At 42.5% G+C, this 55,699-nt stretch overlaps 2 protein-coding genes across 4 annotated transcripts; both read right to left on the bottom strand.

The window, feature by feature from the left end:
- Positions 1 to 220: 220 nt before the first annotated feature.
- Positions 221 to 7,019, bottom strand: gtf2a1l (general transcription factor IIA, 1-like). 2 transcript variants are annotated; one of them, XM_060917160.1, is made up of 9 exons: positions 6,842 to 7,019; positions 6,193 to 6,294; positions 5,541 to 5,664; positions 5,199 to 5,245; positions 3,392 to 3,485; positions 2,190 to 2,701; positions 1,631 to 1,915; positions 590 to 679; positions 221 to 492 (listed from the first exon to the last, which is right to left on the bottom strand). In XM_060917160.1, the coding sequence occupies exons 1-9, from the start codon at positions 6,863 to 6,865 to the stop codon at positions 385 to 387; spliced, it is 1,386 nt and encodes a 461-aa protein (XP_060773143.1). In that variant the 5' UTR covers positions 6,866 to 7,019; the 3' UTR covers positions 221 to 384. The 2 variants fall into 2 exon arrangements, with proteins under 2 accessions (XP_060773143.1, XP_060773144.1); XM_060917161.1 differs by having other exon boundaries at positions 437 to 513.
- A 3,009-nt stretch (positions 7,020 to 10,028) lies between these two features.
- On the bottom strand, positions 10,029 to 20,857 carry LOC132883482 (stonin-1). Of its 2 annotated transcripts, none has more exons than XM_060917158.1 (4): positions 20,681 to 20,857; positions 14,656 to 16,575; positions 12,733 to 12,935; positions 10,029 to 12,615 (listed from the first exon to the last, which is right to left on the bottom strand). In XM_060917158.1, exons 2-4 carry the CDS (start codon positions 16,487 to 16,489, stop codon positions 12,550 to 12,552), a joined length of 2,103 nt encoding a protein of 700 aa, XP_060773141.1. In that variant the 5' UTR covers positions 16,490 to 16,575; positions 20,681 to 20,857; the 3' UTR covers positions 10,029 to 12,549. The 2 variants fall into 2 exon arrangements, with proteins under 2 accessions (XP_060773141.1, XP_060773142.1); XM_060917159.1 differs by having other exon boundaries at positions 12,733 to 12,932.
- Between the last annotated feature and the right edge of the window lie 34,842 nt (positions 20,858 to 55,699).

The following is a 55,699-nucleotide window of genomic DNA, read 5'->3' as shown; positions in this document are numbered from 1 at the left end:
GACAAGAACCAAAAAAAAAAAAAAAAAACCCACACCATTCATCAAGCCATTTAGAACATCTTGAACATTTAAATATGCCAAATGAATATTTTTATATAGTCTGGAAATGCAAAAAAAAAAAATTAAATAGGCACGAGAAATTGTGAATTTTTCTTGAACCAACACAAAGTAAATGAACAGAATTTTATAGAAAAATTCCAAACCAACCTTGAAATTAGAAAACTATATACAGTATATATTGAGAGCATCATATAGGCATCGTGTTTCTTTCCTTAAAGTCTGAGATTTGAGACAACTAATAAGTTACATAAAACTTCAAATTTGAGGGGGGGAAAAAAAAAAAATCCTATAGAGCATTTCGTCTCATGCTTTTCCTCTTCAAGCTCACCACTCAGCCTCCCCGACAGCTTTGGAGAAAACATAGTCCTTACCACTGTAACACATCACGCCGTCTTTCAGATAAAACTTCCACCTGTTTTTACTGCGATGAATCTGTCAAGACAGCAATTAAACCTTCACTGGTGTAAAGAATTCATGAGCGTTTAGGTTTTAACCATGATGAAGCATAAATCCTGACACTGGAACTCACCTTATCATACTGACAGACAATGATGTTCTCAGTATCAAAGATCTCGGGTATGTCTTGCTCGCTTACGTCATCTCCAGAGTTCAGTGGATCCTAGCCAGAACAAACAGCACGAATAACTAATGCTTACTTCCAAATCAAGAGTCTGAGTTAATTTTTATGCATTATATTCAATAGCAATGATGTGCATCTCTCTGATATTATAAATGGGCAAATCTCAAGATTTGCCATCAACAATTTAATAGATAGCCAAAGGATATATTTAAAAGCACTGAATGATTCCATCTTTAGGCTTTTCAAAATGTTCAATATTTGTCCAAACTTGAATCTTCACTGAAGTAATTAACTGAAGAGGTTTGGGGCATCATTGGGTCTGACAGATACAGAGGCCACACCCTCTTGATAAAGTCTGAACCTTGTATACCAGGCACAGAGGCCAGGCCCACTTTACTGGGTCTGAAACATACAGAGATGCCCAGATTCATTTAACCTCAACCACCTTCTGCTATAAAATCTTTTTTGCTGCTTCTCCACTTGGGCTATAATCTTTTCTGCACAGATCTTGGGTCAGAACTCATCTCATATACTCATCAGCCAGAACATTAAAACCACTGAAGTGAATAACTGTTATAATGGCATCTGCCAAAGGGTGAGATATTAGCCAGCAAGTGAACAGGTCAGATTTTGAAGTTGACATGTTGGAAGCAGGAAAAATGGGCAAGCGTAGCAGGATAATGCACCCTGCAGGAATGTTGTTCACATCTCAATCCATTTGGACATGTGTGGGATGTGCTGAACAAATAAGTCCCATCTATGGCGGCCAAGGCATGGCCTTTTTCTGTCATGACAGTTTAATTCTGAAATCCAGGCAAATTCTGCTGTGATGTGATGATTTTAGCTGTTAAATACAAAACACTGTACATCACCCTGACGATGACGACATTGTGTCTTTTCTGGGAATGCGTCTTAGTTACATAATTACCACACAAGGTTTAGATCACCTCCAGGTTCAGCTCTGATCCGTCTGGCTCACTCATTTCTCACCTCTTCCTCTTCCTCCAGCTCAGGCTCATCCCCATCACTGCTGGAGCTGCTGTTTCCATCACTGCTTCCTCCAACTCCCTGGAGCGCCTGCAGAGCTTCAGCATCAATCATACCCAAGAACTCGTTTTCCCCAACAGGCTCTCGATACTCCCTTTCCTCCTCCTGATCATCTCCTGCCTCTGAACTGCTGTCACACACTCCATCGAGCTGCGGGATGTCAGTCAACTCGTTGAAGTTGTAGTCCCTTAGGAGGTCCATGTCCAGCTGAGGGGATGATTGTAGACTCTGTTGCAAGAGGACTTCGTTAGATGATCATAGTTAATTTGACATTTATACCACAGCACTTTATAAAATTCTTAAATCTGATTGGTCAGAAGGGTGTTGATTAATTTTCTGGAACAGTTGACCAATTTTATGTTTTAAAATTGTTCCCCCCCCCCAATAACAGCATGTCCTAGATCTATTTATTTAGGACATGCTGTTATTGGAAAAACTCTGGACCACTGTTTATTCTCCCCCCCCCCCTTCACAGAATGTCTAATTGTTTTTACAATTCTACCTTAAGTGCACCATCAGATGTCCTTTCCAAATCAGGCAGGAAATGACGCAGTGTGTCCTCAGCATTAAGCCGGGCTTCTCCTGCCACTTCAACAGCCCTTTCCACCATCTGCTCTGCTGAGAGACATGATGGAGTGCTCGTGTCCAGTGGCTGTGGGCTGAAGACAATTCCATCCAGCGTAAACTCATCCAGGTTTCCCAGGGGCGACTCTGAAGGCTGGGGGTTAACAGGAGGCTCAGGAGGGACCTGAGCCTCAATAGGAGGATCCACAGGGATCTGAGAATGCTGAATCACCTGGTTCTGTTGGTGTATCAGCGGTTTGGGGTCTTGAGGAGCAGGTACGGATTGGTGACACGGGGGTGGAGGAGGCACCTGGGAAGCAGGGAGGTTATGAACAATAGCAGAGGGCAGGTTTCTTTGCTCCGCATGGGGTTGGCTGGCTAGAGGAGGCATGCGCTGGCAACCTGGAGCCTGAGTCACCATCACAGGAACATTCACTTTGTAGAAGTGGCCTGTCAGTACAGAGGTCAAGATTTGTGTACAAGGGTGTGGTTGAGGGTTTTTTTGTTTGTTTTTTTTAATTCCTTTATTTTTATAATCTTATACAGGCAGTCAAGAGACCCCTGGAAGTAAGACATGTATTCCCAATTAAAAATATAAAAAGCTAGAAACTTTAGATTTAAAATTACAATGAAATAACATTTCAGGGAATGTTGCAGGTTGTTTCCGTTAAAAGGATGACTAGTATAAGAGTTTAAAACTGATTATAGATTATGCCTAAAATTGCTTTTTTTTTTATTTAAAACACCAGCTGATTGAAAGATTTATTTAAATGCCCCAGATGAACTTTGAGAGCTAGATCGTGCACTTGAGAAGCATTGAATCCTGCAGAGGATTGAGGCAAGAAAGTTCGGGGTTTGAACTTCACCTCAACTGGAGTTTTTCCCCCATGTGGAGTTTACATGTTCTCCCTGTGTGGGTTTCCTCTGGGTGCTCCAGTTTCCTCCCACAGTCCAAAAACATGTGGATTCAGTCAACTGGCTACATTAAAATTGCCCATGGGTATGAATGTGTGTGTGTGCTTGGCTGTCTGTCCTTCTGTGTAGCCCTGAGAGCAACTGGAGACCAGTCCATGGTGTACCCTGCCCCTCACCCGAAGTCAGTTGGGATTGGCCATCAGTGGGGTGTGTAGTCGAGCTCACCTGAAGCAGTCTGTAGCGTCACACCTGCAGGGATCTGAACAGGATAAGTGACTCCAGGTGGCAGAGAAAATGTCGCAATTGTGCCAGTGTTGCTCTGTAAATGGGCAAAGAAATAAAGTCTCCAAGTGTTCCAATGAATGTGTTGAATGAAATTCAGCACATTGCATCCTTCATGAATTCACCCTGGTAGAATAACAGTGAAAACATCTGTATTTACTGGAGGCCACATGTGCTACATTTTCACTTAGTTAACTTGTATTATTTATCTGATGGGCTCCCTCTACAGGGAAAGGGGGGTACTAGGAGATTAACTGAAGTGTGCTACCAGACCTGCAGGGGGTGCTGGCACTAGATGCTATGGCCTTTGACCATGTAGTGCACCTGAGCCTTGTGTTTGTCAAGCAAAGAGTTGGTTAGTTTATTTATTTTAAACAAAATCAAATTAAGAATCAGTATCCAAATATCATCTGCTTGGACCTGGAATTACTGCTTTGCATGGATCAAACAATGAACATCACTTACTCCCACACTGAACCTTGTGGTTAAAAGGTAATCAAACTTACTTTGGTCAAACCAGAAGATTTTACCAGTCCGTATGATTTTAATCTAATGAGCCATTCCACCGAATTGGTGCCATTTCCGTCCCTAGAAAATTATATGTATAAATGCACATAAAAATGTACTTTAAAATACATTTCCTTATTACGCAGAATGTCCTGCACATTGATCTGATTTCAAATTTAAGATATGTAATTGTAAGGATTAATAAAAACTACCTAAAACACTGAAAAATAGCATGTTACCTGTCCCTGCACTCTAACTATACTTAACTATGAAATATTATGATTAAAATCCTTCAGAAACAGTATTTCTTTTGCACTGTTGTGTGACTCCACATCCTATCCATGGTTTAAATATTTTTTCATAAGAAATACACATTTTAGTCGTGTCCCTGGGTTTTCACTCAGTCCTGTTACCCAAACATATTACCCCATCTGACAAATTTGGAATATTCCCTAAATCACATGCTCAACAGGACGTTACATCAGTTGTGTCTTCTGAAGGCCATGGGAAGACCAAAAGTTAGTTCTCTCATTTACTTTTCTGTACATTTGATTTTTTTTAACTTTGATAAGGTCAATGTCAACATACTGTCCTGTTACTTAAGTTATTTCTTAGATGATTTGTTTATTTTAAAAATACAGAGTTTTGGTAAATCACTAGAGCGTGCTCAACGTGGTCATGCTATTAGCGATGATGTCATGTGGCTTAATTCCATATATTAGCTAATCCTAGGCTAAAAACTCAGTCCTGTTACTCATAAAGAGTATGCAGCCATCTTTGACTTCCAAACCTTGTAAAAAAAAAAATAAAAAATAAAAAAATAACGTAGCCTGAGGTTGACCAATAAACATTGAGTAGTTAAGTGTGTTATTATAGTCAGTATTGAAAAGATATAACAAGTTTAATTTGGGAGTGGTACAACATGCAAATGGCACCCATTCAGTGGAATGTCCCTAATAGTTTGGTTAATTCTACATATTTAACCAAATAAGTGTGGGTATATTTTATTTCACAATACTGATTTTGATGTGTAGCTATAGAACTTCTTGAATTGATTCCAATTCAAGAAGTTCTATAGCTACACATCAAAATCAGTATATTTAATATTTAAAAAAAGTGATTTAAAATTGGGACAAAACCTAGATAGTTTAAAAGGAGTTGCACTGACTTTTCCAACCTGTTCCCCCCTTTTAAATGAAATAAAAGGTACAGAAATCCAGGGGCAATAAAACCTCTGACTTACAGCTTTCCCTGTGAAACTCTGCTGCCTGGCAGGGAGAACCCCAGAAGCTGCGGAAAGCATAAAATATAGTTTTAGACCATTTTTTGCCAACAATTACACTTATTGATTGAAAAGCATGTATTTTTTAAATCCAATTAATGCTGCATGTTTTCAAAACAAGTTAATTCCTGAATGAGCCGTTACTGAAACTAGAACATTAAAAACATATATTAATAAATCCCATCTATCAAATTACATACCTTCTGACCAATCAGAATCCAAGAGTGCTGTGGTATAAAGTGCTTTTCATATGTAGGTATTCAAAGTTACTCCAATAATGTAAAGTCTCCACACTGAACTAACCTGTGGATTTCTGAAGTGTTTGGGAATAATTTGCAGGAAGCTGCAGGACAAAGTTGGATGGATTGATGTTCTCTTGAGCAAAGCCTTCCACAGCTTTCGACTGAAGAACCTTTGACTCCCACAGCTACAAGTAGAAAACAGAATATTTCATCCAAGTGTACCAAAGTTTGCTCAACAGGGCATATTTTTGGAAAAAAATATTTAGGCAATAATGCAGTGCAAACTTATGCAATAAGTGCATGATTTGTATGCTTTTCTATAATAGTTTTGAGTCCCTCATCTCCAAAACCAAAGAGAAACTTTAAGCCTCGTTCCAATTGTGTACATGTCTCTGTAAAAGACAACATTTCCAGCAATTGAAAAAAAAGTGTTTCATCCCCAACACACATATGGCAATACCATATACAAGATCAGATCAGTTTATTACTTTTGATTGCATCCCATGAGAAACAAGTTTGAAGATTCTCAGTCATCCAGGTCACAGTAAACTGTGGGTGGTAAAAGAGAGCAACTGGACATGCTTGAAGATTCTTGCATCCCATGAGAAAACACTGCTCTTTTGCCCAAGAAGACAACCCAGAGCTGTTGATACATCTCAGTCAACAGTTCAGTTTAACTTACCTTCTCTAAGTTTTTATTAATTCACTCTTACCTGCCTAAGTTCATCTAGTACTCTCTCTTCCACTCCTTCATCGATGAACAGCTCTCGGACACTCTCCATCACATCATCAACGATGGATAGGTAGAGTTTAGGCTGGGGGGAAAGTCAGGACCATATTTATTTATCTGCATTCCCATTGATTAAATAGAAAGACTTAAGTTGAGCCAGAGATGTAAAACCTGTGACACCAGAATGCTTTTCAGTTTTGGTAGGCATTGGCAACCAGCTGATATTCATAGTGCTGTTCGATTCCGAGTCGATTCTATACTTTTCTTCATTCCAGGACAAAAAAAATGGTGAACCATTAATCATCATTTAGTCCAAGATTACTTCAGGACAGTCAATCAGCTTTGAAAACTTGATTAGTCAAAATTTCACCCTGCCAAATCAACTACACAGCCTGGTTGTGACTGAGGAATCGACTCTTTTTTTGGAATCGACTCCCGAGCTCAAGTCACTAAAACTTGTTTATTAAATAAACGAAGCTTGACAAGAAAGCAAGCAAGCTGCCTGAGAAGCGTTTTAACTTTTTTTAAAGCTAACATCTATTTGTAAATAAAGTTAACAGACAGATAATATACATCTATCAGTTTGAATCACCAAATAGATCACTGACTTCAGTGTAGTTCAAGCTACTTACTAATATGCTTGAATTTGAGAGCATTTTAATGTCGGTTGTTACTCATTTAGCAGCCCAGCTCACCCTCAACACACGGGTTGGATTCAGGGTTGATTGTGAAATTTTATACAGCTGTTCTGCAGCATAGCATAATGAGGAGTCAAAAAATGAATCGATTCCTCATTACCTTCAGGAGAGTTGAATCCGAATCTGTGGAAAATTGATTCGGTTCAGATTCGCGCAAAGATCATGTAAAATCTGCACAATCAAACCCTTTTTTTTACACGAAAAAAATTACATAATACATTTTAGATAACTCATGAAGTAAGACAGAAACTTACAATGAAACAACATCGTCGGTAATAGTTTAAAGTCAACAGGGAGTTACAGTGGTGCTGGAAAGTTTGTGAACCCTTTAGAATTTTCTATATGTCTGCATAAATATGACCTAAAACATAATCAGATTTTCACACAAGTCCTAAAAGTAGATAAAGAGAACCCAGTTAAACAAATGAGACAAAAATATTATACTTGGTCATTTATTTATTGAGGGAAATGATCCAATATTACATATCTGTGAGTGGCAAAAGTATGTGAACCTCTAGGATTAGCAGTTAATTTGAAGGTGAAATTAGAGTCAGGTGTTTTCAATCAATGGGATGACAATCAGGTGTGAGTGGGCACCCTGTTTTATTTAAAGAACAGGGATCTATCAAAGTCTGAGCTTCACAACACATGTTTGTAGAAGTGAATCATGGCACGAACAAAGATTTCTGAGGACCTCAGAAAAAGCATTGTTGATGCTCATCAGGCTGGAAAAGGTTACAAAACCATCTCTAAAGAGTTTGGACTCCACCAATCCACAGTCAGACAGATTGTGTATAAACGGAGGAAATTCAAGACCATTGTTCCCCTCCCCAGGAATGGTCGACCAACAAAGATCACTCCAAGAGCAAGGCATGTAATAGTTGGCAAGGTCACAAAGGACCCCAGGGTAACTTCTAAGCAACTGAAGGCCTCTCTCACATTGGCTAATGTTCATGAGTCCACCATCATGAGAATACTGAACAACAATGGCGTGCATGGCAGAAAATCGCTGCTCATCTGCAGTTTGCTAAAGATCACGTGGACAAGCTAGAAGGCTACTAGAAAAATGTTTTGTGGACAGATGAGACCAAAATAGAAATTTATAGTTTAAATGAGAAGCATTATGTTTGGAGAAAGGAAAACACTGCATTCCAGCATACCTTATCCCATCTGTGAAACGTGGTGGTGGTAGTGTCATGGTTTGGGCCTGTTTTGCTGCATCTGGGCCAGGACGGCTTGCCATCATTGATGAAACAATGAATTCTGAATTATACCAGCAAATTCTAAAGGAAAATGTCAGGGCATCTGTCCATGAACTGAATCTCAAGGGAAGGTGGGTCATGCAGCAAGACAACAACCCTAAGCACACAAGTCATTCTACCAAAGAATGGTTAAAGAAGAATAAAGTTAATGTTTTGGAATGGCCAAGTCAAAGTTCTGACCTTAATCCAATGGAAATGTTGTGGAAGGACCGGAAGCAAGTAGTTCATGTGAGGAAACCCACCAACATCCCAGAGTTGAAACTGTTCTGTACGGAGGAATGGGCTAAATTTCCTCCAAGCTGGTGTGCAGGACTGATCAACAGTTACTGGAAATGTTTAGTTGCAGTTATTGCTGCACAAGGGGGTCACACCAGATACTGAAAGCAAAGGTTCACATACTTTTGCCATTCACAGATAGATATGTAATATTGGATCATTTTCCTCAATAAATAAATGACCAAGTATTTTGTCTCATTTGTTTAACTGGGTTCTCTTTATCTACTTTTAGGACTTGTGTGAAAATCTGATGTTTTTAGGTCATATTTATGCAGAAATATAGAAAATTCTAAAGGGTTCATAAACTTTCAAGCACCACTGTATGTTCAGTTAGCTAGCATTAGCTTTCCAAATTACCTCACTAAATAAAATGGTGGGTAATGTTCAAACGCTAATATATGATGTTAATGAATGCACTTCATGTAAGTATGTACTTAATAATGTGAAAGCTCTTTTCTGACCTGTATTGTCATTTTTAGAATCAAAAATCACTTTGTGTCTGTGTCTATGTGTCAGCCCTGTGATGACCTGGCGACTTGTCCAGGGTGTACCCCGCCTTTCGCCCGTAGTCAGCTGGGATAGGCTCCAGCTTGCCTGCGACCCTGTAGAAGGATAAAGCGGCTAGAGATAATGAGATGAGATGAGATGAAAAATCACTGTCTTGTGTGTGGAATCGACTCTGAACCGACTCCTTTAAATCCATGTAGCATTAAAGTATAGTCATTTCTAACAATGTTTATTCCAAGTGTTATTCAAAGAGTATTAATCACTTCAAAAGTCAACATTTTCTGACTGCTCTAACCAAATTAGCCTGATCAAGTTCTGGCAAAACGCTGACATTTAACATAGTGTGGATGTTCAGTTTCCGATCAAAAGCTAATCACAATTAGTGTATTTTCAGTTGAACAGTAATTTCTTTGCAAGTCTTGTAGTATTTGTTTACATCCAGGCCACTGCATTTTGAAAGCATATGACTGCTACAGTGTTGGCTCTCTGTGCAGCAAAACCTCAGCAAATTTACTGTTTAGTGAGCCCTTCAAAATTTGCCTTGAACTTTTTCGTCATACGTGGAAGCTTTTGAACAAAATACGCCTTATCTTTTCTTTCATTCACAGCCACCTGCAAGATCAGCTGAGGTCGGTTCAGGCCCATTACAAAGGAATAACATATGGATCAGGAGAATTTAAAGTATTAATGCTTCAACAAAATCTCTTCAATTTCATGTTAAAATTTAAGATCTATTGCCTAGGATGTTACCAAATTGTTGCAGATATTTTTTTTGGAATATCGTTAGCATCGGAAATGGTAACTGGCTACTTGGCGTAGAGGACTCTGGGAAGGGTGAACCAGCCCCTTTAATCTAGCTAATAATCAAGATTAATGCTAATAGCTATGGGATAACTAGCTATAACACTATTTCAAGGCACAGGTAAAATGGGAACACTTCTATGTAGGGTTAAGGGCCTTACCCAAGGGCCCAACAGTATCAGCAGTACTGACTCCAACCCTCCAACCAGTAACCCAGAGCTTTAACCCACTGAACCACCACAAGAGACTGCATCCATAACTCATGAACTCAGAGCTGTCAGAATATTTTTTAATTAATTTCTAAAATTAAATTACTTTCAAAGTTGTGAATACAACAAAAGTAGGCTTTTCATGTGTAATGTTTTTATGAGCACTGTGAATATACATTCACTGAACACTTTATTAGGAACACGAGACTAATACTGTATTGTGTCGGGCCTCCCATTCCTCTTAAAACAGCCTCAGTTCTTTGTGGCATGGATTCCACAAAATGTTGGAAACATTCATGTGTGATTCTGGTCCATACTGACATCACGTAATTCCTGAAGATTTTCAGGTGCACTTTCATGCTGCAAATCTCCCCTTGTACCATCTCAAACTGGTTTTGTAAAAGACTTTTGCTTTGTGACATCCTCATGCTGGCTGTAGCTATTGTGTCGAAGATTGACAAATTGTGACCATGAATGAATGCACATAGTCAGCAACAATATTAAAATAGGCTGTGGCATTTAAATGATGGATTGCTATTAACAGCCCCAAAGTGTGCCAAGAAAACATTCCCCACACCACTACGCCACCAGCCTGAAATGTTGACAAGGCAGGTTGGGTCCATGGATTCATGCTTTTGGTGCCAAATTCTGATCCTACCATCTGTATGCCTCAGTAGAAGTCTATATTCATCATGCTGTTCATGTTCTTGGCTGACAGAACTGGAACATGTGCGCTTTTCAGATCACCACAACTGTACAGAGTGGTTGAGTTACCATAACTTTTTTGTCAGTTCAAATCAGTCTGGCCATTCTCCATCGAGCTCTCTTATCAACATGAAGTTTCCACCTGCAGAACTGCTGCTCACTGGATTTTTTTTTTCCCCTCAATATTAAACTACTGTGTAAACTTTAGACGTTGTGTGTGAAAATCCCAGGCAATCAGCAGTTATAAAAATACTCAAACCAGTCCATTGGCACCAGTAATCATGCCATGGTCCAAAGCATTGACGTCATATTTTCTCCATTATTCTGATGTTTTGATGTTTTAACGTTCCCTGAAGCTGCTGGCCTGTATCTGCATGATTTTATGCATCAAAATGCTGCCACAATTAGACAATTGCATCAATTGTGTACAGATGTTCCTAATAAAGTGCTCTCTGGGTGAAGGACCCCATGGAAAAGCAGTATTGCACCACTATAGGAAACAATTGCAAATTAATCCCCTTCCTCTGTCCATCAAACAACTATAGTTATAATGTATTAAAACTAACATTACAATATTGCAATCGTACGGCAATAAAACGTTAGCCAAACTGTGGGGAATGTCACAATCTCAGTGGCTTGCATATACTTCGCCAGCTGTATTTTACAGGAATTTATTTATTGCTTATATCACATACACAGTTAATTTAATAACCCACATTGTTAAATAATATTAAATGTGAACAGTGCTCTGTATGTCATCAGAGGGCTTAATATACATCTTACCCCTCTGAAATCTTGCAATGTATAAGAGGCTAAAGTGCAAATACTGTAGGCTGCAGGACAGGTTTTTAACGTCATTGCAGTGGCAGAACATTACAAATTGTATTAAGTTAATGGTTAATATAAATACATATTTTGTTGTTGTTTCGGTTTATAGTGTTGAGTACGGAAGCCGTGAGAGGCCCTTCATATAATCTTTTTTTATTCACCTTGTTATCCCGAGATAATGACATAATTAATTCAGGATGTCGAGAAAACAACACAACTAATTCGAGATCTCGAGAAAACAAAATTATTCCGTGATCTCGAAAAAACAAAATTTCTTCATGATCTCGAGAAAACAGCTGAGATTTCTAGCAGAGCTGCGCCCCCCTGTGGGTCAGACAACGAAGACTTAGAAATTGGCGGACATGTAACAGAGCAGAAATGGCTTTTTACGATGCCTTGAGAGGGGGGCCAGTCTTCTGCGGAGGTGCCACGGACTAATTTTGAAATTATCCCTTATTAAAAGACTTAATGCAATCTCTCCCTGTGTCAACCCTTGATCAAAATATTGCCTTATTAGGTGATCGATTATTCCAGACATTCTAATGACCAAAGTTGCGTCTATACAGAATGAGAAATAGCCCCAAAGTCAGCATATCACAAGTCTCTTGGCGCATCTGAATGAACCATTTCTCAGCTGTTTTCTCGAGATCTCGAAATAACGGTTTTGTTTTCTCGAGATCTCGAAATAACGGTTTTGTTTTCTCGAGATCCTGAATTAATTATGTCGTTATCTCGGAATAACGGTTTTGTTTTCTCGAGATCTCGAATTAGTTGTGTTGTTTTCTCGAGATCCTGAATTAATTATTGTCGTTATCTCGGGATAACAAGGTGAATAAAAAAAAAGGATTATATGAAGGGCCTCTCTCGGCTTCCGTAGTTGAGCTGTGTGTGTTGATCTTGACTTGGCGGGGGCGGGGATGGACTGGGGGGGAGGCCAGAGTAAAGACTAAGAACATTTCATGTGTCTGTTGTAAGTGCATGCTGATTATTCATTAGTGCGAGTATGTAAGTCTTCCTTTTTTTTTCCTTCTGAAACATGAATCCACATTTTGAATCACTGTGTTGCACAGCTTGATGGTTTCTGCGACTCTGCCTCAATTAGCTTTTTTTCAATTTCCACCTAAGAGCAGAAAGAAGAAAATCAGTCATATACCAATTTGATGTGCTACATTTATTATTCCTCAGTTTATATAAACTGACAAATGACTGATTGACTGCTGTTTTTTTCAGATTTTACCTGGCAATGATAGAAGGCCCTGTAGCTGATGTGCTTCTGAGGCTGAATGTCGCTTTCTGTTCCCAAAGACTTCACCCTGGTTTGAGAAGCAACCGTATCTGCCACCTCACACTCCATGGTGATGAAAGGGAACCAGTCAGTGGGGATCTCTTGGTCCGATGCCAGCTCCAGTTTGCAGGAGAAGCAATGGGGATGATCTGCTGCTGGAAGTGAGTGAGCAAAGTAAATACAGTAAAGGAAATGAGAAGTTAGCACATTATGCCACCAGAGGGAGCATACAGCACACACACAACTCAGAGCTCACGCCCACTTGTCTCCCATCACGTCATCTCCATTTACTTCTATTCATTTGGCAGAATCTTTTATACAAAGCAACTTCCAAGTACACAGAGTGTGAACGACCTTGTTCAAGGCTCTTAATTTAAAATTGTTTTAAAAAAAAAATCAACCACTATCCTGATGGACAAAAAAGTAGTTTGTTCCCGAGATAAATATATGCATTGGCAATGCTTGCCAATTCAATGTGTCCGCTGAATGGAAAAGTTTTAACCCCCTTGATTTTTGAGTCAACAAATTTAGCTCTACTCTACAATTGATTTCTTGAACACAGGCCTAATCCAGGGGCGGCACGGTGGTGTAGTGGTTAGCGCTGTCGCCTCACAGCAAGAAGGTCCTGGGTTCGAGCCCCGGGGCCGGCGAGGGCCTTTCTGTGTGGAGTTTGCATGTTCTCCCCGTGTCCGCGTGGGTTTCCTCCGGGTGCTCCGGTTTCCCCCACAGTCCAAAGACATGCAGGTTAGGTTAACTGGTGACTCTAAATTGACCGTAGGTGTGAATGTGAGTGTGAATGGTTGTCTGTGTCTATGTGTCAGCCCTGTGATGACCTGGCGACTTGTCCAGGGTGTACCCCGCCTTTCGCCCGCAGTCAGCTGGGATAGGCTCCAGCTTGCCTGCGACCCTGTAGAAGGATAAAGCGGCTAGAGATAATGAGATGAGATGATGAGGCCTAATCCATCCATAACCACTTATCCTGTGTAGGGTCGCAGGCAAGCTGGAGCCTATCCCAGCTGACTATGGGTGAGAGGCGGAGTACACCCTGGACAAGTCGCCAGGTCATCGCATGGCTGACACATAGAGAGACACAACCATTCACACCTACGATCAATTTAGAGCCACCAATTAGCCTAACCTGCATGTCTTTGGACTGTGGGGGAAACCCACACAGACACGGGAAAGAACATGCAAACCACACAGAAAGGCCCCCGTCGTCCACTGGGCTCAAACCCAGAACCTTCTTGCTGTGAGGCGACAATGCTAACTACTATACCATCATGCCACCCTAGGCCTAATTCAGTGTTCAATTAATTGCTTTTTCCTTCTGAAATCAACATCATGGCCCATATATACACTTTTTGATTCGTTATTTGACCAATTTGAACAATTAATACAATGTCAGAAATGTGCATCATGAGCATAATGCCAAAAGCACAGCACGAGTTCGAGCACAACTTTTCTAGATGTCCACCCAAGTCCTGGAAATATAATACATTATTCAGAAGATTTATAAATCCATCTCTGTTGTACAAGTTGAGCACAAATGGAGTTCAAAATTGATTAGTGTTGACCTATTTATTGCATTGGGAAGGTAATGTTGGTCTGATATTTTGTGAGAAATGAATATTTCGCCATCCTGGGTTATTTATCACGTGCAATCAGTTAAGACTTTACCAAAACCAGATTGTCTACCACTGGCTTGATGTATTCATGAAAACCTGAATCAAGGTAATAATTGTTTTACAAAAACATAGATTCTGGAGCAATTGTGATTTTTGGCATGACTAAATTGATTAAATTTAATACTAGCCTTGTAGTGGCAGAACATGTGCTTAATTTATACCATGTACTGAAAGTAGATTCTTTCCTTACCCATGTTCTTAGCAGGAAGCTTGTCAATCCTCCAAACAATGGCTCCATACACATTCTCATACTTGACGGTACCAACAGTCACCTGCATGACAGGATGCGAATCCGTGACGTTTACTGAGCCAAGGCAGGCATTTCTGTTCATGCGGGCCTTGATGGATTTCTGCCAGAGCAGAGAGATGGTACGAGGCACTTTGACCCAATCCCCAGGCAGCGGTACATGGATTAAAACGTTTTCACAAAGTGTTTCTGAATGTGCCCCGAGTGAAGGGAAGGATGACTGCATATTGAGAAAGGCTTGTAGCTCCAGATAGGCACCTTGAACGGTGACTGTAGCCTTCACTGAGAAAGGCAAGTCTCCGCAGTTCAGCGAAGCTGTCCTGTAGCGACCGAGTTCCACCCTGCAGGCATCCGGGGGCGAGAACTTAATCAACCTAGTGTCTTTGAATTCAGCCTCTCTTACAGAATTGTGAAACTGGTAGTCGGCGATCTCCATCCACGCTTCGTCCTCTTTGCTGCCATAATTAGAGTCTTTGCTCAGAAGTCCAAGGTCATTCAACGCCAGGAAACATTCCACCGCACCGTTTATGAAGGCCAAGCAGTGGAGCCGCGTGATGGCCGCACGTTCCAGCGTGACTCCGTCCTTATCTACTCGCATCCAGATATGGTCTGCAATCTGCAAGGACAACTCTTGCTCCTCATAATGTTTTTGTTGCTTGAGGGGACCTGGTAATCTCATCAGCTCCTCCTCAAGGGACACCAGCAAGTCCTCCATGTCTCTGTTCTCTGTTGTGCCAAATTTCAGCAGCTGCTCCACTTCAGCTTCATGAGTCACCTCAGGTTTAGGGTGGTAGCGCTTTCGCTCAACATATGACACGTGTTCAATCTTCAACGTTGCAATTTTCCGTGGCTCACCATAGCTTTCCAGTTTTGGGCCTGAAAGAGCGCAATTGGAACTCAGCTGGAACTCTTTGAATGGTCTCTCCAAGCCTTTTTCATAATACATTTGGAGCACAGCTCCTGGAAGCAACTGTAAGTATATCGGGCCCCACTGGCGGGATGACATACGGTTCTTTTTCTCTGGGATTCTCAGCATTAATGGCCAGCCATGCCTCCTCTGGCTGAGGAACAATCCCTGTGGAACAAAGGAAGACGAACCTCTTCCTACATCAATTTCCTTTAGTTTGCTTAAATCCGAATCTCTTTCCTCTCTCTCTTGGTCTTGGTCCTCCTTTGCCTTTAACCGCTCTAGCTTATGGCAGATGTACGAGTAGGAGTTTTGAAGTTGGTCCCGGGGTGGCTCGTAACCATCCTTGGTTCGGATAAAGAAGCGAGGCAAGCTTGAGCCAGGCTCGGAGTCTGATGAGGAACTTCCAGAATCTCTTTTGTGCTTGTTTTCACCCAGAAATAGGTTAACCTGACCCGGATCATCTTGGAACGCTGGGAAGGAAGTGCATGCCTCGGATGAGGAACATCTATCAGGAGAAGAGATATTCGTCGATGTGTTGGAGAAACTCCTCAAGACATTCGGTGGTCTGAGAGAGTCGCAGTTAAAGGGAGATGGACCAATTGGAGTTTCTCTTACAGGAGTGCACATCGGAGTGTTGCTGGGCACGCATGAGCTCCCATTGAAACTAAAGTGCATTTGGGGAGATTCCAGTGGACTGGATAACCTCCTTGCTGAACTGCCTAAAGGAGGCAGAACCAATTTCAAGCCATTTGGTCGAGGTATTGACCCAGAACTTGATGGAGACTGCAAGATTTTCTGTGGTGAGGACTGGGGGGTGCCTTCATCTTCAAAGGTCACCCAGTTAGCTGGATGGTTCATTGAGCACATTGTGTTGGACGATTTATGTGAAATCAATCTGCCTTTTCAGAATTCCTTCCTGGTGTGTCTCAATCAAACCCACCACTGGGGGTCATCTGGAGAAAAACAGGAGTAGAAACATTTTCACAAAAAGCTTAAAAGTGCAACACAATATCTTCGAAAAACATGTACAACATAAACGTTTTATAAAATGAGAAATTTAATAGACCTGATTTGGAACTGTCTCCAGAAAAGTGTCATGTGAATTTTTTCATGTGAACTCAATCCCTACAAAGAAACATTCCTAATGCTGAAGCTTTACAAATAAACATTTTAAAAAGTGATTGCTTAAACATGGCCATCTGCATGGGAAGGAAGAATAAGTGACCAGGGCTGCAGTGTGTACAGACACTACAGAATCCCACGTGTGTCTAGATGAAAAACTGACCATCTGCCAAATATGCAGCTGGATACAGTCATACGCCAAGTTTCCATTTGCAGATCTCACATGACTGCAGTTTTAATTGCTCAGCGACACAGAACAAGCGTTCACCGTCTTTGGCTTTTTTACGAACTACAGCTTGAGCTAAATACATCCAAGTGGAAACATCTGGATTACAAATCTCGAGTAGTTGCTGGAACAGCTGGGAAGGGACAGAGAGGAAATGTGTTGCACTCTGGGCCAATTCTGTCTCTGAACTGCATGATTCGACTTCCACGTGTGATTTAGATGGTTAAATACAACAACCTGATTCAAGTGGTCATGGTGTAAGGATATGTCAGGACTGTCATACTCAATCTTTAACAGTAGATCTATCCATCTGTAGTGGACAACAAACAACAACAACAATAATAATAGATCAACAGATGAAGACTAAAATGACCAGTTTACAGCTTAAATGTAATAAATTGTATATGTCTGGATTAGAGCAACAGTGCACCCATGTACTCATATATAAATGTTAGTAGGTATATAGTGATGTCTTAGTATTTCAGAGTGTATAAATGCATCACATTCAACAGTCCGAATCTCCACTGCAGTGAAATGAAAAAGATCTGTAATTACATTGCTAGCCGCATTGCCTCGAGACAGAAAAGCTCGTAAAAAAGAAGTGCTGGATCATTCCTTCTCTGTTGGAAAAAACTAAGCAAGCTATAAACATAAAGCTGACACGAGCAGCATCAGCAGGCCACTGCGGCATGGAACGCTGCAAGTGGGCAGAGAAATGAGGGGTTACAGAATCGTCGGAGGCTCCGAGACGCATTCCTGACATTCCTCTGGGACACTCAGCATGAACGAAGGAAATACCATCCCACAATGCTCCCAACAAAATCTTTGCACTAAACACCATCACTATAATCTTAACACTTTACACACTGAACTTTATCATTATGTTACTTGTCATATTGGGTTTTTTAGCAAAAAAAAAAAAAATCTTATTTGCACACCCTGACACCATTATGGCTAAAACTACAGCCACTTCATCATAAAATTGCTGATTGCCTGGACAAACCGAACTGGGTTTTTTTTTTTGCTAAACAATCCATGAATTTCACATGACACTGGTCACCATCTCATTGTCAGGACACATGACTCGCTGAATCACACAAGTTTGTGGAAGTTGCACAAATCATTTAACACACCGACCATGAAATGGGCGTAATATGTAAAAGTGTGGTCCAACAAAACCCAAGATGCATTCAAAAGACATCCCAAAGACAATCATATGCTTCTGTTCTAATTTTATCAAGCACAAGCCTTGATACTTTCATTACATAATAAGTAATGAGAAAAGGAAGCAAGTCCAAGTCAATCTGAGTCAATACTTTAGAAGATTAAAGCACTTGATGGTTAATGATCTAAGAGACCTGGCTTACAAATCACAACTTAATGAAAATTAGCACAGCAGCTTAAATACAATGAATGGATAGAAAGTTATACTGGATGATATCATGAATAAAAGTTGTCTGCCTTTCTTTTTTTTTTTAAGAAAAATGTCCTGACTCCATCATCTGCAAGCAAGTAATTTCTTCCTGACAAACTTTTATTTTACTGTACAAATATAAATACAATATTGTATTATTCTTCCCAAATAATCAAAACTTACCAAAAAAGAGGATTTATTATTATTATTATTATTATTATTATTATTATTATTAATAATCACTGTTAATATAATGAAGTTTTCTGTTGTATTGTAACTGTTATGGAAGGAGTCTCCAGTGTCAGCGCTTTGGAACAGTCAGAGGGAAACAAAGTCTTCAGGGTGAGTTTATGCTTTGTGATTTCTCCGTAACAATCTGAGAGTCTGCCTTTTTTTTCATTAACTTCAAGAGTGAGGGAAAAAAAAAAGAGGGGCGGGTGAGGAAACATCTGTTTATAGCTGCTCAAAAGTGATGAGAACAGGAACTGACTTGTTTTGTTGACATTCCGCAACATTAAAAACATAACTATAAACAGATAAAATACTGATTTAAAATACTGATCTGATAAAACAGATAAGATACTGTTATAGGAAAAGGATCAACTTTGACGTGATAAGAATAAGCCCGCTTCATCATCCCAAACCATCATTGTTTATTTTCCTGGAACCCGAACACCACAAAGTGGTTTATTCATTACTTTCGATTGACTGATGTTGATATTCTGATATATTATTGCTTTTATATTTATATATGTGCGCATAAGGCAATAAGAGACAATTATATGTCCATAGTAACAATCCTGGTCTATTCTAGACAAGCAAAAACACTAATATAAACAGAACTGCACCTTTAACTCGAAACTGAAGCAGAACTGCACATAACTGTCTCTGTCTCAAGCTACAGTGAGCACAACTTCAAATAAGGACTTGAAGAGATGCAGAGGGTGGATCTGCGTCCAGATAATGGCAGGGTACACCATTTAACTTCATTCTCCGATGACACACATGAACACTGAAACTATCGTCTCAGCATCTCAATAAAGCCTAGAGTAATCACCAGTTTCATCCACACACGCTCTAGGACGAGCTCCAGAATAGATTCGGTTTGACTGCAGGGAGGGGAATCGATCCAATTATTTTGTAAGAGCATGGAAAAGTCCATTTTCACTGACGTACTTGATAACTAAAAAAGGTTTCAGGTTAGAGTGCATTAAACCAGCCTTTCACCAGTGATCTGTCAAAAGATGTTCAGCTATAACAGCAGTTCAGCAGACAGGAGTGGAACCCCCTTGTTTCTTGGACATTACATAACATTAACAGCATTTAGCAGATGCTCTTATCCAGAGCGACGTACAACATACCCAGAGCAGCCTGAGGAGCAGTTGGGGGTTAGGTGCCTTGCTCAAGGGCACTTCAGTCCCTGCTGGTCCAGGGCATTGAATCAGCAACCTTTTTGTCCCAAAGCTACTTCTCTAACTATTAGGCCATGGCTTCCCCCACAACAGTAAAAGTAACAATAAACGGATAAAATGTACAGCATGTTGCTCTTTAATTAACACAGCTTGACAAGTTACTGTGGTATAAGAGGAATTAAACACTTCAGAGTGGTATCAGTAACTCTGCTTCATCACACCGAGCTGTCCTTGATTATTTTCCTATAAGAGCACAACACAATGTTAAATTCCTTACACAATCCTACAGGCAATTCCTTTTTATTATTATAGTTATTTTTCCTACATTGTAAAGGCTCTTAGCAATTTTATATATTTTGATACACTTCATTGTAGCTTAAGATTTTTTTTTAAACTACAAATGTAAATCAATGAGTTTAGTACTGATTCTTAAAAAATATCATTTACAGGGAATCTGGCAACCCAAACTAGGCAACATCATGTAAGATTGGTTAAAAAAAATAAATTAATTAAATAAAAAAGTTGGTTTGTTTGGTTAAAAATCCCAAATGGAGTTAGATCGTGCGAGTTCTTATAAAGCAGGTGTGACGATTTCAGAAACTCAGCCTAAATCTGTTTTGAATATTTTCACAAAAGGAAAAAATAAAGTGTTAGGACTTCCAGCGTGTGAAAACCGTTACCTCCTACGCATGCGCGAACACTAGCACAAACTGTTTGTTTCTTTGTATGGAATAAAACAATATTATGAACTTGTTTAACTGACAAACAGCAAATTAAACCTCTTCTGGAGATGACCACAGGGCAAAATCGTTTTAAAGGTCAAAAAACATGTCTGAATCCCAAGTAACCGCTCCGAGACTCTGTACAGATTCGTAAATACTCACAGGATCGGATATCGAGTCATCAGTTTTCGATGATTAAACTCCGAAACAAAAATAGATAAATCTTGCTAGATCCTTCACACCCTCCTCCACTCCTCGAGCAGGAGCTCAAATCCGCCTAATGTAAACCATCTCTATCGGGAAGAGAGCCATGAAAACAAGGACCATGGACCGTTCGATTCCCCAAATCCTGGAATCGACTCCGAGTTTGACTCTGACTCCAGGAGTCGATTCTAAAACCTCAACCAAATAACAGGGAATGGAAATCAGTCTGAAAAGAGAACAACCCTGTGTGTGTGTGTGTGTGTGTGTGTGAGAGAGAGAGAGAGAGAGAGAGAGAATGGAAGCCCATTTCTGCCACCATAATACAAGAGATAATGACTGTTTCTCATAATTGTGACTTATCTTAATAATCACTGAATATCTCATAACAATGAGAACTTTCTCATAATGAGATATGAAGTCATAATTTTGAGAAAATGTTCTTATTGTGGGCGGCACGGTGGTGTAGTGGTTAGCGCTGTCGCCTCACAGCAAGAATGTCCGGGTTCGAGCCCTGTGGCCGGCGAGGGCCTTTCTGTGTGGAGTTTGCATGTTCTCCCCGTGTCCGCGTGGGTTTCCTCTGGGTGCTCCGGTTTCCCCCACAGTCCAAAGACATGCAGGTTAGGTTAACTGGTGACTCTAAATTGAGCGTAGGTGTGAATGTGAGTGTGAATGGTTGTCTGTGTCTATGTGTCAGCCCTGTGATGACCTGGCGACTTGTCCAGGGTGTACCCCGCCTTTCGCCCGTAGTCAGCTGGGATAGGCTCCAGCTTGCCTGCGACCCTGTAGAACAGGATAAAGCAGCTAGAGATAATGAGATGTTCTTATTGTTATGAAATAGTAAGTCATAATTATGGCATAATATCTCATAAATATGAAATACAAAGTCATAATTGAGATACATTCTCATAAAGTCTTCTTTTTTTTTTTAGTCTTCATAATCAATAGGTGATCTTCAGTTTTTTTGTTTTTGTTTTTTTAGTTTAAACTTTAATTTTTCCTTTGGTAAAAGGTTTTCTATATGTATCACTCAGTTCCTGTTTTATCCCAAGCTCTTTAGAAATAAAATTCAAAAGTGTACAAATCTTCTTTTGGCTGCTCCCGATTAGGGGTCGCCACAGCGGATCTTTCATTTCCATTGCTCCCTGTCTTCCGCATCCTTCTCTACCACGCCTGCCACTTTCATGTCCTCTCTCACCACATCCATGTATCTCCTCTTCGGCCTTCCTCGTTTTTGTTTGCCTGGCAGCTCCATCCTCAACATTCTCCTTCCAATATGCTCTGCATCTCTTCTCAGGATGTGCCCATACTATCTCAGTCTCATCTCTCTTAGCTTAATCCCCAAGCTCTCCACATGTGCTGTCCCCCTGATGTGCTCGTTCTCTACCACCTCTAACAGATTCATTCTTCGATGTATCCTACCCAAGAGCTAATTACAATCATGTTGCTTCGGTAGAACAATCTGTCCACAGCCCAGAGTCCATACTAACATCATGCACTTCGGAATTCTGGCAGAGACCGAACACTAAAGGGTTGAACATGGTCCATCTTAACACATGTAGTCTCATTCCGAAATTGGACGAACTCCGTCAACTCGCAGCAGCTTCAAAGCTCGTAGTCATTGGCATCACTGAGTCCTGGCTGGATGACTCTGTTCCTGACGCTGAGATAAAAATCCCAGGATATATGGTCGCCCGCCAGGACAGGAATCATGAGGGAGGTGGTGTTTGTGTTTATGTCAACAAAGACATTCCTTATAACAGGAGAATGGATATCAGTGATAACACCGAATCAGTGTGGATTGAACTGTGCCTCCCGAAATCAAAGCCAATACTAGTGGGGGTTTGCTATAGACCTCCTAGAGATATGGACTTCTTCCACAGACTAGAATTGAGTTGTTCAGGTATCGATGGCATGTGTAAACAGGAATGTATTATACTTGGAGATTTTAATGTCAATTTGAAGCACGGTCATGAATATGGGCCAAATTCTTTGCATAAATCCTTAAATCATTTTATGTCTCTGTTTGATCTTAACCAGTTAATTGATGAACCAACTAGAGTGACTAAGGGTGTATTCAGACCAGGATAGTTCAATAGTTCACTTGCTTTGGTCCGAACCAATTTTTTTTTTTTTTTTCATTTTGGTGCGGTTCGCTTTCACACTGTAAATTTTAGTAAGCGGTCCAAAATCTGTCAACAAAGCCACGCGCCCTGAGGTCGTTCAGCTATTGGTCAGAGACGACACGCGCACAAAGTGTTAAGTTCAAAAGTAGTCATGGAGGCTTTCCGCGCTGTTATTCTTTTTAATGTCATCAAAGCTATATGTTTTTTCCAGTTTTTACTGTTTTCACAATTGTGCGATTACTATGCTGTTGTACAAGTAATTTATCAACGACGATTTCAAAGGGCAAGGCGGCTACGGAGGATAGCGCTGATGAGCGCACATCATGTTGTGACAGTTCTGGCTCTTCACGCAATAGATGAATTTCTTTTTTGCGTCGCTAGTACTGCCACTTTTTGAAAGAATGTCCCTGATTTTAATGTAGGTCTGACGGAGTTTCTTCACTTTTAGCCGACATTGTTCTGGGGAGCGCGTGAACCCCTTCTCCTTCATTTTCTCACTGAATACAGCAAACACGTCAGCATTTTTGTGTGTTATCTCCAGAAGCTCAGATATGTGGACATCTGCCCATATATCCACAAGGGTACGCGTTTCTTCCTCGGCCCACGTTTGCCCCCTACTCATTTTTTGTACTCTGTAGTCTAGCCTACCACTGGTCTGAATGACTGAACGACTGTTGTAAGGTTCCCTTGACAACCGAAACAGTGTTTGCACTTTGCGGTGGAATGTCAAGACTCTGTTTCCCATAATGCTCGACAAACGACGGAAGCTCCCGAGGTACAAAAAAGCAAAACTGTCAGATTAGGTCTGGTCTGCTTTCACACCTCCAAAAGGTCCGCACCAGAGTTCCTTTGGTCCGGACCGAGTCAGACCTTGCAGCTCGGTCTCGGTCCGCTTGTTTGGTCCGGACCAGAGTTCGGTGGTTTGTATTCAGACCAACCCAAACGGTCCGGACCAAGGGAAATTTGGTTCATTTAGTTGTTTGGTCCGGACCAAACAACGTAGGTGTGAATACGCCCTAAAACTACTTCAAGTATACTTGATTTGATTATGGTCTCTGATCAGAGTAGAATAAAAGCATCTGGTGTCATTGATTTTTGTGTAAGTGAAAGTGATCACCGTCTAATTTTTTGTACTCATAAATTATATAAGAATCCAATTAACAAACATAATGTTACTGTAGAAGGTCAGAGCAGGTGGGTGGAGCACAGAAGTACGGCAGGACAGAACTGAGTTCCAAAAACTATTTATTGTGTTACTTTTCAGTCAAACACACACACACACACACACACACACACGTCGTCGTCTGGTGCAGGAGAGAGCTCACTTCCTCTGCTCTCTCTCTCCTTATATAGGGCGTGGTTGCTGGGAAGACACACAAACACAGGTTAATTGCTCTCAGGTGAAGTGATTCTGCCACTTACCTTCCCTGACTCCGCCCTCCTGTCACAGACCGGCGCTTGACCACGCCCCCGCTGCCACATACCCCCACCGCCCGACTCAGGCCGGGCGCCCGTCCGGCCTGCAGCCGACTCCCCCACCCCCCAAGGGAGAGGAAGTCCGCCACGACCATCTGCGCCCCCGGCCTGTGGACCACCTTGAAGTTGAAGGGTTGGAGTGCCAGATACCAACGGGTGATCCGCGCGTTGGCATCCTTCATGCGGTGGAGCCACTGGAGGGGGGCGTGGTCCGAACAGAGGGTGAAAGGGCGCCCCAGCAGGTAGTAACGGAGGGCGAGGACCGCCCACTTGATCGCCAGGCACTCCTTCTCAATCGTGCTGTAGCGCCCCTCACGCACTGACAGCTTCCGACTGATTTACAGGACCGGGCGGTCCTCCCCCTCCACCTGCTGGGACAAAACGGCCCCCAGCCCTCTGTCCGACGCATCCGTCTGTAATGTAAAAGGGAGAGAGAAGTCAGGGGAGTGTAAAAGTGGCCCCCCACACAGTGCAGCCTTTACCTCAGAGAAAGCCCGCTGACACTGCTCCGTCCACTGGACCGGATCTGGCGCCCCCTTTTTAGTGAGGTCAGTCAGCGGGCTGGTGACGTCCGAATAATTAGGTATAAACCTACGATAGTAGCCAGCCAGCCCCAGGAACTGTCTCACCCCCTTTTTGGTCTTGGGCCTCGGGCAGGCCGCAATCACTGCTGTCTTATTAATTTGGGGATGCACCTGCCCGTTGCCCAAGTGGAAGCCCAGATACCGTACTTCCACCCGCTCAATCGCACACTTCTTTGGGTTGGCAGTGAGTCCCGCCTGCCTCAGCGACCTAAGGACGGCCCTCAGGTGTTGCAGGTGCCGCTGCCAGTCATTACTATAAATGATAATATCATCTAAATACGCAGCCGCATAGGTGGTGTAGGGCCGGAGGACCCTGTCCATCAGCCGCTGAAACGTAGCGGGCGCCCCAAACAGCCCAAACGGAAGTGTGATGAACTGGTGTAAGCCGAACGGTGTGGAAAAGGCCGTTTTCTCCCGGGATAATGGAGTCAAGGGGATCTGCCAATATCTCTTCGTCAAATCCAGTGTCGAGTAAAAGCGAGCCGTGCCTAGTCAATCGAGCAGCTCATCAATACGAGGCATTGGGTACGCGTCGAATTTAGACACCGCGTTGACTTTTCTATAGTCCACACAGAACCGGACCGAGCCGTCGGCCTTGGGAACCAAGGCCACCGGGCTGCTCCAGTCACTGTGGGACTCCTCGACGATGCCCATTTCGAGCATGGCCTGAAGTTCTTCCCGAACCACCTTTTTTTTGTGTTCGGGTAGCCTGTAAGGGCGGCTACGCACTACCACCCCCGGGGGCGTCTCTATGTGGTGTTCTATGAGGTTAGTGCGACCGGGCAGGGGCGAGAACACATCTGAAAACTCGGCCTGCAACTGGGCGACCTCCGTGAGTTGGGTCGGGGAGAGGTGGTCTCCACAGGGGACCGGAGAGGTACGTGATGCCAATGTCCCTTTTTGAACCTCCGGCCCCAGCTCCGCCTTCTCCGGAACTACCGACACCAACGCCACGGGGACCTCCTCGTTCCAGAGTTTCAGCAGATTGAGGTGGTAGATCTGTAGCGCCCCACCCCTGTCTGTTCGCCTCACCTCATAGTCGACGTCCCCGACTCGCCATGTGACCTCAAAGGGTCCTTGCCACTTGGCGATCAATTTGGAGCTCGACGTGGGCAACAGTACGAGTACTTTATCTCCCGGTGTGAACTCTCTAAGGCGCGTACCCTTGTTGTACAGGCGGGCTTGCCGTTCCTGGGCCTGCCGCAAATTCTCCTGAGTTAGGTGGGTGAGCGTGTGGAGTTTTGCGCGCAGGTCCATAATGTACTGAATTTCGTTCTTACTTTGTGAAGGTCCCTCCTCCCAATTTTCCCGCAGCACGTCCAGGATGCCGCGCGGCTTACGCCCATATAATAATTCGAACGGGGAGAACCCCGTGGAGGCTTGGAGGACCTCTCGCACTGAGAACAGCAAGGGTTCGAGCCACTTATCCCAATTACGTGCGTCCTCACTTACGAATTTCTTAATAATATTTTTGAGGGTGCGGTTGAACCATTCCACTAAACCGTCCGTTTGTGGGTGATATACGCTGGTGCGGCTCGGCTTAATCCCCAATAACCCATACAGTTCGCGCAGTGTTCGTGACATAAACGTAGTGCCTTGGTCAGTCAGAATCTCTTTCGGGATTCCAACTCGGGAGATGACACGGAAGAGTGCCTCTGCAATACTGCGTGCTGAGATATTGCGCAGAGGCACTGCTTCCGGGTATCGCGTTGCATAGTCCACCAGAACTAATATAAAGCGGTACCCTCGTGCTGACTGATCTAATGGCCCGACGAGATCCATCCCAATTCTCTCAAACGGGGTCTCGATTAACGGTAGAGGGCGCAAAGGCACTTTTGGAATGGCCGCTGGATTTACTAACTGGCATTCGCGGCATGCCGTACACCACCTACGGACATCGCCACGAATCCCCGGCCAATAGAATCGGGCCATTATTCAGGCTAGTGTTTTATCCTGCCCTAAGTGTCCAGCCATGGGATTAAAGTGAGCCGCCTGGAATACCAATTCCTGGCGGCTCTTTGGAATCAAAAGCTGCGTGACTCGCTCTTTAGTTTGAGTGTCCTGCGTCACTCGGTATAATCTATCCTTCATAATCGCGAAGTAGGGGAAGGACGGGGTGGCGTTCGGCGGGAGCGTTTGACCATCGATTACTCTCAGGCCCTGTCCACACGGCAACGGATTCAGGTGACTCTGATACAATTGCTTATCGTTTAGGCCTGGCGTCCACACAGCACCGGCGTTTTGGGTGCCCAAAACGCAATCTTTTTGAGAACGGGTTCCAGAGTGGAAAGATCTGGCAACGTTGCCATTGTGAAGTCGTCTGGATGAGTAGAACGGATTTGTTTACAATGACGTCACAACCACATGACTGTGAGTGCTTCACGCCGGGTAGAAGTGTAACGAATATCACCAGGAAAAAGCCTTACAGAGCACTAGTGAGAGTGAAACACGAGCTTGGATATTATTATTATTATTATTATTATTATTATTATTATTATGTTCAGTGTTAGTTCACAGTAGTAATGCAAGAAGCAGAATAGTGACAGTAATAGTGAAGCAAAAACATGCAATTGTACAAACACTGCAGCTCTACAGCAAAATATTCATTTATGAAATGGTCTGATTCTTAACACCAGTAGTGCCAATGATCTCATTGCGATGTGAGTTGTCAACAAATCCTATAACTTGGTTCATGAAACGCGCTTACAAAATATTTTCACTGTGAATATTTATTGTGTAATGGTGCAATCCCGCCAGCAAAAATAGGGGAAAAAAGGAGCGATCTCACCTCTTCAGATGTTGATTTAAGTCCGACAATACATTCCTCAAAAAGGGTGTAGAGGAGCAAATTAATCCAATTTATTCCGGACCATTAAAGACACCGCCTTCCGCGTAGAATCATACGTCATCCTCGCCGCCATATTGGAGAGGTCAAAGCGGAGAATAAAGATTAGCTGCGTTTAACTGTACCAACAGGTTTACCGTCCAAACGAGATCATATGGGATTACCTTTCACAGGTGAGAAGCAACAAATTAATCCATCAACGTGTATCATTCAATTTATTCCGGACCATTAAAGACGCCGCCTTCCGCGTAGAATCATACGTCATCCTCGCCGCCATTTTGGAGAGGTCAAAGCGGAGAATAAAGATTAGCTGCGTTTAACTGTACCAACAGGTTTGCCATCCAAACGAGATCACATGGGATTACCTTTCACAGGTGAGACTGGAAAAATACTTTTCATTGTATTTGGTCATTATAATGTAATTTTAAAAACAGATTTTCCTGACTTTGTGGCTAATATGAAGTCTCGCGCATAATAGTTTATGCGCATGCGTCCTTACTTCTATTGTTCTGGTGTCTCCGAAGGGACCGTCTTACAGCGCCCCTAGAGGTGTGGCATGTGTATTGCATCGTTTTCAGCAAGCGTTGCGTTGCCATATGGACCTGATATTTTACTGATCGTTGCCCATTTGGACGCGATATATTTTTAAATAACATCTCGTTGCCGTTGTCATGTGGATGTAGCCTCACTTGGTCAAACGCATGCCGCAGAGTCTCGTCTCGCGACTGCTCTAATGGGAAATCCGCGAGGGATTCCCCAATAGAGAGAGGAGGGGCCGGCGGCTCCTCACTCTGACGCGGAGATGACGTAGACGGCTCTGTGACAGCTGCTCCCGCCAAAGCGACACCGGGACCTCCCCCTGTCAACTGGCAGGACCCAGTCTCTGCTAGGCGCGTCATTAAACCCCGAAATCCCGGCCAATCAGTCCCCAAAATTAAAGAGTGGGTAAGGCGAGGATTAACCGCCACCTTCACTATAAATTTTTCCCCTCTGAAAATAATGTGGACCAACACCAAAGGGTAGCGGTGAACATCCCCGTGCACACACAACACCCTCACCCCTTGTGCTCCCCCCAATGCCTCGTTTTGAACCAGGCTTTGGCGAATTGAGGTCTGATTACAACCAGAATCCACCAACACCTGATATGTAGCCCCTTGGATACTCACCGGTATGCGATACGCTCCGGCCCGATCGAGGGCGGCCTCTGGCGCGTCGGGGATCCGAACTACCACGCCCACTTCCATTGTCGTGCACTGCTGTTGAAGGTGGCCCGGCTCCCCGCAGCACCAGCCAACCGGCCCGGGCTTTCCCTCTGCACCGGTGATCTGGGGTTCACTCACCTGAGGTGGGGGAGAGACAAACACAGAAGGGAGAAACGGGAGGGCACCGCGGGTGCGGCGGGCCGGCTGGGGTGGGGCCGGCCCCTGCCTCCGCGGTGGGGGAATGGGGCGAGGACGGGACACAGGAGGAGGGGGAGAGAGAGAGAGAGAGAGAGAGAAGAGGAGAGAAGAGAAGATGCCCTCTGCCGTCCTGCCGCCGGGACACCCGCCAAATGGTCCTCTGCCAGCTCGACTGCCTGATCCAGCGACGCCGGGCGGTGGCACCGGACCCACTCCGCAGTTCCTGCTGGCAAGCGAGCGACGAACTGTTCCAGCGCCACCTGGTCGAGGATTCCTTTGGCGTCGCGGTTGTTGGCCCTCAGCCACCGCCAGCAGGCGTCCCGGAGCTGCTGGCCAAACGCGAACGGCCGGCCGACTTCCTCCAAGCGCAGCGCGCGGAAGCGCTGGCGCTGCTGTTCTGGAGTGCGCCCCATGCGCTGGAGGACGGCCCGGCGGAGGTCCGCGTAGGCCAGCCAGCGGTTGGTAGGGAGCTGTAGCGCAGCCAGCTGTGCTTCTCCCGTGAGCAGGGGGAGGAGGCCTGCTGCGCGCTGCTCCATCGGCCACCCCGAGGCTTCGGCGACTTGCTCAAAGAGCATGATGAACGCCTCGGGGTCATCCTGCGGGCCCATCTTGGTGACAGTGAGGGGAGACGGGCCCGCGGTAGGAGCGCTGGTGGACCCCGCCAACGCGAGGAGGTGCCGGAACGCCTGTCGATCTTCTTGTTGGGCCAACACCAGGGCCTCGAACCGCTCTTCTTGCTCCTTTCGGAGGGTGAGTAGCGCCTGGTGCTGGCTTTGCTGGGCCGTGGCAAGGGCGTGGACCAGTTCAGCAAACGGGGAGGACTCCATGGGGCTGTGAGGCTGCTGTGCTCCAGATCTCCCGGGTTTTAGCACCACTATAGAAGGTCAGAGCAGGTGGGTGGAGCACAGAAGTACGGCAGGACAGAACTGAGTTCCAAAAACTATTTATTGTGTTACTTTTCAGTCAAACACACACACACACTCCCAGTCACCCAGACACACACACACACACAAGTCGTCTGGTGCGGGAGAGAGCTCACTTCCTCTGCTCTCTCTCTCCTTATATAGGGCGTGGTTGCTGGGAAGACACACAAACACAGGTTAATTGCTCTCAGGTGAAGTGATTCTGCCACTTACCTTCCCTGACTCCGCCCTCCTGTCACAGACCGGCGCTTGACCACGCCCCCGCTGCCACAGTTACCCATAGATCAAGTAAGAACTACTCAATAGATAGGTTTGAGAATATTTTGAATGAAGTTGATTGGTTACCGGTATACGAATGTGATGATGTTCATAATGCATGGGTGCTGTTTAAATCTAAGTTTCTTGGAGTTATCGATGCCATCTTGCCACTCAAAACTGTTAGAGTAAAACAAAATACGGCTCCATGGATGTCTGGTGAAATATTGCATATAATTAATGAAAGAGACAAAGTTTTCAAGAAATTCTCTCGTACTAAGGATCCATTATTGTCTGATCGATACATTTTTCTTCGTAACAAAGTTATGTATTATAAAAGAGTGGCTAAGTCAGATTATATTAAATGTAAAGTTAATGAGTGTAAATACCAACTGAGAAAAATGTGGAATGTGATCAAAAATATGTCTGCACCCTCTAAATGTAAAACTAGAATGGATAACATTGATCTGACTATAGATGAGGAAGTGTGTTATGATAAACAAAAAGTATCAGCTTGTTTCAATTCATATTTTACATCTGTGGCAGCTAAGCTGGTTGATAAATTACCTAATGTCATTGGTAAATACGGTATCATCTTTGTTAAAGGTTTCTATTCATCTAAAGGTGTGCATTCGAATATGTTCTCTTTTTCAGAGGTTTCTGTGGAAAAGGTGTACAAGATCTTGTCAACTTTAAATTCGAGCAAGGCTACCGGTTTAGATCAATTGTCCTCTAAGTTTGTTAAAGATGGAGCCAAGCTCATATCGTCTCCCCTTGCGCATATTTTAAATTTATCTATTGTTTCCGGTGAAATACCTGCAGATCTTAAAGTGGCAAGGGTGACGCCACTTCACAAGAAAGCAAGTAAACTGGATCCTGGTAACTATAGACCAATTTCAATTCTCAGTACCATCTCTAAATTATTTGAAAGAGTTGTGTTTGACCAACTGCACAGATATCTCTCTGAAAAGGATCTCATTTACGAGTATCAATTAGGTTTTCGGTCAACATTTTCGACTGATACCTGTTTGGTTCACCTATTGGATTACATCAGGCATGAACAGGACAAGGGCAATTATATAGGGATGGTGTTGCTGGACCTCCAGAAAGCCTTTGACACGGTGAACCATGATAAGCTGTTGATGAAGTTGGAAGCTATAGGGCTCCGACAATCTGCAGTTGACTGGTTTAGGTCATACCTGCAATCCCGTGCACAAGTGGTAGATATTGGGGGCACATTTTCTGATCCAGCAAATATTTCTTGTGGTGTTCCTCAATGGTCAATACTTGGCCCATTATTATTTTTGATCTATTTTAATTATATTACCTCTGCTGTAAATTGCAAATTGTTATTGTATGCCGATGACTCCGCACTTATAGTTGCAGATAAGAGTTCAGAGGTAATTCAACATAGATTATCCAGGGAGTTAGAATCCCTGATAAGAATGGCTGATTGGCAATAGATTATCCCTGCATTTAGGCAAAACGGAGTCCATTCTCTTCGCTTCGAAGAGTAAACTCAGCAAAATTAAATCCATTCAGGTGCAGTGTGATGGAAATGTGCTTGCAAGTCACTCGCATGTCAAATATTTGGGCCTTACTCTAGATCAATCTCTGAATGGAGAGGCTATTGTGGACAATATAGTTAGAAAGTCGAATGCAAAATTGAAGTTTCTGTATCGGCAGGCTAAACATATTAGCCAGGAAACTAGGATACTGTTAGTCTTGGCTCTTATACAGTGTCACTATGCCTGTACGTCATGGTACTCAGGGTTAACGAAGAAGTACAAAGATAGACTTCAAGTTTCCCAAAACAAAATTATACGATTTCTTTTGGATGCACCGGCCAGAACACATGTTGGTGCTGTAGAGTTCAATCAGGTCAAAATGTTACCAGTCCAAATGCGCGCTACCCAACTCAAGCTGAACCTTGTATTCAAAATTATGCATAATATGGCCCCTAATTATTTATCAGATCAGTTCAGCTTGGTTCAAAATTTACACTCAGTGAATACAAGATCAAGTGCTACCTCCCTGCAGATACCTCGTGTCAAATCATTTGGTAAATCATCATTTGTTTATACATCCATTAAAACATTCAATAATCTGCCATCTGACATAAGATCATGTAGGACATTAACTAGTTTTAAATTTGCTGTTAAGCATCATTTTTTAGTGAATTGTATCGCCAGGAATTGAGCACTTATGTATTTTTAGATAGGTCCTTTTTCCGTTTTCCCTGTCATTTTTGTTATCTTATAGGTTTTTTCTATCATTATTTAGGTCTAGTCTATATTCTAAGTATATTATTTTATAATATTTTAGCTATTTTTTGTTTTTATTATTATTATTATTTACAGTATTTTTTTCCTTTTCCTATTATTATTATTATTATTATTATTATTATTATTATTATTATTATTATATACAAACTTTTTCACCTGTAATCATGATTGCCACGTGACCAATAGGACCACATTGGAAATAAGCAATTTTTGCTTTCATGTGTTATCCTGGTTTTTAATTGTCATTTTTATATATAGTGTTTGTATGATTATTATTTACTGAATAAACAAATCAAATCCTGTCCAACCTTGTCACTCCCATTGCAAACCTTAACATCCTCAACTCCGCCACCTCCAACTTTGCCTCCTGTCTCTTCGTTAAGGTTACGGTCTCCAATCCATACATCACAGCTGGTCTCACTACTGTCTTATACATCTTACCTTTCATTTTTGCTGGGACTTTCCTATCACAAATGACTCCCAAAATCCTTCTTCAACTGCTCCACCCTGCCTGCACTCTCTTTCTCACCTCACTATCGCAGCCCCCATTTTCCTGCACAGTTGACCCCAGGTACTTGAATTCACCAACTTTCTTTACGTCTACTCCTTGCATCTTCACTACACTCTCATCCCCATTCTCACTGATGCACGTCAATGAGAATGGGGATGAGTGTACAAATAAAAAGTGTATTTTGACCACTAGCTGGCAGCAGATTTTTTTTAACCCACTTCACACACTGAAGGAAAAAAGATCCTGTTTAAATTTTGTTTGATGTGGCAGCTACCTAACTACATCTGGACATGACATTTGATGACCCTTATGACTGTATCTGAAAATTAGTTCATAGGCTATATCAGGATTAAAACACATGACCAAAAAGAAACAACCTCACTTCAAGACATAATAAAGGCAAGAAGGATGTAATCATCGCAGCGTGGCAAAAGAGCTTGCCCACTACAATATCGATATAGCAGCTCTCAGTGAAACACGACTGCCAGACTCCTCTCACCTTGAAGAACATGGGGCCATACATTCTTTTGGTGTGGACGCTCTGCCGATGAGCCCAGGCAATCAGGAGTTGGCTTTGCTATCCATAGCCAACATCTGAGGACCATCAAAAAACTTCTTCAAGGGATAAACAACAGACTTATGACTATGCGCTTAAAGTTGTGTGATGGGTATGTCACCCTCATAAGTGCATATGCCTCGACCATGTCCTACCCAGAGGAGGCTAAGGAGGAATTCTACGAGCAGCTTGGCCATCTTATTCAGTCTGCTCCACAGTCTGATAAGCTGCTCATATTAGGCGACTTCTATGCCCGTGTGGGGGCTGACCAAAAGGCATGGACCAAAGTCACCGGTCATTATGGTGTAGGGAGGGAAAATTCCAATGGCACCTTCCTCTTATCGCTCTGCGCCGAGAAGCAACTGGTTATTACTAATACCCTTTTCCAACAAAAGAACAAGTTCAAGACAACTTGGCACCACCCACGCTCTGGACATTGGCACCAAATAGATTTCGTCATCGTCAAGCAATGTGATTGGCATGATGTCAAGCTTACTCATGCTGCTAAAGCGACAACTTGCCTCTGACCATATCCTCTTGAGAAGCAAAGTAGCTATCTCGTTTAAGCAGAAACATCAGCACCGGAGAGTTAAGGGTGCAAAATGACTTGATGTTGCCAAGCTTGCTAACAGTAATACATGAGATCTTCTTAAAACCAACATGTCAGCAGTCCTCATTGACTTTGATAAAATGAAGCATGACTTGTCATCTGAACAATGGAAAGATCTCTGCATGAAAATCTTCCAAGCCACAGAGGATACTACTGGCTTCATCAACAAAAAGCATATAGTGGGCCTGTTAAGCATAACAATTGTGCACAAAATGAAAAAAGCATGAAACTTTCAGGGTTTGTTCTTGAAGGCATAAGCTTTAATTTGAGACGTGGAGGCATTCTCAGTTTGACCTCTGGGGTCAGCTAGAGGTCATTGACCTCCATGATATCACATTTCTATGCATGAAATTAGAAAAGGCTGTATCTTAACATCTAAATGTGATGTAAATGTAAAATAAATGTGTTTTTCCATGTGCCTGGACATGAAAAAATCACATATAATACTGATATTCCTCTTAGGTGTAACTTCAGGGGTCAAGTAGAGGTCATTGACCTTTGAAATTTGAAGTTTCTATGCATGAAATTCTAGACGGATGTATCTTAGGATCTAAATGTGATAGAAATGTGAAGTTAATGTGTATTTCCTTGTTTCTGACCATGAGAAACCCATTTTTGATACTGATATTACTCTTACAGGTCATCTCTGGGGTCAGCTAGAGGTCACTGACCTCCAGCATAATGCATTTCTATGCATAAAATTAGAAACGGGTGTACCTCAGGTTCTAAATGTGATAGAAATGTAAACTAAATTTGTATTTCTATGATTCTGTACATGAGAAACCCATTTTTGATACTGATATCATTCTGAGAGGTCAACATCATGGAGAACAGGCAAGGTTGGGAAACATCCCACATTTTGATAAATCTATATAAAAATCTCATGTGTTTTGGATTGTAAGAAACAATTCCATATGAATATGAACATGACAGAAATATACTTCAACTTGTCAGAAATTATAAACTTTAACTAATCAAAAACTTGAACTACAATCAAAACTCTAAATGCAGTGTAAACAGTTGAACAGGTTCCATAAAGAACATTTTAAAATCACTTATAGTATCTACATTTATTCTAAGGGCCTTGACCTTTGGGGATTACAATGTTGGCCTACAAATTGTAACTACAGAACACTGATTTAGTCGCTGCAGTCACCAGAGCATGTGCACAGTGCTGTGCACTTTAAGGCTGCCTTTTTACATCTACAGTGCCCAGTACAACCCTTTTTGCAACCACAGTGCACAAGTTCATAGCAAGCCTGTGAAGCTTCAGGGAGTGTTGTCCAAAGTGGCTGCCATCCAGCATCGGTGTCAATCCATCCCCAGTCTGATGGACTGGGCAAACATGGTTGAGAAACCAAAGCAAGGTTCCATATATTAGCCTGGTACATTGCTCTTTTTATGTGTTGCCTCAAAGCATCTTGTGTAGGGGGGATGTTTTCCAGTGATCTTGCCCCACTCTGAACCGCGGGAAAATAATGGGCTACACACAAAACATGAACATGAAAATTCCGTTGAATCTCTACCTCTGCTAGACTGACATATAGTTATTCCTGTGAATTTAGAATTGCCCTATCAATGTCCAACATTAAAATGACTGAAAATTAAACTACAATATACTGTATTCTTCAACTCTAGTGCAAATGAGAGCAAATGCTCCAAAACATTACTCACTTTGAAATTATCAATGGAAATGGGGCAACTGTGTTCAGCTTCTGACATAGTTTGTGACCACTGGAGATGTTTTACTTATCAGAAATGAGTTGTGTCATGTCCAGAAACATGGAATCATATATTTACTTTACATTTACAGTATTTCACATTTTAATCCAAAGATAGATTGTTTCTAATTTCATGCTTAGAAATGCATTATCGTGGAGGTCAGTGACCTCTAGCTGACCTCAGAGGTGACTTATAAAAATGATATCAGTATTAGAAATTAGTTTATCATGGCCAGAAACATGGAAATACACATTTAGTTTAGATTTCTATCACATGTAGAACCTAAGATACACCCGTTTCTAATTTTGTGCATAGATATGCATTATGCTGGAGGTCAGTGACCTCTAGCTGACTCCAGAGATGACCTGTAAGAGTAATACCAGTATTAAAAATGGGTTTCTCATGGTCAGAAACAAGGAAATACACATTAATTTCACATTTCTATCACATTTAGATCCTAAGATACACCCGTCTAGAATGTCATGCATAGAAACTTCAAATTTCAAAGGTCAATGACCTCTACCTGACCCCTGAAGTTACCCCTAAGAGGAATATCAGTATTATATATGATTTTTTTCATGCCCAGTAACATGGAAAAACACATTTATTTTATATTAACATCACATTTAGGTGTTAAAATACAGCCTTTTCTAATTTCATGCATAGAAATGTGCCATCATGGAGGTCAATGACCTCTAGCTGACCCCAGAGGTCAAACTGAGAATGCCTCCACGTCTCAAATTAAAGCTTATGCCTTCAAGAACAAACTCTGAAAGTTTCATGCTTTTTTCATTTTGTGCACAATTCTTCTGATAATAAGAGCTTAACAGCCCCACTAATAAGGATTGGTTTGACAAGAATGACACATCAGTGAGCTCCATGTTGTTGGAGCTTCATACTCTTCACCTCAACTATGTGAATGATAGAAGCTCTGAGGAAAAGAACTGTTACAACCGAGCCAAACAAATGGCGCAGGCCACGCTCCGCGAGACGAATAATAATTGGTGGATTGAGAGAACAAAGGTGCTGAGGCAGCTGCCAATGCACACGATGTGAAAACTTTCTTCAATGAGGTGAGGGCTGTGTATGGACCATCATCTAGAGGGACCACTCCTGTCTTCGGTCTTGATAGAAAGACACTAATTAGAGACCCTGCTGCCAGGGGCGCAGATAGGATTTTTGAACTGGGGGGGACTGAGCTGTCAGCAAATTATTCCATTTTGTATATATATATATATATATATATATATATATATATATATATATATAATGTATATATGTATGTATGTGTGTGTGTGTGTGTGTGTGTGTGTATACACACACACTACCGTTCAAAAGTTTGGGGTCACTTTGAAATGTCCTTATTTTTGAAAGAAAAGCACTGTTCTTTTCAATGAAGATCACTTTAAACTAATCAGAAATACACTCTATACATTGCTAATGTGGTAAATGACTATTCTAGCTGCAAATGTCTGGTTTTTGGTGCAAAATCTACATAGGTGTATAGAGGCCCATTTCCAGCAACTCTCACTCCAGTGTTCTAATGGTACAATGTGTTTGCTCATTGCCTCAGAAGGCTAATGGATGATTAGAAAACCCTTGTACAATCATGTTAGCACAGCTGAAAACAGTTTAGCTCTTTAGAGAAGCTATAAAATTGACCTTCCTTTGAGCAGATTGAGTTTCTGGAGCATCACATTTGTGGGGTCGATTAAATGCTCAAAATGGCCAGAAAAATGGCTTGACTATATTTTCTATTCATTTTACAACTTGTGGTGGGAAATAAAAGTGTGACTTTTCATGGAAAACACAAAATTGTCTGGGTGACCCCAAACTTTTGAACGGTAGTGTGTATACATGTTATTTCACCTCCCTCACTGCCATCACCAGGAACTACCTGCAGGCCAGGACAATGATAACATTTTAACATAGCCTATGGAAATCCAAAGTTTACACATTATCATCACGCACAGAAATTGCAAAACTGCAAAACTAGTTTTAAAACCGCTAAATTCCATCTGTTAAACATAGCGAGAGGCTGGGCTACGTGTGTGTGTGTAAAGTGTAAACCAGTGCATCCTGACTTTCTAACTATGCCTGTGTGTTGCGTGAGCGGCAGTCAGTCAACAACTCTTCGCAAAGTTTCCTTATGAAACAATATGCTCGCTGAAATTATGGCAGGGAACGCCAGATTAAACATTAAAACTGCCTTCTGAGCACTGTATCTACAGGCTACCACCGAAAGGAGGTATGATAAAGTAAGGCACAGTTTACTTACAGTCGGGTTTTTTTTTTTAAAACAATGCAATTGTTTTCTGCCTTTTGGCACCCTTCATCATGCCGTGTTGGGGTCCTGAACTAGGAGGAGCTGTCCCCAATATGCCTGTCAAACTTGTTGTGGGTAACCATAGCAACCAAGCTCGAGCTCGCAACCTGTGCAGTCTGCGCAGCTCAACCAACCGAATATCAGTCTTTTTGTTTTATGTGAGTTGCTGCAACTATGTATGTACTGCTGTGCACCTCAATAAACCGAATGGTAATTAGTCTTTTGATTTTTCCGTGAGGTTTGCCTTATGCAAAGAAAGACAGCATAGACGTTTTTTCCTCCCTATAAGTGGGGGGGACCGAACGAGGTGAATTTAAATCTGGGTGGGATGAATCCCCCCCATCCCCCCCATCTGCGCCCGTGCCTGCTGCCATCTTAGAGCGCTGGGCGCAGCACTTTCACCACCTTCTCAATCGTCAATCAACAATCCTCGACAAGGTCATCGAAAAAATACCACAGCGCCCAGTCATCGAGGAACTTGAGACCATTCCGGTGGTGGCAGAAATAGCCAAGGCAATCAAGCAAGCTCACTAGTGGGAAAGCACCTGGAGATGACGGCACTCCGGCAGAAGTGTTCAAGTATGGAGGTGATACACTTGTAACTGAACTTACCCAGCTCTTCCCAACAGCTGTGGGCAGACAAAGCCATCCCACAAGGTTTCAAAGATGCATCTCTGAAACACCTATATAAGAACAAGGGTGACAGGCAGGTCTGCGACAATCATCATGATATATCCCTTCTGAATGTCGCCGGCAAGGTGTTCGCCAGGGTCACAGTCAATCGTTTCACGCCCCACACTGATAGCTTTTTTTTCCTGAAAGCCAGTGCGGTTTCAGATCTGGAAGAGGAACCACTGACATGATGTTTGCAGCTCAACAAATCTAGGAGAAGTGCAGAGGACAAAATCTTGACTTGTTTATGGTGTTTATAGATCTCACCAAGGCCTTCAATTCGCTCAGTCATAAGGGACTCTAGAAAATCCTTCAAAAGGTTGGGTGCCCGTCGAGAGCAGTTAACATAATCTGTTCATTCCACAAGGGCATGATGGTGTGCGTCTCAGACAATGGAAGCACGTCCAATGCATTTCCAGTCTCTAATGGAACAAAGCAAGGATGTGTCATGGCTCCACTTCTGTTTGGTATCATTTTCTCCGTGATGCTTCACGATGCCTTCAAGGACTGCAGCAAAGGCATCCTCATCAGATTCAGAAAGGACGGTGGTGTCTTCAACCTCCGGCGCCTAAAAGCGCAGATGAAGGTCTCAACAATGATGGTGCACAAACTCCTTTTTGCAGATGACTGTTCCTTGATGGCATACTCCCAGGAAGACCTACAAAGCATGGTGGATGATTTCGCCAGAGCAGCAAACCGCTACGGCCTAAATATCAGTATAAAGAAAACAGACGTTATGTTCCAGCCAAAGCCGGGTTGTCTTCCTCAAGAACCAGTCATAAACATTAGCAATGGCCAACTGAGGGTTGTACAGAAGTTCTGCTACCTCTGTGGCTTTTTCTCGCAGAATGTCCGTATCAACGATGAGATCACAGCATGTATAGGAAAGGCAAGTGCAGCTTTTGGAAGGCTACATCAGAGAGTTTGGTCAGATCATGGAATCCGCCTGAGTACGAAGATAGCTGTTTACCGAGCAGTTATTCTAACCACTCTTCTATATGGCAGTGAAAGCTGGACATGGTACAGCCAGCATGTGAAGAAGCTCGACCAGTTTCACCTGAGATGCCACTGTAAAATCTGTGGGACCTCATGGAGAGACAAAAAGTGCCAAATACTGCTGTGCTGGAACGCTGTGGCATTGAAGGAATCAAAACACTCCTCGTCAAGTGTCAACTTCGCTGATCACGGGATCTTGTTCAAATGGAGGACAACCGGATACCAAAAGCCCTTTTCTATGGGGAGCTAACAAACGGGCGACACTCTCAAGGGGGGGCAGTACAAGAGGTACAAGGACGTTCAGAAGTCTAATCTTAAAGCATGTAACATTTCAATCGATACCTGGGAGCAGCAAGTGCTTAATCGAGCCGAGTGGCGAGCAACATGCTATGCTGGCACGAAGCACTTTGAGGACCGATGGATCACCAAGCTTCAAGGACGACGTACAGCTCGCAAGGTGCAGCTACTAGCCCAACCACCAGGAGACGCCTTTGCTTACCCAGACTGCCAACGCCACTGTCAGTCACGAATTGGACTGCTAAGTCACCAAAGATCTAAGCACAAAGCCCCATAGTCCCGTAGCAGAAAGAAAGAGGTCCGTAGAACACGACTGCTCAATCCACCACCACCAAAACACATGAGGACGTGCTACTGTAGGAAAATAATCAACAACAGGGTGGTGTGATGAAGTGGCATCATCGTTACCACATGGAAGTTGATTATTTTCCTATAACAGCACATCTGTAAGTGTTTTATTCCTCTTATAGAACAGCAGTTTGCCAATTGCAGTTTTTTATTGATTAAAAAAACACATAATACTTTTTATCTATTATAGTTCCATTTAATATTGTGTTAGTGAAGAAGAAGAAGAAGAAGAAGAAGAAGAAGGTATTGGGGGGCAGCCATGACCTGAAGGTTAGAGAAGCAGCCTTGGGCCCAAAGGGTTGTCAGTTCGATTCCTGGGACCAGAGTGAATGAATAGCACTCTCCCCTCCCTCTGTATCATGGCTAAAGTGCCCTTGAGCAAGTCACCTAACCCCTAACTGCTCCTTGGGCACTGTAGCATAGCTGCAGACTGCTCTGGGTATGTATGTGCTCACTGCTCACTTGTGTGTACATGCGTGTGTTCACTGTTACCACCTACTATATGGACATGGGGTTGGATTTTAGGAGGCAAAAACTAGAGAAAAGCAAAAACATCAATTGTATACAACAACAACACTTCCTTCCCTTTCTCCCTAATTCGGCCTTAGCCGATTCTCACTCAGTCACTAACTAGCGCAGTCATGTGTGTTTTTATTGTCATGCAGTGTTGTGCATCAACACACTAAATGAGCACTGTTTTGGTGAATGAATCAGTTTGCAACTAATGACTGCGAACAGGTTCAAACCTCGTGGTCTGTTGAGGCCTTTCTGTGTGGCATTCTCCCCGTGCTGTGTAGTATGTTCTCTCCATGCTTGAATGGGTTCTCTCTCTGGCGACAGTAAATGACACTCACACACCAGAAGCAGGAATAAAACTAGTTAATAGAACTAACTCATTTTTGGGACTGTGAAATTGATTCAGAATTCAAAATCGTGAACTATGATAGTGAATTTTAATCTGTATGAATTGAACTTTGAGCTAGGTCTTCTTAAGTGTGAACTTGGACAACACTGGCAATGCAGGAGAGCACACAAGACAACATAATAGTACAGATACACAACAGTGTTAAATGAGGAAAATAAATACACAGAACAAAATATGCAGAACAATGGACTGCAAACAATTGTGTAGGGTAGCAGCAATATACCGGTAGGCAGCAAAAAGAGTCTCCTAAATTAAGTCCAAAATAAATAAGTCACGGCTGATTGGGGTCTTTATGTGGAGTTTGCATGTTCTCCTCGTGTCTGTGTGGGTTTCTTCCGGGTGCCTCGGTTTCCTCCTACAGTCTAAAGATGTGGATTTGGTCAACTGGCTACTCTAGTGTGAATGTGAGTGTGATGGTTGTCCGTCCATGTTAGCCATGCAATAGATTGGTGACCTCTTGCATTAAGTCAGCTGGGATTGGCTCGGCTTTCCCTCATGACCCTGATGGAAAAGCGGAACAGATAATGGGTTGATGGATGTAAAGTGCTGGGTAAGGTGTTTGACTGGCCAAAGTGAATGTTGGGGAGACTGTTGGGGAAGCCATGGCCAAATGGTTAGAGAAGCAGTTTTGGAACCAAAAGGTCACCAGTTCAATTCCCTGGACCAGTAGGAATGGTTGATGTGCTCTTGAGCAAGGCACCTCACCCCCAACTGCTCCCCAGGCTGCTCTGGGTATGTCGTATGCCTGTAATGGGAGACAGTAGGATGTTGAGTAATCTGACCAACTGGGATTATTAAATTATTTATAAAAGTGAAAAAACAGTCCATCATTACTTTAAGACACGAAGCGTCTTTTAATCAATAAAAATTAAGAAAAAACATTGAATTAGAAGGTGTGTCCAAACTTTTGCCTGGTACTTTTTTCCCTTTATTGTAGTAGTAGTAGTAGGAGGAGGAGGAGGAGTTGGAGTATTAGAACTGTTCCAGAGTCTAGTGGTAGTGGCACGGATGCTCCTGTACTTTCTGCCTGATGGCAGAAGGGTGAGGAGTCCATGAGATGGGTGAGAGGGGTCATCCACAATGCTGGTGGATTTGCGAATATAGAGAACCTAATTGTGCATGTTAATTGCCATTCTTAAATTAACATTCTCCATTGTTATTCAAAGAAAATGTTCTTGGAATCCACTATGACTCAATAAATGCCACGTAGCCTGTTTGATCATGCCCCCTATTAGTGTGGAAGTCAGTATCTACAGTATGACTAGTGTTCAGTCTCAGGATAGTGGAGATGTTTGTTGTAGGAGATGAGAGAACCAGATAATAAATGAGTGATGGCCCAGTTCTGGAGTCCAAAGTGAGTGAGTGTTGGTTTGACTGAAATCCCAACACTACTGTGTGTCATCTTCTGGGCGACAACTGAAAGGAAAGGTTGTGGTTGATGAGAAGAATTGAAGCTTACCTTAATGACTTTGTACTTGGACTTCAGGACACTGTAAATTTGCTGCTCTTGCTATAGCTCCTAAAACACAGTCATGGGGCAGAAGAGGTTCAAACTTGATACTTGATGTGCTAAATATAGTCGATCTACATAATATTTTAAAGAGTACGGCTTTACCAAAGGCTTTTCTCATTTCCCTTTGACATTTCTTCACACCTCTGTGATTTAGAGAGATGTTGCTTAAAGTCCTTTACTGAGCTTTCCAATATCCAGCAGCGTGGAGTTCTTGGGATTGTTAGCAGTGGACTGTTCTGCTACAGCATTCTGAAATATTTCCTTATCTTCTTCATCCACAGAAATCTGGAAGGTCATCAACCAATGAGTGTTAGGTATTTACATCTACACCAGAAATGTGAATGAATGTTACTGAAATTAAACAAATGTATTCGAAACAGATATAGAAATCGGATCTTGATTTCAAAGGCTAGGTTCGCAATGTCAGTTCAAATTAAGTCATAATGTTAAAAAACCTGAAATCCAATCAGAGGGGTCAGATTTACAAAAATATGATACAAATGTGGTTTGAACTGGATTGGTAAAAAATCGTTAAATATTTTTTTGGCTGTTCAAACTCGCTACATATGATCAGATTCCAATCAGATGGGTACATAAATCAGATTTTGACCAACAGTCTGGACATAAAGTGCTTGAAAATTCCTAACATTATTTACTCCTCTACGCTACAAAACTATTTATTACACACAGACACAAATATAAAAAAAAAAACTCCTCCTCACCCCCGGCGGGGGGGGGTGGTATCCATGTCATCCTCAAGCTCGGGTCCTCTACCAGAGGCCTGGGAGTTTGAGGGTTCTGCGCAGTATCTTTTTTTTTTTTTTTTTTAAAGATTTTTTGGGGGCTTTTCTGCGCAGTATCTTTGATGTTCCTAGGACTGCGCTCTTCTGGACTGAGGCTTCAGATGTTGTTCCTGGGATTTGCTGGAGCCACTCTCCCAGTTTGGGGGTTACTGCCCCCAGTGCCCCCACTACCACGGGGACCACGCAACCTTTGACCTTCCACATCCGTTCCAGCTGTTCTTTCAACCCTTGATACTTCTCAAGTTTCTCATGTTCCTTTTTCCTGATGTTGGCGTCAGCTGGGATCGCCACATCTATCACCACCACCCTCTTCTGCTCTTTGTCCACCACCACTATGTCCGGTTGGTTAGCCAGGATCTGTTTGTCAGTCTGGAAGCTGAAGTCCCACAGAACCTTGGCCCTGTTGTTCTCAGCCACCTTCTGTGGTATGGCCCATTGGGACTTGGGTACTTCTATTCCATACTGGTTGCAGATGTTCCTGTATACTATCCCAGCCACTTGGTTGTGCCTCTCCATGTACGCTGATCCAGCTAGCATCTTACACCCTGCTACTATGTGCTGGACTGTTTCAGGGGCTTCTTTGCACAGTCTGCATCTTGGGTCTGATCTACTCTGGTAGATCCTGGCCTCTATGGCTCTTGTGCTTATGGCCTGTTCTTGTGCTGCCATGATTAGTGCCTCTGTGCTGTCTGTCAGTCCTGCATTATCCAGCCACTGGTAGGATTTCTTGATATCAGCCACTTCCTCTATCTGACGGTGGTACATGCCATGTAGGGGTTTGTCCCTCCAGGTTGTCTGTTCCTCCTCCTCCTCCTCTGCACTCTCATCAGGGTTCTGCTGCCTGAGACATTCACTTAGCAGTTCATCCTTTGGGGCCATCTTTCTGATGTATTCTCGGATTTTCGATGTTTCATCCTGGACCGTGGTCTTGATGCTCACTAGCCCTCAGCCTCCCTCTTTCCGCTTAGTGTATAGTCTCAGGGTGCTGGACTTGGGGTGGAACTCTCCATGCATAGTGAGGAGCTTTCTAGTCTTGATATCTGTGGCTTCTATCTCCTCCTTTGGCCAGTTTATGATACCAGCGGGGTATCTGATGACTGGTAGTGCATACATGTTGATGGCTCGGACCTTGTTCTTACCATTCAGCTGACTTTTCAGGACCTGCCTTACTCTCTGGAGGTATTTGGCTGTGGTTGACTTCCTTGTGGCCTCTTCATGGTTTCCATTAGCCTGTGGGATGCCAAGGTACTTGTAGCTGTCTTGGATATCACCTATGTTGCCCTCTGGTAGGTCAATCCCCTCAGTCCGGATCATCTTGCCTCTCTTTGAGACCATCCGGCCACACTTGTCCAATCCGAATGACATCCCTATGTCATCGCTGTAGATCCGGGTGGTGTGGATCAGTGAGTCTATTTCTCGCTCGTTCCTGGCATACAGCTTGATGTCATCCATGTAGAGCAGGTGGCTGATTGTTGCCCCACTACGGAATCGGTACCCGTAGCTGCTCTTCGTGATGATCTGACTGTGCAGTGGTGATAGCGCATCTCCTTGGTATATGCCGCACTTGATGTTGACTTGGGCAATGGGTTTTGAGTTAGCCTCTAGGGTTGTCTTCCACATTTCCATTGAGTTCTGGATGAAGGTCCTTAGGTTCCTGTTGATCTTATACAGTTCCAGACATTCCAGTATCCATGTGTGTGGCATTGAGTCATAGGCTTTCTTGCAGTCAATCCAGGCAGTGCACAGGTTGGTCTGTCTCTTCTTACAGTCTTGGGCGACTGTTCTATCGACCAGTAGCTGGTGCTTGGCTCCTCTGGTGTTACTGCCAATTCCTTTCTGTGCCTCGCTCATGTATTGAGCCACATGCTTACTCATTTTTGCCGCAACGATGCCTGACAGGGCCTTCCTTGTTGTGCAGAGACAGGTAATTGGCCGGTAGTTGGATGGGATGGGTCCCTTCTGGGGGTCCTTCATGATTAGGACTGTCCTGCCTTGGGTTAGCCATTCTGGGTGGGTCCCATCCCTCAGCAGCTGGTTCATCTGTGCTGCTAGGCGTTCATGGAGTGAAGTTAGCTTCTTCAGCCAGTACGTATGGATCATATCGGGGCCTGGTGCTGTCCAGCTCTTCATCTTTGACACTCTTTCTTGGATGTCTGCCATTGAGATGGTTACTGGTTCTTGTTCTGGGAGGTTGCTGTGGTCAGCTCTTAGGTCCACTAACCATTGGGCATCGGTGTTGTGTGATGCCTTTCTTTCCCATATGTCTTTCCAGTATTTTTCCACCTCAGCTCTTGGTGGGTCTGACCGGTTGTTGTTCCCCTGCACACCTTGGCTGGTTCAGTGGAGAACAGCTTGTTTATTCTCCTGGCCTCTCCCTCCTTGGTGTATCTCTTCAACAGCTTGTTTATTCTCCTGGCCTCTCCCTCCTTGGTGTATCTCTTCAACAGCTTGTTTATTCTCCTGGCCTCTCCCTCCTTGGTGTATCTCTTCAACCGGGTGGCCAGAGCTGTTAGTCGCTGTTTGCCTCTGGTATGGAGAATGAGTTGTACTTCCTGGGTTCACCATGTTCCCTTTCTGTAGTTCAGCTAGCTGGCTAACTTCTCTCCGTGCTGCCTTCATCTTCATCCTCTAATCGTCTCTTCCATGGTGGATACTGTTTGTTATGTCCCGAGCCCACCTTGTGTCCAAGCATCTCCATGTTGCTGTACTGTGTATCAGCTTGTTGGTCTCAGTGATGGTTCTTGTGGAGATTGTCTTCAGAGCAGCATTCACATCTACTAGTAGATCTTCTGAAGGTACTTGGCAACTCAGCTTCGGGGGCTCCAGGTTTCCAGTTGGGTCACAATCTTCCTTCTCAGGTCAGCAGCTCTTGTGTTGAGGCTGTTAGCTGTTGGGGCTTGGTACCCAATCTCTGGTTGTGGGGATGATGATGACATCTCCCCGCTGACCTGTCTTCCTGGCTCCCCCTTGCCATAGCATCGTTGTTGTATTTCATTAATCTCTAGTTGTGATAGTAGATTTCGATTACGGATGTTGGAACACTGGGCTAATAGCTGTTTCTTTGTTAGCCTTGACTGTGGGTTTCGAAGTATCCAATGGTCCCACATTCACTGCAATCTCTCTGGGATTGCTTGTATAGTAGCAAATCCGTATTTTATGTCCTCCTCCATTGATGTCTTGTTCCAGTAGCCCATTTCTCATCAGTTTGCCCTAGCAACTGACACAGACCTTGTTGACCCGGGCAACATCTGAGCCGGTATGACTCTATCAGTTATGTCTTCACTCATTCCTGAGGTAGGCTGATATATCATGAGGGGTCTTGCCTAAGGACCCTTACTGGATGATGTTTTGCCCCGACCAGGATTCGAGCCCCAATCTCCCGCGTCGTAGTCAGTGAGCATAACCACTGTACTATCCAGCTGAGATAGATATATATATATATATATATATCAGCTGGGGGGCGGCACGGTGATGTAGTGGTTAGCGCTGTCGCCTCACAGCAAGAAGGTCCTGGGTTCGAGCCCCGGGGCCGGCGAGGGCCTTTCTGTGTGGAGTTTGCATGTTCTCCCCGTGTCCGCGTGGGTTTCCTCCGGGTGCTCCGGTTTCCCCCACAGTCCAAAGACATGCAGGTTAGGTTAACTGGTGACTCTAAATTGACCGTAGGTGTGAATGTGAGTGTGAATGGTTGTCTGTGTCTATGTGTCAGCCCTGTGATGACCTGGCGACTTGTCCAGGGTGTACCCCGCCTTTCGCCCGTAGTCAGCTGGGATAGGCTCCAGCTTGCCTGCGACCCTGTAGAAGGATAAAGCGGCTTGAGATAATGAGATGAGATATCAGCTGGATAGTATATATATATATATCAGTTGTGGATTTACCTTCAAGGCTTTGAGTCTGGAAAGCAAATTCATGTCACTGTAATCCTGCTGCTTTTGCTCTGGCTCCTAAAAGACAGCCATGGGGTAGAATCAGTTCAGCATTTAGAGTTTAACATTCACATCTGGAATGGGCTATTTCACTTTTCTGAAAACGTGGTCGTGAACCGATGCTGCGATGATTATAAATAAAACTGCAGTTTGCAGTTTGGGGTTGTAAGATTATCATGCCATGAGTTGTTCATGACACATCAGCAAGTTCTTCGAGCTCAGTTTTACCTGCTCTGTCAGGTTGGAGTTCTCGAGCTGCAGAGCATGCTGAAGTCTCTTCTCTGCTTCAGCCAGAGACACCTGGAAGTTCAACAACCACAAATTATTTGTTTATTTACTTCTGCACGAGAGATGGAACCAAGTCACTGTGTTGGATAAGGGAGTCCCAATACACTATTGAGATTAAACAAGTGTTCTAAAAAGGCACAAAATGCAGATAGAAACAAGAGACAAAAGTTTGTACACCCCTACTCTACACATTCATAGGTTTTTCTGTGTTTTGTATTTACTATATTGTAGAAAAATACTGAAGACATCAAAACTAATAAAACATCTGAAATTATGCGGTCAACAAAAAAAGTGTTTAAGAAAAAAAAGCAATGTTTGATATTTTAGATTCTTCAGCATATCCAGTGTTTCCCTTGATGACGCTTTGTCCACTATTGTCATTCTCTTAACCAGCTTCATGAGGTAGTCACCTGGAATGCTTTTCAATTAACAGGCATGTCTCGTCAAAAGCTAATTAGTGGACGAGTTTCTTGCCTTCTTAATGTGTCTGAGATCGAATAGTAAATAATAAAAATACAAATTATAAAATAGCCCTATTCGACACCACAGCTGTAGTAATCCATACATACAGTGGTGCTTGAAAGTTTGTGAACCCTTTAGAATTTTCTATGTGTCTGCATAAATATGACCTAAAACATCATCAGATTTTCACACAAGTCCTAAAAGTAGATAAAGAGAACCCAGTTAAACAAATGAGACAAAAATATTATACTTGGTCATTTATTTATTGAGGAAAATGATCCAATATTACATATCTGTGAGTGGCAAAAGTATGTGATCCTCTAGGATTAGCAGTTAATTTGAAGGTGAAATTCGAGTCAGGTGTTTTCAATCAATGGGATGACAATCAGGTGTGAGTGGGCACCCTGTTTTATTTAAACAACAGGGATCTATCAAAGTCTGATCTTCACAACACATGTTTGTGGAAGTGTATTATGGCACGAACAGAGGAGATTTCTGAGGACCTCAGAAAAAGTGTTGTTGATGCTCATCAGGCTGGAAAAGGTTACAAAACCATCTCTAAAGAGTTTGGACTCCACCAATCCACAGTCAGACAGATTGTGTACAAATGGAGGAAATTCAAGACCATTGTTACCCTCCCCAGGAGTGGTCGACCAACAAAGATCACTCCAAAAGCAAGGCGTGGAATAGTCAGCGAGGTCACAAAGGACCACAGGGTAACTTCTAAGCAACTGAAGGCCTCTCTCACATTGGCTAATGTTAATGTTCATGAGTCCACCATCAGGAGAACACTGAACAACAATGGTGTGCATGGTAGGGTTGCAAGGAGAAAGCCACTGCTCTCCAAAAAGAACATTGCTGCTCGTCTGCAGTTTGCTAAAGATCACGTGGACAAGCCAGAAGGCTATTGGAAAAATGTTTTGTGGACAGATGAGACAAAAATAGAACTTTTTGGTTTAAATGAGAAGCATTATGTTTGGAGAAATGCAGTGTTTTCCTTCCAGCATAAGAACCTTATCCCATCTGTGAAACATGGTGGTGGTAGTATCATGGTTTGGGCCTGTTTTGCTGCATCTGGGCCAGGACGGCTTGCCATCATTGATGGAACAATGAATTCTGAATTATACCAGTGAATTCTAAAGGAAAATGTCAGGACATCTGTCCATGAACTGAATCTCAAGAGAAGGTGGGTCATGCAGCAGGACAACGACCCTAAGCACACAAGTCATTCTACCAAACAATGGTTAAAGAAGAATAAAGTTAATGTTTTGGAATGGCCAAGTCAAAGTCCTGACCTTAATCCAATGGAAATGTTGTGGAAGGACCTGAAGCGAGCAGTTCATGTGAGGAAACCCTCCAACATCCCAGAGTTGAAGCTGTTCTGTACGGAGGAATGGGCTAAAATTCCTCCAAGCCGGTGTGCAGGACTGATCAACAGTTACCAGAAACGTTTAGTTGCAGTTATTGCTGCACAAGGGGGTCACACCAGATACTGAAAGCAAAGGTTCACATACTTTTGCCACTCACAGATAGATATGTAATATTGGATCATTTTCCTCAATAAATAAATGACCGAGTATAATATTTTTGTCTCATTTGTTTAACTGGGTTCTCTTTATCTGCTTTTAGGACTTGTGTGAAAATCTGATGATGTTTTAGGTCATATTTATGTAGAAATATAGAAAATTCTAAAGGGTTCACAAACTTTAAAGCACCACTGTATTACATCAAGAAGCGCTCAACTAAGTAAAGAGAAACGACATCCATCATTACTTTAAGACATGAAGTGACTTTTAATTCATACAATTAAAGAAAAAACATTGAATTAGATAAAAGGTGTGTCCAAACTTTTGACTGGTCCTGTACTTTTTTTTTTTCGGAAGCCTGCCAGAAAGATTCACTGTGAAATGGAAGGCAAAAAAAAAAACTGGAGCGATGGAGATTTTTTCATTCATGCTCAGTGCTCAGATATAAAACCTGCAGGACAAACAAAGGCTGTGTTCATGTCAACGTTGATGATGCATTGACAATGTTCACTCATTTATCTTTAAGAATGTAACCAAGTATTAATAACTGATTCTTCAGAACGAAAAGATACAAATACGGATATGAATAGGATATGCACAATTTTTTTTTTTCTGTTCGGCTATCAGTGGTTTGTTCCAGTAGTCTGATCTAAACACTGCCTTACCACGCACCAAACTAAAACCATATCTCTACCATATTTCATTGCATGACGACTGCCGGGTAATATCACAAAAGAAATTAGATTTTATCGCAATCCACATGCTGTATGCAAGGCATCATAAAACTTCTGGGGTCTCCAAAAAATAACCATTTTATTAATTTAAAACATATTGATTCTGCATTTATTGTGCCTGTTTTTAACCGTTTCTAAAACGAATGTTCTCCTCCATTATTATTCAACTAAAATCTTCATGTAAAAACATTTAAGTGTTATCAAGAAAGTCGGCTTCATTTTGATTCGTAGCAGCACTGTGTACTACTTTTGTCGTAGATAATGATGGTGTGTCCATCAATCTTTCTTTTCTGATCTTTCTGGAATGTAACAAGCCCAAAGAACTAAATTAAATCTGATGTCTTCTTATACATACAGGACACTTTTTCGATGGAATAAAAATGTGTTCTATTCCCTTCTAGCGGGTTTCATTCATTTATTTTGATAGCATGCAATATTATTAGCATATCGCTTATCCTATGTGTATTATGTCGCTCTACCCCAAAGGATTGGGGTTCAAATTTCGCCCATTCCTCTTGGCAAATCATCTTCAATTCTCCAAGGTTATGAGGGTCTCTCTGATAGACTTGCAATTTCAGTATCCCCAATACATTTTCAATGGTACTGAAGTCAGTAGATTGGCTCAGCCATGCAAAGGCCTTTTTGAATTATTTTGGCTCTAAGTTAGGGGTTGTTGTCTTTTTGAAACGTCCATCTTTTCCAAAGACTGTGTCTTGACCAAACAGATTAAATTATCATCTATTCTTATACATACAGGACAGTTTTTCGATAGAATAAAAACACGTGTTCTATTCCCTTCTAGCGGGTTTCATTCATTTGGTTTGATAGCATGCAATATTGTTAGCATATTGCTTATCCTACATGTATTACGTCACTCTACCCAATGGAGAATGAGTGTTAAATATGGTTTACGATATTGCATGGTTGTCAAGACAACATGATGTCACATGTTGGAGCTGATGCGAATATTCAATGAGAGAGCTTTCTGCTGCGCAGACGCAGAAGCATTTCTTTGTTCGCTGGGAAAGAGAAAGACACATTAAACACTAAAAAGGCTACCAAAACTTCATTAGATATTCTTCATGCATATTTACAAGAGAAAAACATACCAACGGACATTGAAAACCTGGGAAAGAGACATGTCGGAGACAGAAAACTTCAGCGCTAGCGAGCAACTGTGATAATTTGTAAACAAACATGGCCGCCAGGTTTGCTTCATTAAATACGGAAGATTTTGAGAGAATTTTGAAAGAGAAAGACACGTTGAACACCAAAAGGATGTATAATAATAATAATAATAATAATAATAATAATGGCTTTTTTGGTGGTATATCAGAGATATTCCATTTAAAGGTTATTATTATTATTATTATTATTATTATTATTATTATTATTATTTAAAGATTATGAAGTGGCTATTAAGATCCACAGGGCATCTGGTTGAGATTATTTTAAACTCAGGTGATTAAAAAAAAATGTGTGATGCCCCAATTCTGGAGTTTAAAGGGGCAGTATGAAATCCCTAACATTACTGGATTTACTCCGCTGTGCTATAAAAAAATTTTTCCACAAAATAGCAGTCATGGTTTTTGAGAAGAAAAGCTTACCTTAATGCCTTTGTACTTATCCTTGAGGACATGGTAAGCTTTGCGCTCTTGCTTCCGGTCCTAAAACACAGCCATAGGGCAGAAAAGAGTCAGACTTCAGTATTTTATGTTCTCATATAAAATGGGCCATTTTTAAAAAAAAAATTCCCATTCCGCTTTCTTTGAAAATGTGCAGCTGTAGACAGATGTGGTGATGTAATTCAAACTGTAGTATTGCATTGTATGATAATTATGCCATTAATTTTTTTGGAACTTTTCTCACTTAGGCTTTTCTTACTTACCTCAAATATCGCATCACATATCCTCCGTGTCTGTCCGAGTAGTCTCTCCGACTCCTCCAGTGCACCTTGCAGTATTTTTACCTGGCCCATCAGCTTGGAGATCTTCTTCTCCTGGTCAGCTTTGAACTCGAGAGCCTTCTGAGCTCTCTCAAAGCTGACCTTCATCTCTTCGTACTGGGCCGAAAGGACACTGTTTTTCTTCCGCTCCTAAAACACAGCAATGGGGTAGAAGAGGTTCAACTTGTGTGCTTAATATTCTCATCTGCAATGCAATATCTGGAATTTCTTTTCACCAAAAGTGATGAATAATATGGACACTTTGACTGATTAACATTTTATTGGTGCACTATAATGAAATTTCAGGGTAGGCCTGGCTTAGTCTTCATAGAGCGCCGGTAGTGAGGTGTAAAAAAAAAAAAAAGTCACAAGAGATGTAAGTTTAGAAAAGGTTGTGGCAATTTGATGTGGCTTCATTTTTAACAGGACTCTTGTGGAGCATTTTTTTTTATCGTGCTGGTATTTTTTAAATTATTTTTTAAAAATCTCTTTATATATCCATCTCTAAATTGTTATTAAGGCTTTTCTCACTTACTTTCTGTAACTCTTCATTCGTCCCCCAGGCCTCACAGAATTGTCCCTCCAGCTTCTCCACCAAGTCTTGCAATGTTTTTACCTGGCCCTTCAGGTCCGTGTTCTCGTTCTCCAGCATACTCTGAGTGCATGAAATTGATATGGGATTACCAATAATCCAGAACAAATGACCAATATTAGTACTCTGTTGCAAAACCATTGTTAGCATTTACAATTTTGAGACATATACAGTAAGAAGTAATAAGCTTTTTGCAGGATTGGGGTTCAAATTTGGCCCATTCCTCTTGGCAAATCATCTTCAATTCTCCAAGGTTATGAGGGTCTCTCTGATAGACTTAAAATTTCAGTATCCCCAATACATTTTCAATGGTACTGAAGTCAGTAGATTGGCTCAGCCATGCAAAGGCCTTTTTGAATTATTTTGGCTCTAAGTTAGGGGTTGTTGTCTTTTTGAAACGTCCATCTTTTCCAAAGACTGTGTCTTGACCAAACAGATTAAATTATCATCTATTCTTATACATACAGGACAGTTTTTTGATGGAATAAAAACACGTGTTCTATTCCCTTCTAGCGGGTTTCATTCATTTGGTTTGATAGCATGCAATATTGTTAGCATATTGCTTATCCTACATGTATTACGTCACTCTACCCAATGGAGAATGAGCATTGAATATGGTTTACATTATTGCATGGTTGTCAAGACAATATGATGTCACACGTCAGAGATGTAAAACTTCCACGCTAGCAAGCGACTGTGACAATTTGTAAACAAACATGGCCGCCAGGTTTGCTTCATTAAATACGGAAGATTTTGAGATAATTTTGAAAGAGAAAGACGCAGTGAACACCCGAAAGGAATGTGTATGAAGAAGAATAATATTGGCTAGCTTTTTTTCGTGGTATATCAGATATATTCCATTCAGCTACTCATCTTCAACTAGTTCAGTCTCATGCTAGCTGAATGGAATATACTTGATATACCACGAAAAAAAGCCAGCCAATATTATTTAATTACATCTTAGGGCTCCAATCATGAATCACTGCATTCATGATTCATTTTATAACATATAATGCCCGAGTAACATTTACAGAGAAGCAGCTCCAAATCATAATGCTCCCACCTCCATACTTTACAGTGGGTACAGTGTACTTCCAATCATAGGCACAACCTTTTTTCTCTAAACATGACAAGCTGACTTGTTGCCCGAGAGTTAAATTTTTGCTTTGTCTGACCAAAATATATGCATTAGATGTTCATACTTATTGTTCATAATCATTATTATTATCATATGGGTGGCACGGTGGTGTAGTGGTTAGCGATGTCGCCTCACAGCAAGAAGGTCCTGGGTTCGAGCCCAGCGGCTGACGAGGGCCTTTCTGTGTGGATTTTGCATGTTCTCCCCGTGTCTGTGTGGGTTTCCTCCGGGTGCTCCAGTTTCCCCCAAAGGCATGCAGGTTAGGCTAATTGGTGGCTCTAAATTGACCATAGGTGTGAGTGTGAATGGTTGTCTGTGTCTATGTGTCAGCCCTGCGATAACCTGGTGACTTGTCCAGGGTGTACCCCACCTCTCGCCCATAGTCAGCTAGGATAGGCTCCAGCTTGCCTGCGACCCTGTAGGACAGGATAACCGGCTACAGATAATGGATGGATGGATATTCTGCTTATTCTTTTCTTTTGAACTGTTCTTCCTGCTGCTTTCAGATCATCCTGCAGCTCTTCGAGTGACTCTGGCTTCTTGCTTATCTTCCTAGTCATTAGTCTGAGAGCATGTTGTGAAATCTTGTGTGACAGACTTGTCCAGGGACGATTAGTTGTGATCCTATGAACCTTCCACTTTTCCATTTTTCCAGTCAAGTATTGTTTAATAAATTTCAGGAAGTTCCACCTTCACCATGACTGCTACTTATGTGACATCTTTCCAACCAATGGCAACATCTTTTATGACACCGGGTTCGGTTTGCAGTCAAACATTTTGCAACATTTACGTATATCTGATATAGTAGCAAAGTAGCTCACCAATGGAGATGTGCATATGGCATCTGGATCCCAAAGGAAGAAAACATTTGAGGGGTTTGGAAGCATCTCACTACTGAGTCTAAGGCAACGATATTCTTAAGTATCATTGCCTGCTGCTTCACAAGCTACTTTTCGACCAACAGGGAACGGGTTCTTGAACCGGTTCTATCCAGGAGTCTTTGAACCTTGGTGCAAGCTAGCGCACCACCCTGCATTTTCATCAGTCCTCATAATTATATGCATTAGTATATTACAAGTCAGACTTGTATGCACACTATCTGAGCACTTATTCCAATGTTTTTGTCAGTTGCAACAGTGTTTGTCCAGCTTTTTTTGACATATCATCTGAGGACCATTATTTCCACACACTTTTTATGT

The sequence above is a fragment of the Neoarius graeffei genome, chromosome 3, assembly GCF_027579695.1.
Source record: "Neoarius graeffei isolate fNeoGra1 chromosome 3, fNeoGra1.pri, whole genome shotgun sequence".
Lineage (NCBI taxonomy): Eukaryota > Metazoa > Chordata > Actinopteri > Siluriformes > Ariidae > Neoarius > Neoarius graeffei.
This window is presented reverse-complemented; position numbering and strand designations above follow the sequence as displayed.

Excerpts from the sequence above, each read along its gene's own strand:
- gtf2a1l (XM_060917160.1), bottom strand. The coding sequence starts at position 6,865 with ATGCTCTCAAATTCAAGCATATTA. Across the intron at positions 5,246-5,540 it reads AACACTTCAGAAATCCACAG|CTTCTGGGGTTCTCCCTGCC; the intron begins GTTAGTTCAGTG and ends TGCTTTCCGCAG. Across the intron at positions 1,916-2,189 it reads CATCTGATGGTGCACTTAAG|AGTCTACAATCATCCCCTCA; the intron begins GTAGAATTGTAA and ends CTCTTGCAACAG.
- LOC132883482 (XM_060917158.1), bottom strand. The coding sequence starts at position 16,489 with ATGTGCTCAATGAACCATCCAGCTAACTGGGTGACCTTTGAAGATGAA. Across the intron at positions 12,936-14,655 it reads GCTTCCTGCTAAGAACATGG|CAGCAGATCATCCCCATTGC; the intron begins GTAAGGAAAGAA and ends ACTCACTTCCAG. Across the intron at positions 12,616-12,732 it reads GGGCCTTCTATCATTGCCAG|GTGGAAATTGAAAAAAAGCT; the intron begins GTAAAATCTGAA and ends TTCTGCTCTTAG.